This window comes from Myotis daubentonii, chromosome 12 (genome assembly GCF_963259705.1).
Source record: "Myotis daubentonii chromosome 12, mMyoDau2.1, whole genome shotgun sequence".
NCBI classification, from domain to species: Eukaryota; Metazoa; Chordata; class Mammalia; order Chiroptera; family Vespertilionidae; genus Myotis; species Myotis daubentonii.
In genome coordinates this window covers 78,593,283-78,652,674 of record NC_081851.1, presented here as the reverse complement: position 1 = coordinate 78,652,674, position 59,392 = coordinate 78,593,283, and the positions used below count along the sequence as shown (strand labels likewise).

Below are 59,392 nucleotides of genomic sequence, written 5' to 3'. Positions count from 1 at the left end.
GCACTAAAAAGTGAGTCAATGTTTACGTATCGCAGAAGCTCGGACGGGTAAGGAAAAACACTTCCGCTGAGCACTTGGGACCTGCCGCCGCCCGGCTCCAGCCCCGGCTCCAGCCCCGGCCGGCCGCACAGTGCGGTCCTCACTCACGCCTGCCTTCCCCCGTCATCTCCTCTCTCTTTTGCCAGAAGATAAGCTTAAACTATCGCATTGCCGGTCTTTAATTATGTCTAAGAAATTCTTCCTTGAAGGGCTCGCTGACTGACACGAGGTAATGAAACTCTCCAGGGCAATGAGTTTCCTATAGTTTGGCATCCGAGCTGTTCACAGAGTCACTATGCACTGTAGTCACTGGAGATGCGCTAAGAAAACCCTTCAAATACTGAGGCGTTTATTGCATTTTTAAAATATCCACAATCTTAAATATCCTGTTTCCAATTTCCCCAGAATTCCTTCACAGCTCATTTCACATCGAATATTGAAATCGAGTTCTCACAATGTTACAGTTGAAAAGACCATTTAGGAACGACATTTGAGGAAAGAGAGGGTTTAAGGCAAGACATTCATTTGGAAAAGCTAATTTCCCTCCATCGGTCAGATGGACACCGTTATTTCCCCACCTCGCCACTGTCTCGGGGTGCACAGCGTACATTCAGCGACAGGGCACCCGGAGGAAGGACCCTGCGGCCAGACGCCGAGGTCCTGAGTGCCCACTGAGACCACGGAAATACCTTCTCTAAGGCGTGGCCCACGGGAACGTGGCGAGGGAGGGGGAGTATCACTCCATTTCCCATCGAGTACACAGGGACTTCCCTATCAGCAACTGTCCGACTCTCCCCCCCGCCCCCCCAACTTACTCTCTTTTCCAACGAACCCCACCCCCTGGAGAAGGCGCTAAGATCGGTGGCTGTGAACATACAGAACACAGCCCTCGGTTCCCGTCACTCCGCTCCCGATGGGTGTCTGGCGGCTTGTGCTGGACCCTGATTGCACACATTGTTTGTTGTTGTGGGAAAACTATTGTGTCCCCAGGAATTTTCGTCAAACTTTTTGGATCGCGACAGTTGCCTGTGTTCGTGTGGATCCTGTCCTCTCTGGGTCTTTTTCACGGGCAAGAACAACAATACTAAGAGGCCGGCAATGTGAAGGCAGTAAGACCAGGAGCTGAAAGAAAAGGGGAAGCAGTGATGAAACATGTGATCATGAGCCATCTGTCATAACTGCACATTTGTCCAAACGCCACCTGCCCTCCGCGTGTGTTTACCGACCACGCTGCCCTCTTACCCTCCCCGCCCCACCCTGAGTGACACCCCGCAGCGCGTGCGGGGTATTTATGAAGCTCCACAGAACGCCACGCGGGCTGTAAGCGTGAGCCTAGCCACCCTGTTGCATTCCTTTGTGAGGGTCGGGAGGCCATGGCTAAATACACCCAGGAACCTCAGGCCCACAGGACCCAGTGCTCAGCGGGCAGAGGAGGCAGGGCCAGTGCAGGCGGCTGCTGCTCGGCCTCTCCCGCTCGTTACTGTCCCCAGTCGAGCCACGTGCATCCTAATGACGTGAGTAATAGTCACACAACGTGGACGTTACTGTCACAAAATAAAGAAATGCCACGTGATCAAAACTATTAGAAACCTCATTCCCCGAGTGAAATATAAGCCAAAATGGGGCCTAACCTCCTCCTACAGCTAAAAGTTCAAGGGATTGTGAACCAAAAAACTAGGCGAAAATTCAAACAGCTCCATCTCATTCAAAAATACGCAACAAGTGGTTACGATGGAACTTTAGCAGCAGGAGTTTCTTAATGTTTCCTATACGGTTTTCATCACATCCAATTCAACCATTTTTGACCCCGGATTCTGTGCTGTCATTCTAAATGCCAAGATAATGCAGAATTTATGAAAGAATAAAGGTTTTGATCTCAAAGATATCACTAATGGAGAGGGTGGGGGAAGGGGAGGAGTTAGAGAAATAGAACATGAAATTCAAGACAGTAATTTCTACATTACAGCGATGACCAAGGACCGATGAAACATGACAGACAGAGTGAAACCAAAGCAGGTGAGTGGAAGAGGACTAATTTATGTCATTTTGATGAAAGGAAACAAGAGAAGGAAGGATTCCTTGCAAAGAACGGCGACACTTTCTGGTTCGCCGTTTGAGAGCCCGGAGGTTACCCGGCTGGTCGTTCTCCAATCAGACCCTCGACTGAGGGCTGAGCGGGGAAACGCTCTACCAAGCATCCGGAGACCATGTGCTTTTAGGCTAAAGTAACTGACGGTGCACTTAGCCGCAGGAAATGAGGCGACGGTGCCATTTTCCCGTGGTGCCCAAGAGCGAGGCGCCGTCTTTCACAAGCGGAGCCACCGCAGGGACAGGGCTGCCAGCAGCACTCACCTGTAGAACGCGAAGGACGGCCTGACGGAGAGCAGCACGAACGGCACCACCGTGTAACTCACGGCCACCTGGGTGGCTGCCCAGGTGACGACGTCGTACAGCAGTTTCCGCTGCGGGGACTTGAGGAAGTAATGTCGGAAGTTATTCCTCATCTGAAATAAAGGAGCGAGAGGATGGCTTCACTTTCAGCGCTGTTCGTGGGAGCGCACTGCCTCCCTCTACAGCCGCTCCGGGAGGTGGGTGCCCGCGCTCACACGCCGGCGGGTCTAGGGCGGCGCCACGGGAAAGCAGGCTCAGGAAACACGGTCCACACACGAGGAAAACACGGGGACGGGTGGGGAAGCTCACAGCAGATGTGTGAGTCTGGGCAAAGGGCATAATACAGGAGTTCTTTGCAACGGTTCTGTAGATTTTAGTTGTATTAAAGCTTAATAAAATTTTTAAGTTAAAAATAACATTGCCCAGCCCAGCCGGTGTGGCTCAGGGGTTGAGCGTCAACCTATGAACCAGGAGGTCATGGTTCAATTACCGGTCAGGGCACATGCGGGGTTGTGGGATCAATCCTCAGTAGGGGGCATGCAGGAGGCAGCTGATCCATGATTCTCTCTCATCACTGATGTTTTTCTCTCTCTCTCTACCTCTGGAACCAATGAAAATATATTTGAAACACACACACACACACACACACACACACACACACACAACCATTGCCTAGAGCTCTTTAAGTCATCTTTGGTAGACGACAGCATATAAATGAAGTGGAATCTATCTTCCATCTTTTCATTGTGTAACACTGTCACCATGGTAACCCTGACCCGAGACAGCCTCTTGCCCCTCGGCCTGTGTGCAGGACACAGAGCCTCCTGGAGAGAATGATGGCTCGCACACTGTTGTTTGCTAACGGAGCTGGAATTGCTTCTCTAAAAGGCAGTTTCTGCCCTGGCCAGCGCTCGCTTGGCCGGCGGCTCGCTTAATCGGAGCGACGTCCTGTACACCCAACGGTTTCAGGTTCGATTCCCAGTCAGGATGCAGGAGGCCACCAATCAATGTTTCTCTTTCACAGCGATGTTTCTCTCTCTCCCTTCCTTTCTCTCAAAAATCAATTAAAAAAAAAAACACCATACCCTTGGGTGAGGATTAAACAAAATCCCATGGGAAACAAAGCAGTTTTCTAAGAGCCACTGTTTTAATGGTTTTAGCTTCTAGGACATTTCAGGTTTGAAATGTGAAACCTTAAACATCCTTTTTTCTTTCACGTTCCCGCTCCTCCCGTCGGCTGTCACAGGCGTCGGCACCGGAACGGCGTCTGCCTGGGAATGGCTGGTGCGAAATCAGGCCCGTCCGCACCCCGCTCTCCCTCCCGACCAGGCTCCCAGGTGGCAGCTCCCAGGAACCTGGCTAAAAGGAGCCCACCCACCTGGCCTTACTGAACGTTCCCGGCTCCTTTAGAAAGTTCTCTAACGACCATGCCCACTGGTGGGTGCCTCCCGTGTGCCGGCTTCTCAGCCACACCAGGCGGAGCCCCGGGAGCCCTCGGCCATCTGCCTGCCCGCCCGCCCGCCCGCCGCTGGGCGGGCCCCAGGGCTGCCGTGGGTGGGGAAGGAACCCTGGCACTTACAGCTCGCGCCGCCAGAGTCATCAGCACCCCGGTCAGGAAGGTCAGGTAGTAGCCGGGGTACACCCCGTGCCAGATGGCGGACAGCACGAACGTCTGGACGGTGGGGTTCCAGGTGGTCCGTTCGTAACACACCCTAGGAACCCGCAGAGAGGTTAGCCTTGTCAAGCCCACAGCGGCCGTTCTTGTGTCCCCTGAGGAGGTCCAGGGGCCCGGGAAACAACCACGCGTCACCTCAGGCCACAGAGTGGTCATCCGTGACCTCAGGGACATGACGACTGTTAAGTGTCAGGTTTAGGGAGAGAAATGCAATTGCAGCTCTTGCTGGTCCAGCTGAGCTCAGAGGCCCTTCCTGGTGTCTGGGCGGAAGGACAGTCGCACAGGAAACCGCAGCCCCGATCAGAGTGCGGGTACTTGGCATGTTTGTCCTTCTCGTGAGCAGCCCAGACCTTCCTATTGAGCCGGGGGAGCTAGTCTGCCTGGGAGTGGGCGCTTCGTCTAGAACAGCGGTTCTCAACCTTCTGGCCCTTTAAAAGCAGTTCCTCATGCTGTGACCCAACCATAACATTATTTTCGTTGCTACTGTCATGTTGCTACTGTGATGAATCGTCATGTAAATATCTGATGTGCAGGATGGTCTGAGGCGACCCCTGTGAAAGGGTCGTTCGACCGCCAAAGGGGTCGCAACCCACAGGTTGAGAACCGCTGGTCTAGAAGTTTCTTGTAGCTGCCCGGAGAACTCAACTTGCATGAAAAGAAGACGCACCTAAGGCAGCAAGCTCAACACTTAACAGAAGCAGCAGCAGATCCGCTGGCGACCTGCGCGGCCCCGGGAGACAGCAAGGCAGGCGGGAGCGGTGATGATACACGGGGGCACCGCGGGGAGAGGGACACGCGGCCCGTCTGAAAGTCGAGGCGCGGATGCCGAGGCGGCACGGGCGGCTCATCAGGGAAGTCCAGCGCAGGGCGCTGTCCCCCGGGGTGTCTGAGCATCTTCCTGATGTCATCTTCCGGGACTGTCCCTCCGCCTGAGCTGCCCGGCCTCCCCGTCCGCCTGACGGCCTCCTGCTGGTCGTCAAGGTCAGCGCGAGCCCTGCCTCCCGCTCTGGGCCTCTCCACCCGGTCCCTGCCCTTCTCTCCTTCTCGCTGCCGGGAGCAGCAGGTGTGGACGGCTCTGCGGTGTCTCCAACAAGACGGTGAGCCCTGCCCCAGTAGTTAGAGCATCAGCCCACGAACCGAAGGGTCACGGGTTCGATTCCGGCCAAGGGCACGTACCTGGGTTGCACGTTCAATCCCTGGGCCCCCGTGGGGTGAGTGGGAGAGTCAACCAACCAATTGATGTGTCTCTCTCTTCTCTCTTCCCTTCCCTTCCACTCTCTCTAAAATCAACTGAGCCCAGTTGGCGTGGCTCATTGCCTGAGTGTCGACTATGATCAAGGAGGTCAGGGTTCGATTCCCGGTCAGGGCACAGGCCCAGGTTTCAGGCTTGATCCCCAGAGTGGGACGTGCAGGAGGCAGCCGATCCATAATTCTCTCTCATCATTCATGTTTCTCTCTCTCTCCCTCTCCCTTCCTCTCTGAAATCAATCATAAAAAGATATTCTCTTTAAAAAAAAAATCAATGGAAAAACAATATCCAAAACGACCGCGAGGCCTGCAGGGCTGTCCTGGGCCCGACGTGGGAAGACCCCGGCTGGTGCTGGGAAGTCTAGGGCGCACGCTCGGCGCCTGTACAGTCACGTGTTCCGTTGGGCCAGCTCCCAGTGAATGAGCAGGAGGACCTGGCCTGGCCTTGGCAGGGGCCCTCACGGGCGGAGGGGAGGGCAGGGCCAGCGGCCTCCCGGCCTGGCCCCGCAGGGGTAACAGCACTTCCGGTGTCACCAGGCCGCGTGTCCCTCGCACGCCGTTCACTAACCCGGGGCCGGCTCAGCGAAGCCCGACCTCGCGGGGCGGAGGGCAGCGTGGGAGGGAACGTACCTTTTGAGCCACAGCGCCGTCTGGATGTTCCAGTTATCGAGAAACATCTTGAAGCTGGTTGACCCCTGAAAAACAGAGCGAAGGGATGACGTTCGGAAGGTGGGTAGCAAGGCCTTGTGCTAAAGGTAAGGGGGCTTGGCAGGGACGGGAGTGTCCTGGCGTCGTTCCTGCGCGCGCTCTTCTGACTCAGAGACGGGGGCTCAAGGGAGCGTGTGTGGCGTGGGGCACCCCCCCCAGCTCAGCGGGCTCTCGCCCTCTTCTCCTGCCTGTGAGCATTCGGGGGGCCGGGGCGGTCAGGCATTATCCCCCAGAAAGTCCCGATGCTCAAGCAAAGGGCTCGGGCTCTCTCCCGAGGATGGAGGTGCTCTAAGGCCCCCGGCTATGCTCCCTGGCGCCGCGCCCTGCAGCCACCCCTCCCGGCTCCTGGAACGCTGGCCCCGCCGGGCACCCCCGCAGGAGTGGGCTGCCACCATCCGCCCGCCTCCAGCCCCTCGCAGAGCTTCTCCCGGAGCTTCCCTCACGTCGGAGGGAGCCTCAGTCCTGGCTCGATGTGAGAAGGTGTATTATTATTAAAAATCCTCCACCACGCCCTGGCCGGTGTGGCTCAGTGGACAGAGCATCAGCCTGGGGACTGACGGGCCCCGGGTTCGATTCCGGTCAAGGGCACATGCCCGGGTTGCTGGTTCAACCCCCAGTAGGGGGCGTGCAGGAGGCAGTCAATGAATGCGTCTGTCTCATCATGGATGTTTCTATCTCTCTCTCCCTTTCCCTTCCTTTCTGAAGTCAATAAAAATACTTTTTTAAAAAAAAACACAAAAAACCTTCGACACCACTCTTGGGCATCACCTCATAACGCTATGAAAGCAAACTATGGTTCTTTGAGTGTCACATGGCAACTAACGTCTCCGTGAGGTACCAACCTCTATTTGCTGAATCCTCAAGTTGGAAATCAAGTCCCAGCGAGCTTCCCCGTGTCTGTCGTAGCCTCTGAACCCGAAGCCAGCAGCATTGTTAATTGCGTCGGCTGCGGTGAATAAGCAGGGGGCGGGGTATGAAGAACCTGTGCCCCCCCCACCCCCCCCCGCCGCGCCCCCCAGAAGGGCCTGCCATCGGACATGTCATCTCTTATTCTCAACCAGGAAAAGCAGGGCCATGCCCATTTCCGTCTAACACGATGGGCCTTGGTCCCGTTTTAGGGTCTCTGAACCCTTTCTGGGACACATCCTCACGGAGTGGGTATGAGCGGTAGGGCTCCTGTCTTCTACATGAGCAGCCCTCCTGTTCTCACGGGCTTCCCCTCTATGCCCTCCAGGGGGCACTCCCCCGGCTGCATAGGGTGTAAGATACACGTCCGCACACTAACAGGAGACCCGTCCACATGCTACTCACCTAACGTCCATGCAAAATAGTATTTGGGTCTGGCAGCCAAGAGAGAGACATACAAGTAGAGAACCTTCGTCGGCCACGAGGCTGTCGCTTGAAAATGCGCGTCGATGTTGTACTCCACGGGGAGTGCGTTCGAGACGGTCAGGTGGACCAGTAAGGACAGCCCACAGACCACCAGCTTCTGCACCACGGCCGCCTGCACAGAGAGACGGGCATCATCGCTGACCCCCCCACTGTGGGGCGTCACCCCCTAACCCACCCCCTCTGTGGGGGTCACCCCCTAACCCACCCCCTCCGTGGGGCGTCACCCCCCAACCCACCCCCTCTGAGAGCGTCACCCCCTAACCCACCCCCTCCGTGGGGCGTCACCCCCCAACCCACCCCCTTCCGTGGGGTGTCACCCCCTAACCCACCCCCTCTGAGGGCGTCACCCCCTAACCCACCCCCTCTGAGGGCGTCACCCCCTAACCCACCCACTTCCGTGGGGTGTCACCCCCTAACCCACCCCCTCTGAGGGCGTCACCCCCTAACCCACCCCCTTCCGTGGGGCGTCACCCCCTAACCCACCTCCTCTGTGGACATCACCCCCTCACCCACCTCCTCTGTGGGCGTCACCCCCTAACCCACCCCCTCTGTGGGGGTCACGGCCTAACCCCGCCCCCCCCCCCCCCCCCCCCGGTACCCTGTTCACTGTCTCCTATGCAGTGAGGCCTGAGAGGCTGAGAGGCCGCCGAGAGACAGAAAATGGTCCATGGGAGAGGCCTGGACACACTGATGTCCAATCTGATACTCAACCCAGTTCGATCCAGAATTTCTCAGCAAAAATGCCAGTAACACAAAGTATGGAGACTGAAGCCCCTTTTTGGTCTAAAATACAATGAGCTGCACAGTGGGCCACGATTCTCCACGCTCGCTCTGTCTACAATAACTTGGGGTGGGGGGGCTGGCCCTTTGCTCCAAGCCCCACGTTCTGAGAAACACACGCACCCCCTTTTACTGTCACAGACTTTCTGAGCAACTTCTGGGATTTTCATTTTTTTTTATATATATTTTTATTGGTGTCAGAGAGGAAGGGAGAGGGAGAGAGAAACATCAATGATGAGAGAACCATGGATTGGCTGCCTCCTGCACGCCCCCCACTCGGGATGGAGCCTGAAACTGGGCCTGTGCCCTGACCAGGACTCGAACCCTGACCTCCTGGTTCCTAGGTCGGCGCTCAGCCCCTGAGCCACGCCGGCCGGGCCCGTGGGACTCTCAGATCCCACCAGGCCAATCCCGCAGAGAGCCGCCGACACAAAGCCCAGCCCTGCCTGACCAGGAGGCGGCACCCCGGCGGGCCAGGTGCCCCGCAGCGCAGAGAGCGCGGAGGTGCCGCACAGCCCGCAGGGGCCAGGAGGGCACCGGCCGCGGGAGGGGGAAGGGCGCGGGGCCCGCGACAGCGCCTGGCACTGGGCCGTGCTGTCGAAGTGCTGGCGGTCGCTCTTCCGTCGCTGGGATGGGAAAGGGCTGTGGAAGAGGTGCTGCTGGAAGGAGGCTTTCAGAGAGGCAGGAGATGCCACCGGGCGGGGGGGGGGGGGAGCACGCGGAATTTGCTGAAACACGCAGCCTCAGGGGGGACCCCGGGCAGTTAGGGCGGCTCCTGGAAGACTCCACACCTCGCTCGAAAGCGTTGTTCTCACGTAGGGACAGGCAGTTTCCTGAGTTACCTCTTTCTCTTCTATCATGATTCGTTCCACCAAGCATCTCCCCCAGGTCCTGGGCGAAGACCCATTTCTCTTGCAAAATAGATTTTTTAAGAAAGAGGCAAAGGGGGGAGAAAGAGATTTTTTGTCGTTCCACTTATTGTGCATTCAATGGTTGATTCCTGTATACGCCCTGCCTGGCAGCGATGAACCCGCACCTTGATGAATCAGGACGATGCTCTAACCAACTGAGCTACCTGGCCAGGGATAGCAAAATACTTCAAAGAAACAGATGGGTCAATTCAAAACTTGAAAACGTTCGGCCCTAACCAGTTTGGCTCAGTGGATAGAGCGTCGGCCTGTGGACTGAAGGGTCCCAGGTTCGATTCTGGTCAAGGAGGGCACAGGCCCAGGTTGCAGGCTCGATCCCCAGTGGGGGGCGTGCAGGAGGCAGCCGATCCATGACTCTCTCTCATCACTGATGTTTCTCTTTCTCTCCCACTCCCTTCCTCTCTGAAGTAAAAAAAAAAAAAGCATTTAAATAAACCCCAAACTTGAAAACATTCGTATCTTTAAATGAACAGGACCCCTCCGCACGCGCGACGGGCCCGGAGACCCCAGCTCTCACATTTGGGGACGGCTCCGCTCCTCCGCAGGGGGGCGCTTCTCGGCCGTCCTCGCCCGACCGCGTCACGTGGTGTGACCTGCCTTCGATGAAGGTGACGTAGTCCTTGTAGGAGCAGAGGGGCCCGGCCAGGATGCCCATGAAGTTGCAGTTGTAGCTCAGATACTCCAGGAGGCTGGGCATGCGCCTGCAAGTCAGAGACGGCCGCCGTGAGACCGACAGGCGCGAGCTGAGACTCAGCGAGAACCGCCGTCCCCCACCCGCCGCCCCCGCCGCCTCCGGCCCGGAGCGGGCTTCCCACGCCACGCGCTCCGCGGCGAGAGCCAAGAGGGCAGGGTGTGCCCATGCTCAGCCGTTTTCAACGAAAGAGTTTGCATACAGATCGTTAGGAGCAACCACGCAGGGCTCCTACGTGATTCTTCACAAGAAAACACACCTGAATGGATGAGACCTGGCAGAGAGCATGCCGGTCAGTCATCCGCTCATGTAAGACGTCCGTGTGGCCCGGCCGGCGTGGCTCGGGGGCTGAGCGCTGACCTATGAGCCAGGAGGTCACAGTTCGATTCCCGGTCAGGGCACAGGCCCGGGTTGCAGGCTCCATCCCCAGTGTGGGGCGTGCAGGAGGCAGCCTTTCCATGATTCTCTCTCATTGATGCTTCTCTCTCCCTCTCCCTTCCTCTCTGACATCAATAAAAACGTATTAAAAAAAGAAAAAAAAAAACAACAAGCAGAGAGAAAACAGAGGTCCCTGCCCACCTGCCACCAGCTGGGCCACCGCTTAACCGGACTCCTGTCAGGTCTCTTACAATCGTCCACATTGCAAAGTGTTTTTAGGGATTTTCTCTTGAGAGCTCACAGCTGCCGGGAGCACACCGCTCTCAGCAGATTTCCCCCCGCAGCTCCCTCTGCTGCGTGCGGAGGCAGCATGCTCCCGGCCTCCGGCCCGGCCCCCCCTCCCCGCAGCCGCGCTCACAAAGGGGCGCCTTGTGCGTCCACAACAGAGCCCCCTTGTCGCTGCCAGCTTGTCCAAGCGCAGCTCCGTCTCACCCGTCACGCTATGTATCGCTATGCGCGAGGACGGGAGATAACGCTGAGCCATGAAATCCGCTGGAATAATTTCTGGCTCAACTGTCATTTCAAACAAACCGTTTCGGGGGCTGCAGTGGGCCACTGTTATTTGCTGCTGGAATGAGAACCACGTGTGATCGTGTTCTGTTCACTGATGATGTTAAACGAGTCTGTCTTTCATTCCATCGGCATTTCCCTGACAGGACAGTGTGGCCCCAGGCTGCGCTCCTCTATCTCCGCGCTCCTGAGGTTGGTGGCGGTAATTCTCTGTTGTTGGGGACTGTCCTGAGCCCATAGAATGTTCAACAGCAGATGGGCCTCTCCCATTCCGTGCCAGCAGCACCCCCCCCCACCCCCGCCACATGTGACAACAAAAACGTCTCCAGGCATCGTCACGTGTCTTCTGGGGGCACAATCGCCCCCAGGGGTGACCTGCTAAGCAGGAGACGAGGATCAAACGATGAACAAGACCAAGTTCTTCCCCATGGAGCTCACGTTCGGGTCGGCAGGGGAACAATCAAAATAAACATCGACCCTCAGACAATGACACAGCCGGTGAGAGAAACAGGCGGCCAGGGCTCGAGTGTGATGCAGGGAAGGGAGGCGCGATCCTGATGGAGAGCCGGGCCTGTGCGGTGACGTGCACTGAGCTGAGCGAGGGAGAGCGGTGGCTACTGGCGCTTTCCCGGCCTTACGCGCGGGGATCAGAAGTTTCCTAGTTTATTCTCGATTCTCAATTCGCTGGAGGTTTTGTGTCAGGGGAGGGACGATAGAATTCAAAACACATTAAAAGGATCTCTGGCACCTGGCCAGTGTGGCTCAGTGGTTGGGTGTCGACCTATGAATCAAGGCACATGCCTAGATTTTGGCTCAATCCCCAGTAGGGAGTGTGCAGGAGCCGATCAGTGAGTCTCTCTCATCATTGATCCCTGGTGTTTCTATCTCTCTCTCCCTTTCTCTCTGAAATCAATAAAAATAAACATAAAAATTTAAACAAGGATCTCTGCCTATGGGTGGAAAGGACTGCCCAGGGCAGGAGAGAGCCTGGAGCCCAGCGGGGGAGCTATTACAGCAGACACCGTAGGAAATGGCGCTGGGCTGGGGGGCCTCAGTGGGAAAGGTGAAGGGTCAGTCAGGTTAGAGAGGGTAAGATTCAAGGTCAGCCTAGAGGGAGATTTCACAGAAATCGTTCACTGGACTTGCTGACGTGAATTTGCAATAGGAAAAAGGGGGTTTGCCTGAGTGTTTGCCCTAAGTCACTAGTGATAAAGGGCACCGTGATTTTTAATTTGGGGTGACCAATTCAACATGCATCCAACCAGCAAGACGGGGTGTCTTTCCACTCCCACAGTTCAGAGTGGAGAGCGTAGTCTTCCCGGGGCTGGGTGTCTGCCAGGCGGCGGTGGGAGACAGATGGATGGGAGCTGGGAATCCGCTGCTCAGCGGCCCCTGAGACAGACCAAGGCCCCGCGGGGATCACAGGACCCGGATCAGTGAACCTCTCATCCGCTGAGTTCACTCAAGTGCACGTCTACCGACTATAAATCTAACTGCAGAGGCTGTGAAGGCAGGACATTTTAAAGGCGGGGAGATGCAAGGAGACATCGCCCGGGGCGGAAGGCGAGCACCGGGGTGGGTCTGCCTACGCCCTCAACCGTCGTCTCGTTCTCGGGCAGCCGTGCGCCTGTTCGTTCTAGATTTTCAGGACACAGGTGCCTCAGATGTAAAACACGCATCTGATCTCTAATTGGATTATTTTAAGGAAGATCCTTCCAAAAGGTGAGCTATTCCTTAAGCTCGTCAACAGAGCGCCCATAACCAGTGACGCAGAAGTTGATCCAGCGAATTCCTCAGGTAAAGATGAGACTGTCTTACCGGGTCGCCATTGTCTGAAAACAGGGCCTCCACGCGCCGTGTTAACGCAGTACATCTTGCCCAGCACCTGCGTCAAGCTATCGGCCTGCACGGGGCCGCTGCAATGATTGCTCATCATCACTACAGGGCAGGCACGAGGGCCAGCGCTCTCCCTGGCTTCAGGGGTCTCATGGGAGAGATGGAGAATTTGGCAGATGGCCTCATGGTACCGGGAGGTGCATGCCGGGTGGCGATCCCGCCAAGGGATGCCTGTACACAGGAGGGAAGCCTCGCCGAGGCGGCAGGACGTGGTGGAGGGGTGTGCAGAGGGAGAAAGTTGGGTTTTCGTGAAGGAAGTACCTCCAGCATGACAAGTCGGCCGTGGCCAGGAGAGTAGTGTGTGTCCCAGGCAGAGACAGCGGGAAGCAGGCGGGACACAATTAAGAGGCACGCACCTTACAGCCAAGTCTCTCTGTGACGGAGTGAGGTCTTCGTCCTTCCGAAACATCCCTGAGAAACAGAAACAGGCTCTCTCACCAACTGGGATTTCTCCAAAGGAAAGAACGGTGCGCTTCCCCTTCACACTCGCATCACTTTTCTCACGCGAAATGCACGCTACAATCCCAGCCGCGGTATAGTCGGCTCCTTCCTCGCCCTTTGCCACACAAGCTCCAGCCTGTCAAAGGCCCATGGCGGGCCTAGGGCTGTATGAGGTGAACGCACACATCAGGGAACTAACTTGGCTCTTCTTTAGAGAAAATCATTACTAAGAAATCCCCCAGAGCTAACATGTTTCCTAGCAAACTTGTCAGAAGGGGCATGAAAACGTTTCTGTCGTTGGATGGCTTACGTGGCCACCATCAGTGCTACGGGAGGAATGACTTCCTCACCCCCACACGACTCTGATGAAAGAGAATGACTGTCTACCATCGTCTCCCGCTTACCTTCCCCCCAAACAGAAGGATGTTGTTATGATTACACGTCAACCTACTAGATCCTAAACCCAATTTAAAGGCCAAAGGAGGACTAAATTAAGAGGCAAACAACACTTTTTAAAAATATGTGTAGCCTGGTGGATATGGCTCAGTGGTGGAGCATCGACCTATGAACCAGGAGGTCACGGTTCGATTCCTGGTCAGGGCGTAGGCCCGGGTTGCAGTCTCCATCCCAGTGTGGGGTGTGCAGGAGGCAGCCGATCCATGATTCTCTCTCATCATGGATGTTTCTCTCTCTCTCCCTCTCCCTTCCTTTCTGAATTCAATAATAATATATTTAAAAAAAACATATATTGATAGGTCTTCCCCAGCAGGGACACAGGATAGGTGACACACACAGTGGGGCTGACACCCACCTGTGAACTCATAAGTTCTTATACTAAGAGCACGTGTGTGTGAGTATAAGGGAGAGAGGGCGGGGGAAAATATTCAAAATGTAATACAAATGTAGCACAGAGGGGAAGCAGAAATGAATAAAACTTTATTTAGACCAAATATCTATTTGCTTTATATTCTAAATTGCCACTAATGTGGGTCACATGATGGACTCACACTATTTTACTTTGCTTTTGTCACTGAACTGAAGGCAAAATTAAGATAAAATACTGAAGGAGAACCCGCTGACTTTAATAACCATAGGTAGGCAGAGTTCAGGATTTGTTTTCCCTGCCTTACCACCAGCCCTTTCTAATCAAGAGCAGAAAGTGATGGTCGTATCTCAAGCAAGAGACGAACTGAATATGACGTCTTCCACTGAGGAAAGTGAATTTCTAATTCTTACCGTCATGAATTTCATAAGCCAAGCTCGTGATCTTCTGGGTCATTATCATCATTGGGCTGTGACAAAGTAAAGAATAAATACGTTAAAAGGGCATATTTAAAATAATAATTACGATATAGGAAAAGGGGTTTATTTTGATTATACGACTACGAAATTGTGTATGTTTTTTAACATCAATAAAGACCTTCGGGGAGAGAAGTGGGGGCTGCTGTGTTTGTGGAGGTGCAGGGAACCTGGGCCTCGATTTACAAAGCGAACAGGACAAGCTCGTCCACGGAAAAAGGTCACGTGGGAGCAGGGCTGCAGGCTCGATCAGGTGGGAGTCACGGGGAGCAGGGCCACTGTGCCTGAGGACGGGAGGCCAGAGGGAGAGGACCGCACAGGCTTGAGACCGCCCGCCACCTGGCCTTGACCGAGCCCTTTTTCAGAATCCCAGCTGCCTGTCGCCTCGGGGGTACACCTCAAGGTGGAAAGGGAGCTGCTGGGAGAAGGGGAGTGGGCACCACATTGAAGGAGATCGGGTAAGAAACGCAGAATGAAACAGGACGGAAACGGGAGAGAGAAGGATGCTGCCCACCTCCCACCCCCGTCCTGGGAGCCAGGCCCCAGGGGGTGGCCCGTCAAAGACGCCCCAGAGACAGCGCGGGGCAGGGAAGGAAGACGAACATCACGCTGCCAGTAAGACAACGGCTCTATGTCCCCCATTTCCCCATCTCTAACGGATGGAGAACTTGGAAAGGAAAAGTAAGTCTACGTGGGAAAGCCAGCAGGATCCATTTTGGCCCTGCAGCTGTCGCACTGGCAGCCAGGCAGACGGCCCGAGAACAAGTCGCCACGGCTTGTGTAGTCATCGTTTGGGGATTCCAGTCAAACCAGGAAGCCCTGTGGGCTGCAGGTAGGACGCAGGCCGCCCCCGGCAGGTCCCGGGAAGGACCCCAGCCCGGCGGGGCCCGCCCTGCCCTCCTCTACCTGCCCCCTGCTCGGACCGGAGGCTGGTCAGCAGCCACTGTCCACTGGGACACCTGGTCCCTGCCAGCAGGTCCTGGAAACATGGCTCCTGATGTTTGGTTCTGCCCAAAATGTCCATGAAGATGTGGTCCACGCTGACCCGACTACCTGGCCCACCTGCCTAACGCCAGAGCCATGACCGCCAGGCTGGAGGGGGAGGCTTATGCCGGCAATGCAGCCACAGCACAGCTGTCGGACCAGTAACACGACGGGACTTTGTTATGCGTCAATCCCGTGCGCCACAAAGTAGAAATAAACATCACGGCTGTCTGAACCCAACGATGCTTTCCAAGTATGGCCGTTTCGGACAGGACCAACGATCCACTAGCCCTTTAAACACGCGGAGAAGCCCGGCCCCTGTGGCTCAGCAGCTGAGCGTTTACTCAGGAGCCAAGAGGTCGCCGGTTCGATTCCCGGTCAGGGCACAGGCCTGGGTGTGGGCTCCATCCCCCAGTGGGGGGGCGGGCAGGAGGCAGCCCATCCATGATTCTCTCTCTTCATTGATGTTTCTCTCTCTCTCCCCCTTTCCCTTCCTCGCTAAAATCGATAAAAAAAAAAAAGTAAAAATAACTAAATAAATAAAATATCCTTCAGTTCTAACTTCTAATTCCCATGTCACCTTAAAACACAATAAAAAACGACTGATAAAATAGCATTCCATTTATTTTATCAGCTTAGTGACATACTTTCCTGCTAGGTGCCACATGCAGGGCGGGCAAAAGGAGGGTGAGAGCTGCGTGTAAGAAAATAATACAAGACTTTCTAGATAGCAACACAGGAATGAACTCTGTGCTGTAACCCTCCTGCTCCTCCCTCGCCCGGTCCAGAGGTCCCAGAACCGCAGCCTGTGCTCCGAGCGCACGCCCTCTGCCCACGGGCACCGCCCCGCGTCTCATCTCATCCTTCCAAGGACTCTCACAGCCACCGCCTTTTCATTTCTCAAACGACACGGCTGCTTTAGGGTCTGTTTTTCCTCTTTAAGAACGTCAGTGAGGTAAGGAACTAGCAGTCTTTCCCGCCGGCGCCCAGCACCGCGCCGGGCAGAGACGCACCGCGGCTCCTCGGTGGGGACCTGCCATTCCTTCTGCCACTGGCCGCACTCCCTCCTGCCTGTCTTCTGGCCTGAAAGCGCTCCCCACTCAGCTCCGGAATGATCTGTCCACATCCCGGGCGCCCCAGGAAGCACGGGCTCCCCCACCGTGGGACGCGGGCTCGCGGTGCGGACGGGGGTGCAACCAGCTCACCCCTCTCTCCTCTCTGGCGCCCAGCAGCCCTGAACACTCCCTGCGGCTCTCCATGAGCGGCAGGCCACGCCTCTGGTCCAGCCCGTCCCGGGGCAGCCGGGGCCGCGGCGTGAGCATAAGCACCGGACACGGTTGTAGGGAGGGGCTGCGAGGAGCAGGCGGCAGAGAGAAGCGAGAAGCGCTGGAGGGGACGTCAGCGAGGGGGTGTGGTGAGCGGGTGCCAGGCAAGTCCCCCAAGGGGACTGGACAGAGCCCGCACCGGCCTGCACAGCGAGGGCCGCGGGACAGACCCCCGAGCGCAGGCCCCGTGGGGGGCGCGGGGGGGCGTTCTAAGCGGGCAGTTCCCCTGCAGCAGAGACTGGCTTACTGACAGCACATGTGGGTCACGAACACCTGTTTCTGTGACAGTCAGAGCGACTGCACCAGCATTTCACTTACGCCTCTCCCGACACACTCACGAGCACACACACACACCCCATGCACACGCACATGTGCACACGTGCACGCACACAGAGTAAGGCTCCCTCGCCGCGTGCACGTGAGACGCCCCACAGAGCTGCCCGGTGAGCCCTCAGCAGGGCCTGGCCTCACCCCTGGGCTCTCGCTCCTGGGCGCCAGGCCCCCACACGGAGGGGCGCTTACTCAGCTCTCCCGGCTGCAGCGGCCCACGCTGGGGGGCTACTCCACTGACCTCATTAGGACCCAGCCAGGATCCTCTCTGCTACTACACACTCAGCGCTTCTAAATGCCTGCAGATTCCATCAAGGGGAGCCTGCCTCTAGGGGCTTTTCTCTCCTGTGCCAGAGAGAGAGAGAGAGAGAGAGAGAGAGAGAGAGAGGCCTTCAACTTAGATCTGCCAGAATAGTCCCCTTCAGCCAATCTGTCCGTCTAATACATATCAGCTCACCGATCATGGGCAAATGTTTTTCCTAATGGATAAAAATTACACGTTGTACTCAAAGTTTTATATCAGATTTTCCATTTTTAAGATGCTATGTTGTTTTTTCCCTACATACTCACATCGATGCCTCTCTCTCTCTCTCTCTCTCTCTCTCTCTCTCTCTCTCCCTCCCTCTCCCTTCATCCCTCTCTTTCACTCTCTGAAAAGCAATGGAAAATTTATCTCAGGTGAGGATTTTTAAAAATGCCTAATTTTGCTCTTATTTATCATAACACAAGTGCGTGTTCCGAGCGATGAATTTGCCGCTGCGAGAGCACAGCTCTGCCCACGGCGTCAGGATTCCTAGGTTGTGCTTACGTCCCCGGGCGGGGTTCCTTTGCTGGAGTGTTACTGCCGATGCAATAAGTAGTAATTCAACGCCTCTCCGTGCTACGCTTCAAGGATACCGTGCTGAGCAAGTCCAGTAGTCACTGTTCTCAGGAAAATTAAATTTCCTACGTGGTTTTGATTCTTTTAAAGAGACACAACTAGCTCCTCCTTCCCCTGAGGTATGACGACCTGTGACTGTCTCTTCTCCAAGTTCACTAAGATGCTCGGGGGCCAGTCTACCCAGGGTCCTGCTCCCGTTCATGTCCTCGGAGACCTGGGACCCGTGCGCCAGGGGGCAGCACCGAGCCGCCTCCTCTGAAGCCCAGGTGCACCTCTCCTTCTATTCAACACGCCGCTAATCACTCAGCGTCTCCAGCCAGGTTTGCTTTGGCGTGGCTCTGCTTGTTCTTTTGAATGCAATCTCCTCTCATCCGAGCCTATTTTTAAAACCTGTTTAATAAAAGCAAAATCCCTTTTAACCTCGTCGAGGAGAAGAGAACGTTCCCCTTCTCAAGCTCGCCGTTTCCCGGGGGACTTCCCGCTGCGTCACACACTCGGGTCCATTTCTGCTGTCGGACAATGTTTTTCCTGGACGCCGTGACTTGCTTTGTTTCATTTTTTTGCACTTTGGTCGTCCTCAAATTGGGTTTCTGGTCATTACTTATCCTGTCAGATGACTCGGGACCGACTTAAAGGCAGGTCTTCGTGTCCCGTTCGGTAGAGAGAGCTGGCCGGCTGACACAGAGAACCGGGAGGCTCACCGGCAGCCTCACGCCCGCGCAGGGTGCCGCGGGCGTCCCTTCATAGAGCCGTGCGCACAGTCAGCTCTTTGGGGCTTGGCCTGCGCCGATCTCTCAACAGGCACTCGGTGGGTTTGTCACAGCAAAGAGGACCACAGAGGGCCGAGTTCGTCCCACCACCCAGCGGGCCCCGGGGCAGAAGGATGGAGAACACTGCTCGAGAGGGAAATGCAGGAGCGAGATCCACGCTGCAGGGCGTTCTCTGGGAGACCCAGGCGGAATGCGTTCGCCCAGGACCCTGGTCCAAAGAAAGCCGCGAGGATGCTGAGAGGCAAGACAGGCCATCAGAGCGCATGCAGAAGCTGCGGAGTGACCCAGAGAGTAGAGAGAGAGAGAGAGAGACGGGGGGCGAGAATGCGGACTCGGGGGCTGGTTGGCAACAGCTGGAAAGGACTGCAGGGATTTCTATCGGAATTGGGAAACGCTTTCAATGTCAGATGCCATGTGACAAGTGAAATTGTTAGACTAGCTTACGCCAGGGTGAGGGGAGAGGTGGCTTTGTGACTCTACAGAAGACCGTTTAACAAGGGCATTTCTACATTCATAACGGACTTTTCAACTAAAATGTTCAGTAAGAGCTTTTCATGTGAACCACTAAATGCAACTATATTTTGTCCTTTAACCAACATGTTAGAATAGAAAAGAAAAGAAAAAACAGGCTACTAAATCAAAGTTTTCATCTTACCCTGAAAAATCAGCAGAATATTGTCCATAATCAAAGATATAGACTCTAGTAATTTGGCACACTATGAGGTATCCCAAAGCAAACACAAAACAATATCTGGAAAACAAAAATAAGCTAGATTAGTGAAAATAAAGGGTTCATTTGGTTCAAGAACACATTTAAGTAATTTGTTAACTGTGACAGGGTTCGAAACTTCAGTGTCACTAGACCCACTCCCCGAGAGCTTTCTTCAATAAGTTCGGAAAACTCCGCTAGTTCCCGCTCCCGGGTGCTGGGACGCGGGGCCCCGTCAATGGCTAATGCATGCGATGGCTGCCTCCGTCCGCTTCTTCCTTCTGAAAGGCCTCCAGGCACCAAATTCTGGATCTGAAAGTCATGCTCTCGGGCATAAAACTGTGATTCGCTCTACTCACTCCTCCTTCTTTCTAGAAAAAGATATTTAGCACAAAAACATCTGGCTGAAATGTACATTCAACAAACTCTTCGTGGGATTTTTACACACGTGTCCTTAGTGGTCTCTGAGCATACATCCTGCTGTGGGCATCAGACGTGCAGTTCCTCACACTGTTAGGCATGGGAACTTGTGATAACTAAGACATGGTGCAGGGGGAGAATTTACATGTCGATAGGAGAGGACACAGACCCAGAAGCAGATCCGGGACTATATACATGGCATGGCACGGAGTGAAGGCTGCGGGCAAGTCACGGGAGTGGACGGGTTACCTCCCAAGGAGTTGACATCTGGTGGGGAAAAGCGTGTTGTACCTGCATCTACACAATTCTAGCTGGACTCAAGAATTATACACAAGACGGAACCAAGCACATAGAAGCTGTGGGTAAAGATTCAAATGTGCTCAAATAAGAGAAGGACTTTCTCATCATTTCTAATATTAAATACTAGTAGCCCGGTGCACGAAATTCGTGCACATTAAAAGGGAATTAATTGCCCTAACCGGTTTGGCTCAGTGGATAGAGCATTGGCCTGCGGACTCAAGGGTCCCAAGTTCGATTCCGGTCAAGGGCATGTACCTTGGTTGCGGGCACAGCCCCAGTGGGGAGTGTGCAGGAGGCAGCTGATCGATGTTTCTCTCTCATCAATGTTTCTAACTCTCTATCCCTCTCCCTTACTCTCTGTAAAAAATCAATAAAATATATATTTTTTAAAAAGGGAATTAATTAGCGGAGATATTTTAATATTGCTATTTGCCCTTTCTCTATAATAGAAGTGTGAGAGATGAAAGGAAATTAGTAAAATGTATGGAAATAATATATAAATTTATTAATAAATAAACAGTAACAAAAGGATATAACAACAACAGAGGCATGATATAAAAACAACAAAAACATGATATGAAAACAATAAAAACATGATATAAAATAACAGTGATGCAAACAATGACTGATAAAGTGATTAAACTTATTCCAATATCTCCCTGTACACCACATTAAGAGTGAAAACACTTTCAGAGTGCTTGACTAATTTCCCTTGTGATGAAGTATTTAGAACTTTAATTGTAAGATCACATGCTCTTCAAACGCAAGAGAAAGCAACATATAACTGACCATGTGCAAAAACGGGTTCAGGTAGGAATATGCCTACTTTGCCTAGAGTTTGTCCTTGTGATTTATTAATAGTCATCACAAATGCTGGCATCACGGGAAACCGTCGTCGAATCAATTTAAATGGGAGACCAGTGTGAGATGGGGACAAATTAATTCTTGGAATCAGAACAACCTCTCCCTCTGCAGATCCTGTTAATACTTCAGCTTCGATAATGTTAGGTCGTAATCTTTTGATAATAAATCTGGTACCATTACAAAGACCCCATTTACTATTGAGATTTCTCAATAGCATGATGATTGCACCCACTTTCAATTTTAATTTATGACATGGCATTCCCAAAGGAATAATACTATTAAGAAATTCGATGGGAAAATTTTCCTTTTCAGCATCATCTGTGGAATCAATGGAATCATCACTCAAATATGTGTGCAAATCTCCATCAAGTATATCCAAATTTTGTTCATTTAATTTTTGAACATGCTTACTTTTTGGACAAAGAATTGCACATTTAGATATATTTTTAATATTATCTATACCTTGGCTGCACATTAGAATCACCTGGGAATCTTTTTAAAATCCTGATTCCTGGGCCTCATCCTCCAGAAATTGTGTCTTTGTTATGGAGTGGGGCCACAACATTAGTAACAAAGAGACAGATTTTCCGGAGGATGAAGCCCAGAAATCAGGGTTTTAAAATGATTCCCAGGTGATTCTAATGTGCAGCCAAGGTTGAGAACCACTGATCTATAGATATAGTATTTCCAAAGGTAGCTTCAATAATAGATCCATTACAAATCATTTCACTTCCATGCTCAGCTCCGAGGGCGGGTTCCTGCCTGAAACCTCTCCCTGAGGGCGGGTTCCTGCCTGAAACCTCGCCCTCCAGGAAACAGCTGGGGGAGGGCACAGCTGTTTCCAAGACGACCCCTGCAGGACTGACTTCCTTCCGGTTGGTCGTGCTTCTGGCCGTGATGTTACACCCAGGGTTTTTATGTAAGTAGACATCCTATATAATAAAAGGGTAATATGTAAATTGACCCTAACAGCAGAACAACCAGAATGACCACTCGATCAGTCAATATGAGGTGCACTGACTACCTCTTGGTCCCTTTCCCCGGCCAGCAGGCTCTGATTACCCGATGGCAAACAGGGAACCAGGGGTGGGTGGCAAGGGATGTGGGCAGCCCCAGGCCAAGGCCCCAGCCCCACTGGTCACCCCACACAGAGGGTGACCCATGGTGGGGGTGGGATTGTCACGTGGGTGGGAACGGCCATCCTCTTGGTCCTTTCCCCCAGCCGTCAGGATCCAATTGCCCGATGGCAAACAGGAAACTGGGGGTGGGTGGCAGCTGGGGGTACAGGGTTGGCGATTGGGCGGAACGGCCAACCTCTTGGTTCCTCCCCCCAGCCAGCAGGCTCCAATCACCCGATGGTGAATGGGGAACCGAGGGTAGGTGGTGGCAGGGGGTGGGGCCGGCTGGGGACAGCCAGGGAAGATGGCCCGGATCACAGGCAAGGCCTAGGGACCATACCCACGCACGAATTTCGTGCACCGGGCCTCTAGTGTGTGTGTGTGTGTGTGTGTGTGTGTGTGTGTGTCTGTCTCTGTGTGTGTGTGTGTGTGTGTGTGTGTGTGTATAGCATATGTTTGGCTAGGTTAAAATCTTAAATTTTTCATGTAATCAATTCAGGTGATTTATGAAAGAGTTCCTTAGAACTTTAGACAAATAGGCAATTCCAATCTAGTTGAACCTCCTGAGCAAGGAAGAGGGGGACCGCGCCCTGACTGAAACGCTTCCCACAGGGAGCACACTCCCGGCAGCGACCTGGTGGAGCAGCCACATGCACACTCACACATGGTGTGGACACGTCAACACAAAACAACTTCTACAGCTCAGGCGGCAGCTGCATCTCCCAAAGCCGCTTCAGCACCTCCCAGGTCACATGCTCTCCCGCAGCCTGGCCGGCCCCCCGGCAAGAGAAGCCGACTGCTTTACCCACTTTGAGCCCCGCCGGACTGTGCTGGCCAGTGGATTATGGCGGGAGTAACTGTTCCCAGGTGCAGCCCATCATGAGCCTGGCAGTTCCTCCTTCCTGCCGTTTGGAAGTTGGTTGCCAGGAAAGTGTGACTGTCCTGAGGCCCCCACACATGGAAGCCCTGGAGGATGAGATGAAAACGGAAGGAGGGCCCCAGTGCCCACCAGCAGACGAGGGGATAAAAAAGCTGTGGGACATTTACACCGTGGAGTACTATGCAGCTGTGAAAAAGAGGGAACTCTTACTGTCTGGGACAGCACGGGCGGACCTGGGAAATACTATGCTAAGTGAAATAAGCTAATCCGAGCAAGACAAATATCACATGATCTCACTTATCTGTGGAATCTAATGAACAAAATGAATTGACCAACCAAATAAGACCCGAAGCAGGGAAGCATGCAACAGACTGACATACTTCCATGTGGGGTGAGGGGACGAGAAGAGATAAACCAAAGAACTTAGATCCTTACTAGAGGCCCCGTACACGGATTTGTGCACATTGAAAGGAAATTAATTAGAAGAAATATTTAAATATCGCTATTCACCCTTCCTCTATAATAGAAGTGTCAACCAAATTCACAATCGACAATGACAGATCGAAACACACATGTGCAATTGGCGCCAGTGAGAGCTTTATATGTATGGTGCATGCGCAAGTCAACTTAGACTTTTATAGACATAGAACAAACTTGCTTAATTAGACCTGCTTTCTGATGTAGCTAAACTTTTTCCAGCCCAGTGAAGCACCCCAACTTCTCTTTCAGGTAATTGTCAGCAACACAGCAGTAAATATCAACACGGAACAGATTATTATTGTAGATCATGCAGGGAGAACAAAGGGTAAAATATTTAACTGCAGCAGTGTCTGACTATATTCTGCACAGCGAGAAAACCTGAAGTCATTTTCAAGGTCCACTATTTCTTGCTTCTTTTCAGTCGGTCAAGTTTCTAAGCTTTCTAAATCTTCATTTTCCAGCCAATGAAAAGAAAATAGGATTCTACCGAGTCTCCTATCTCCCTACTCCAGGACTTCTGTGAGGATCACATGAGATGAGGCACGGAAAACGCTTCCAGTCATTTGGTTGCAGTGTAAAACGTTTGCACCTGGCTATGAAGCAAGTCGTGTTCCTGGGCAGAAGAAACTACAAGGAGTCTAGTCATTGCTAGGGAGAAGAAGCCAGGCGTTGCTACGTGACGTCATTACCTGGTGCCCACAGCCACCGTTTCCAGGCTGGGCTGGGCAGTGGGCTGCATTTTGCGCCATGGGGTCTTGGCAGTGTTGGCTGTGATTTGGTGGGGTGTCGCTCTGGGGTGGTGGTGGGGCCTGTGTCCCACTTGGGGGAAGCCGAGTGTTGCTTTGTGGGCGCCAGGTCCGCGGTGCCATTTCTCTGTGCATGTCACGGCAGCTCCTGCGTTAAGTGCCTGCCCCCTGGTGGTCAGTGCATGTCACAGCGACCAGTTGGATGGTTGGACACTTAGCATATTAGCCTTTTATATACATAGATATGCACAGCCCATGGATATGGGCACCAGGGTAGTGAAGATCTGGTGGGGACTAGATAGGGGCTGAAAGGAGGGGAATAAGGGGCGGTGGGTAAACAAAAGACATCTATAATACTATCAACAATAAAAAATATTTTTTTAAAAACAAGAAGGAAGGAGGAAGGAGTGTGAGAGAGGCGCCGAACAGGGCCATGTCCTAAGATACGTGAGTGAAGAGGCTGATGCCACGTGAAAAAGAGGGACCCGTCCAATTGAACTGTCCCTGAATTCCGGACCCACAAAATCATAAGCAAAATAATGTACCAGCCTGTTTCAGGCCACTGCCTGCTGATGGACCAGTCCTTCATCCCTTTTTAAAAATATATATATTTTTTTATTGATTTCAGAGAGGAAGGGAGAGAGGAAGAGGGATACAAACATCAATGATGAGAGAGAATCATTGATTGGCTGCCTCCTACACGCCCCCAACTGGGAATCGAGCCTACAACCTGGGCATGTGCCCTTGACCGGAACTGAACCCGGGACCCTTCAGTCCACAGGCCGACACTCTATCCACTGAGCCACACTGGCCAGGGACATTCATTTATAAAAAATATTTTTTATTTATTTCAGAGAGAGAAAGGGGGAGGGAGAGAGAGAGAGAGAAACATCCATGAGGAGAGAGAATCATGGATCAGCTGCCTCCTGCACGCCCCCTACTGGGATCAAGCGTGTAACCCAGGCATGTGCCCTGGACCGGGAATCAAACCGTGACCTCCTGGTTCATAGGTTGATGCTCAACCACTGAGCCATGCCGGCCGGGCTTCTTTGATATTTTTTACGTCTGTTCTACAGACTGGCTAATATCTATCGATCCACCCTTGAGTTCATTGATTCTTTCTTCGGCCATCACAAACCACTCCGTAGCACATTAGTCAATTTCTCATTTGGGTTATTTGCTCTAGGACTTCCATTTGGTCCTTTTTAGTAGCTTCTGTGCCTTTACTGACAGTCCCTATTGGTTGAGTCATGGTCATCATATCTTCTTCTAATTCTCTGAACGTCTGCATAATAGCTGCTTTGCAGTTTCGGGGTCCATTTAGAGCCAGGTCCGATTGGCTGCTTTCCCCGTTTCTCCACACACAAATGCTCTAGGGGTCATCCTGTGTCTGCCCATCTCAGAGGTCAGTCAATGATTAGCCAGAGCTCCTGCTCACACACCTTCAGCCGGGAGGCTCCTGCCCCCTGCCGGCCTATCTGTGCGGGTTCGAGGGCTCACTGGATGGCCCGGCAGTTGTCAAGTCTGCCCAGTGTTTCCTCTCGCCCAGGCCCTCTCCGGCCGCCCCTGCGCCTGTGTGCAGCCTCCAGCCCGCAGGGGTGTGCAGGGAGCTTCCCAAGTCCCGCTCCGGCCGACTCTCATTCCGGCTCTCGCTGGCAAGTTCATCCAGTGTCATAACTGGTTTTGTTGTGTTTTGTTATGTTTTTTGGGGGGGTGGAGGTGCGGGGGCGGGGGGGAGTAACTTGTCTACCTCTTCACTCCGTAATAGAAGTTCCGTCAGTGACAATGGGCTTTGGAGGCTGGCTCGGGCCAGATCAGAAACGTAGCCACACCCCGTGAAGGCCTGGCAGCAGGAGAGCCTGGTGGGGCTCCCTGGGGAGAGTGAATGAGTGTTGTGGACGGGAAATCATTGATAGAATTTAAGACGCTTGAAGAACCACCTTCCTTACCAGCAAAAGACACCATGCGGTCTTCCTACCAGACTCAGAGTCCCCCTCTGGCTCCCATCCCTTTAGAACGCCACGTCCTCCACGGGGGGGGGGGGGGGGGGGGGACACGACCCCCTCTCCAGGTCCCTCCGCTCGGCTCCTCCCGGATACAGATACCGGGTTCGGGTGTTCGATGACCTGAACGCCCTCGGCTCCTCCCTCGAGACCTGCAGGTAACCGGTGTCCGTCACACCCCGTGCTGCTCGGGAGGCCAGGGCTGGGGGCTCCCTGCCGCCCCCCCAGGTGTCCTCCCGGCTGCAGGCTGCAGTACGGGAGACCTGCGTGCCTTACACATACACCCCGAGAGCTTTGTTTGCTCTTCCCCATTCACGGCTGTGCTCACTGGACCAGACACGAACGGGGACACTGACCCAGGCGTCGCCGAGCCCTCCCTGCCGCCCTCTGTTCACAGGTGACGGGCGTGGGCCCAGCTGCCCACGGTGCAGCCTTTTACAGAACACAATGTCTGCGCCCACCCGGCTCAGGAACTAACGGAGTCACTTCACTTTCTCCATAAAGACCATTTCCAAGTCCATTCCAACATACGCAGGAAAGTGGCTGGTGGCTGCTGGTAACAAGCCGAAGGGCGGCCACACCAACTACCTGCACCCCGAGAAGGCCAAACAAGGCCCCTCCTCCACCTCCTCAGCCTGCAGGGCAGCCGCCTGCCTGAGCCCCGGGCCCGGGTCCCGGGAAAGTTTCCCTTTCGGTGAAAAAAGAGTGAAGAACTTTGGATTCTAATTCAAACGATCTGGTGAACAGCCCCCGGTTCGGTGGGTAAGTGCACAGAAACAAACATTTAAAACGTCTAAGGCAGCGGTTCTCAACCTGTGGGTCGCGACCCCTTTGGCGGTCGAATGGCCCTTTCACAGGGTTCGCCTAAGACCACCCTGCATATCAGATATTTACATGACGATTCATCACAGTAGCAACATGACAGTTATGAAGTAGCAACGAACATAATTTTATGGTTGGGTCACAACATGAGGAACTGTATTTAAAGGGCCAGAAGGTTGAGAACCACTGGCCTGAAAGCATGAAAAACTCCACTGGCAGGCGATGCAATGGTCGATGCCTTGGGCAACTGAGGCACAGTCAGCCACAGGAGGGCACCCAAGTTTCAGCCCCTCGTGGCTGCTTCTGGAACCAGGGCTCTGGGGACAGGTGTGTGGAACAGGGTCCGCATCACCCCCAATTCCCCAACTCCAAGGTCGTGGGCCACACCCAGCAGGAGGCTAGAACCTGTCACTCACCCTTCAGAGGCTGCCTCCGAACAGAGGCCCTGGTGCACCTCCCGCCCCCCAGCACACAGGACCCCTGAATCTCTCCTACTACACTGCAGGGCGGACGATTGAGGACTGGAGGTGGAACACAGAAAAGGAAAAACAGGGATTCAATGAATTCTTAAAGGTCTTGAAAGCAAGGGCAGCAAGACAGAGAATGTGGCCCGGCCGGCGTGGCTCAGTGGTTGAGTGTCGACCTATGAACCCGGAGGTCAAGGTTCGATTCCCGGTCAAGGCACAGGCCCGGGTTGTGGGCTCGGTCCTCAGTGTGGGGCGTGCGGGAGGCAGCCGATCCATGATTCTCTCTCATCACTGATGTCTCTCTCTCTCCCCTGCTCCCTTCTTCGCTGACATCAATAAAAAACAAAAAGAAGAAAGGTGCTGTGATCTGCCCCAGGCTTTGGCTGGTAGCACACGGGCGGGGGCGGGAAGGCGGCCCCCCCCCCCCCCCCCCGGCTGAGCCCGTGGGTCTCTCAGAGCTGGGACCTGGAGAAGGAGGCGCCCTCTGCAGTCGGCCCCGGGTGTGCGTTTCAGAAAATGGTCAGCTCATGAGCAGAGCCGGTTCAGCTGGGGTCCAGCGCACATTCGAATCCCTTAATACGTCCGGGCGGAGCGGAGGACACAACGTGGACTGAGGCCCCGGCTCTGGCCTCTCGGGGTCCGAGTCCCCAGGAGGCCAAGGGGCTGAGCTCACTAACGTGGCGCGGTGCTCACCCGCTCTGCCCAGGGCCTTGTGGACTCTGACACTCCCGTGAGTTCACACTGAACATGCTTGTTTGTTTTGTTTTTAATATATTTTTATTGACTTCAGCGAGGAAGGGAGAGGGAGACAGAGATAGAAACATCATGATGAGAGAGAATCATGGGTCGACTGCCTCCTGCACGCCCCACCCTGGGGATCGAGCCTACAACCCGGGCATGTGCCCTGACTGGGAATCGAACCCTGACCTCCTGGTTCCTAGGTCGATGCTCAACCACTGAGCCACACCGGCCGGGCACACTGAACATCCTTAGACCAAGCGTCCTCTCACGACGGCTGGCACGCAGTCCTTTCGAGCGGTGCCTGTGGCCGTCCGTGGCATCTGACATTTAATGAAATACAGCTGACGGCACGGCGTCGCCACTACCACCCCCTGCGGCTGCGTCATCATTGCTCCTAATGGACAAGTGAGGCACCTGAGGCCGGAGGACAGCAACTCAGACAGCGTGGCCCAGCTCCCGGCTCCCGGCTCCCGTACCCGGCTCCCGGCTCCCGGCAGGTGAGCAGGAAGGGAGGCTCCAGGGTCAGGACCTGAATGCAGCCTGAGCCAGTCCCTGCAGCACAGGGTAACCTGAGACGCACAGGGGTACAGGAGCCAGCCCGCAAGGTGAGGGTGACTCAGTCTGTGCGGGAGGGGGCGGGGGTGGGGGGCGGCCTTCAGCCCGGAGGTCACCCAGAGCCAGGGCTGAGGGACCAGCATCCACGCAAACACAAGGGCACTGGGTGTGGACAGCTTGGGTGTGTGAGTGTGTGCGTGTGCGTGTGTGTGCATGTGCGAGTGTGTGTGCATGTGGGTGTGTGAGCGTGTGTGTGTGTGTGTGTGAGAGTGGGGGGGGTGAGCATGTATGTGTGTGTGAGCGTGTGCAAGTGTGTGCGTGTGGGTGTGTGAGAGCATGCGCGCGTGTGTGTGTGAGCATGCGTGTGTGTGTGCGTGCATGTGAAGTACAGCGCTCCTTCCGGCTGGGACGGTCTCAGTGGAGGAGTGAGAGCTGTCCCTCAGGGTGGGCAGGACGGAGGGCAAAGGCACCAGCTGCTGAGCCCGAGCACCCCGATGCCATATTGTAAGGAAGCTCAGACACGCCAGCCCCTGGCTCTGGCTGGTCTGCTCAGCGATCAGAGCGTCAGCCCATGGACCAAAGGGTCTCGGGTTCAATTGCTGGTCAAAGGCACGGGGCACGGGCGGGAGGTGACCAATCGATGTGTGTGTCTCTCTCCCGCTCTTACCTCTCTCCCATTCTCCCTTGAAATCAATGGGGGGAAATATCCTCGGATGAGGATTTAAAAAAGAAAAAAGAGAGAGCCAGCCCCAACCCCGTATCTCAGTGGGGCTTGTTATTCTTTCGAAAAACAAGCCAGGATGTTTGCGTCCTCGGTAAGCAGATGGAAATCTCTTTTTGTTTCTCCAGCTTAAACAAACAAAGCCTTTGAAGGAAGCTTGGTCGAGAAATAACCCGACAACACACGACCCAGCACGACCCCGGGAGCAGACAGCACGGTCCACTCTCACAGACTCCCCGGCGGCCAGCACCCGGGTCTGGACCTCGCTCACATGACCTCACCTTCCAGAACCGACGCTCCCTCATCCGCCCAGTGGCCGGAGCCCTCTCACACGGCGCTGCTGGGACGTTTGTAAAAACCACTAGCGAGCCTGGTCGGCGTGGCTCAGTGGGTGAGCATCGCCCTAGGATCCAGGAGGTCAGGGTTCGAGTCCCGGTCAGGGCACAGGCCCAGGTTGCGGGCTCCATCCCCAGTGTGAGGTGTGCAGGAGGCAGCTGATCCATGATTCCCTCTCATCATTGATGTTTCCATCTTTCTCCCTCACCCTTCCTCTCTGAAATCAATAAAATGTTTTTTAAAAATCTAATAAAAATAAAAAGCAGAGCCCCAGGCGGCGAGCGTCCCCTCACGACACTTCCACGCACACCCACATGTCACGTAAACGTGCGCTGCTCAGACACGGGACTGCTGTTGTCTGTCATTCGAATAGATGGTTGTGTGGTTTCTCCACTTTTCTTTCAGCTCAGACAAGAACGAGGGTCTTGTTGTCAACGTGAGGTTAATTTCCAAACGCACTCAGACCGGAAGGTGGGTTCGGTCCCCGCCAGGGAGGAGCACTCCTCGCTTTTATTTTTCATTCCTTTTTAGAAGCATTCTTAACGTCATCATTACAACGACCGGCTATTTTTAAATAACATGTTATTTTCAAATCAAGAAAGATGCAGCATCTAGAGCAGCGGCTCTCCGAGGAAGAGAACAGAACGCTGCTCGGTGGCTCCCTGCCCTCCCCTCAGCCAAGTGAGGGCATTTCTTTTTTCTATTTAATATTTTTTTTATTGATTTCAGAGAGGAAGGGAGAGGGAGATGGAGAAACATTGATCAGCTGCCTCCTGCACGCCCCACACTGGGGATGGAACCCACAACCCGGGCCTGTGCCCCCACCAGGGATCGAACCTGACCTCCTGGTTCATAGGGCGCCGCTCACCCCCTGAGCCACGGCGGGCGGTTAGGGGCGGTATTTCTTTCTAAGGACGCATTCTCGGCATCACCCTGCTTCCTGCTCAGGAGGAGCCCAGTGCAGAGGGACACGGCTGGGCCGGGTGCGATCAGACAGGCCAGCTCCGACCCCTGCCTCCTCACCCACCTGCCTCCCGGTGAGCAGGGCTGCCACACCCACGGCAGGGCTGAGCCAGGAGGAAGCCGCACGGGTGCTCGAGCGGCTGCTCGGTGTTATCACCAGGAAAGGAGGCTGAGGAAAGTGCTCTGCAGTATTTCCCAACTTTTACGACTACACTTCAATGCAAGTACGTAACGCCAGCATCTGTCCTGCCCCTCCGGACCCTGCACAGATGGCCGATGGGGGACAGGCCTGGCTTTCCCACTTCCAGGCCAGTCTCTCCCTCCTTCCTGCCTCCTCGGCCACGGGCCCAGCTCCCTCCAGCGGGGACTGCAGTGCGCCTGCCCCGGTGACCGGGAGAGAGAGAGAGAAACATCAATGATGAGAGAGAATCTCCTGGTGATCGAGCCCGCAACCCGGGCACATGCCCCAACCAGGAATCAAACCGTGACCTCCTGGTTCGTAGGTCGATGCTCAGCCCCTGAGCCACACCGGCCGGGCAAGTGAGCGGTGAGTTTTGGAGGGCGAGGACCCACGTGTCCACCACCTCTGGGATCCTAGACACACCACAGCACACAGACATGTCTGCTCAAGGTGGTGGAAGCTGAGCCATGGCTGGTTGGCTCACAGGCATGTCCTGCAGCTCTTACAACACAACCCACAGCAGCTTGGCGACCCGTGGGGCGTGGGCAGCGTCGCTCTATGTCTCTTCATCGTACATGTCTTCAGGTCAGCCTCTGGGTGACCAGTACTTGGCGAGTCCTAAGACAACCCGCAGCCTAACCTCTCCGGCAACGGGGCCCCTCCCCACTGTCACACCCCCCCTCCCCCATCTCACCTCCCCACCCCCACTCCAGCCGCTCACAGCTGAGCACTGGCGTTCCTGGCGCCGTGTTCCAGTCTGACACCTTCAGAACTCAAGACAAGTTTCCCACAGAAAAGTTAGAGACGAAGCACTCACACGAGGGTGCTTAGTGCCCATGTCTGTCCACAGAAGCGTCCACAGCCCAGCAGGTACCACAGGAGCCGGCCCTGGCCACCTCTCCGGGCAAAGCCTTCCTGCTTCCCAGTGGGGGTGCCTGCCCAGGCGTCCTAAAGGAGGAAGCAGGGGGCGGCCTGAAGGCAGGTCTCGGAGGCCAGAGAAAGGGCTGCTGTTCTGCAGGAGTCATGCTATCACTCATCCATTCATCCACTCATTCATCCATTTATCCACTCATTCATCCATCCATTCACTCATTTATTCATTCATTCTCTCATTCATCCATTCATTCACTCATCCATTCATTCATTCACTCACTCATTCATCCATTCCTTCTCTCATTCATCCATTCCACTCCTTCATTCATTCATTCACTCACTCACTCATTCATCCATTTGTTCATTCGTACATCCATTCATTCATTCGATAGACATGCATTGAGAACACAGTCTCCTGGGACCTGCGCCCCACTCAGGAAACAAAAGCAGGCGTGGTCAGGCGGTGGCCACAGAGCCCGCCGAGTGGGAAGGCAGGACACGTTACTCAATAACCCTCGATACATTCAGCATTTAAAATCGAGAAGAGTCTCCAAAGGGGGTACAACTCCATGAGAGCGCGTGACGCATAACCCGTCCCAGGTCAGGGCACCCAGACAAGCTCCTGGAGGGGTAAGGTGACCTGGAATCTGCAGGGTCGGAGGAGGGAGGAGGGAGAAGGGAGAAGGAGGGAGGGAGGAGGGAGGAGGGAGGAGGGAGGAGGGAGGAGGGAGGAGGGAGGAGGGAGGAGGGGGAAGGAGGGAGAAGAGAGGAGGTAGGGAGGAGGGAGGAGTAGGGAGGAAGGAGGAGGGAGGAGGGAAGAAGTAGGGAGGAGGGAGGAGGGAGGAGGAGGGGGAAGGAGGGAGGAGGGAGGAGGGAGGAGGAGGGGGAAGGAGGGAGGAGCGAGGAGGGAGGAGGAGGGGGAGGAAGGGAGGAGGGAGGAGGGAGGAGGAGGGGGAGGAAGGGAGGAGCGAGGAGGGAGGAGGAGGGGGAGGAAGGGAGGAGCGAGGAGGGAGGAGGAGGGGGAGGAAGGGAGGAGGGAGGAGGGAGGAGGAGGGAGGAGGAGAGAGGAGGGAGGAGGAGGGAGGAGGGAGGAAGAGGGAGAAGGGAGGACAATGAATGAGAGGAGGGAGGAGGAGGGAAGAGAGTGCTCCAGGAAGATGGAGCGGGGTGGGCAGCGCCTGAGGCGGGAGGAGACAATATTCCCGGAAGAGGAGAATATTATGTTCTTGGAGAACAAGGTGAAGGGCTGGTTGGAGGGTGCGGGGAGAAAAACAGGCTGTGCCCCTGACTCATTCTTCAGTCCACATGCCCTTGACGTTGCCAGGCAGGCACTGCACCCCCACTTGCCAGCAGCCTGGGCTGAGCGAGCCGCACCCCCATGCTCCCCCTGCCTCAATGCCCAGCCCCCCACCCTCTAGCCGCTCCTCCTGCCTCAATGCCTGCCCCCGCCCCCAGGGAAGCCCTCCTGCACTCTCCCCTCCTCGGCTGGAGCCGGTGTCACATCCGCTCCGTGTCCTCCAGGAAGGCCGCCCTGAGCGTCTTGCCTGTGGTCCCTCCCGCTGGACACGGTGCCCCGGGCCGCCACCCTCCCCCCTTCTGCAGCAGAGCTGACTCCAGCCCTGGAGGCACGCATCCTGCGAGCGGGCACCCAGCATCCAGGCCAAGGAAACTGGCAGGACAGGGAGACGTCGCCCGGGAAAGGTGCCGGGAAAGGTGCCGGGGACACGGCGGGGAAGGCAGGCCCAGCACCGGGGACTGGGCTGGGCAAACTCAGGACCAGAAGCAAGCAGGCTCCAGTCTCTGGGCGGAGCCACAGAGAGCCCTGCAAGACGGTCCCATTCCCGCCCCTGACAGCGCCCCAAACGGGCCTCTGGCTGCGGCTCCCCAGGCCTCGTGGTCTCTGGGCACAGGGAGGGCATCTCAGGTAAGAAAGACGAATCACCAGCCATTTTCCCACGAGCGATCTGAACACAAACACGCCGCACAGAGGACCCGGGAGGCAGCGCGGATCCCAGCGCGATGTCAGAGCGAGAGGGGGAGGCCGCCATTCCTCCCCCGTCTGCCTCTCAGGATGCTGCCTGGAACCCAGGCCCCGCATTAAGCCAGGGGTTCTAACCAGAGGCAGCTCTGCGCCCCAACGGGCCCTGGGAACTATCTGGAAACATTCATGGCCGGCACAGCCTGTGGGAGGAGCTCCTGGCATGTAGTGGGCGGGGCCAGGGCAGCAGCTGCACCTCCCACAGAGCCAGGGAAGCCACATACCAATGAATTACCCGCTGCCCCACGCCCCCAGCGCCAACAGGGTGAGGCTGAGAGCCCAGGCACAGGCACACGGGATGGATGCACACCGATGATCTTATGACAGTTCTTGAAAAAGCCATCACAGTGTAGGGGCATTTTAGTGCAGTAAGATTCTATCTGATCCAGCTGTGTTAGCGTGAAACACGTGTGTGTGTGTGTGTGTGTGTGTGTGTGAGTGTGTGAGTGTGTGCAAAGCGAACACTTACTTGTGCATGTGCTCCATTCCTATTATGATCATGATGCAGTAGGAAACTCCACTTTGTACGAGGAAATGTAAGGCATACCTACAAAAAGGGAGAGCACGGTTAGGCAGGGACGGCACCACTCACAGACATCAAGTTCAAACAATCTGGGCCTAAAGGTGCTAAGTTCAGCCCGGCCGGCGTGGCTCAGGGGTTGAGCGTCGACCTAGGAACCAGGAGGTCAGGGCTGGATTCCAGGTCAGGGCACAGGCCCGGTTGCAGGCTCGATCCAGTGTGGGGCGTGCAGGAGGCAGCCGATCAGTGATTCTCTCTCATCATGATGATTTTCGAACATTTTTCCATAGAAATAGTATAAATAAGCAGGTTCCACAGCAGGACACACACACACACACACACACACACGGACACAAAAGGTCCGGGTGCTATTATAACCACTGGGCCAGAAGGAAGCAGAAGGACACATGTGAGCACACACTGAAACAGAAGCTAGGAAACATGGCGGCCACACTTTTCTAGTGAGTCCCCCTCCGAGTGCCGCCAGCGCTGGCCGTTCCCTCTCAGACTTGAAGTGAAACGGAGAGGACCGCACGATGCCCTCGGGGCCTGACTCCTGGAGAGGAGAGCTCCCGGAGACACTCTTCAACGGAAAGTGTCAGGACTCTGGGCCATCTCTCCCTTCCCCGTTTCTCTGGGGGACGCTCCTCGGGACTGAGGACTATGGGGCAGGGGCGGAAGCGGAGTTTCATTTCTCAAGCAGGGCTGTTTCCCGGATCCCGGCGGGGGCCTGAGGCCCTGGCATCGTGGCCCAGGGGGTCTGGTTGGCATCACTTGGGGAGCCAGCCTCTGGTTGTGTGAGCCTTCGCTACTGTGCCGTGTGCCCACTGACCTACGAACCAGGAGGTCACGGTTCGATTCCCGGTCAGAGCACCTGCCCAGGCTGTGGGCTCCATCAGTGGCAGGAGGCAGCTGATCCATGATTCTCTCTCATCGTTGTTTCTAACTCTCTATCCCTCTCCCTTCCTCTCTGTAAAAAAATCAATAAAATATATTTTTTAAAAAAAGAGGCTGGATAAACATCGAACTTTCCAGTCTAGACCAGCAACTGGGAGATGGCAGTGACGGGCGATGGCAGACGCGGCCTCGGCCCAGGGAACTGCCCGTGCCCACAGCGAGCCTGCGTGCTGCTGAGCCACACGGTCCTCTCTGTGGTGCGGCTCCTGCAGGCCCCGCGGCCGTCACGGGTTCCATTTTACAGACCAGGAAAGTGACGCTCAGAGGCAGAGCCACACGCCCAAAGCCGCTCAGCTGCCGGCCCGGGCCCGGGGGGAGCGGGTCTGTGACTTCGGCGTTTGAGCTCCCCCCGCCCTGCCCTGCGTCCGCGATGCTCACAAATACTGAGAGTCCGTGGGTTCGCAGTTGAAAGCAAGTCGCAAACGATGCGTTTGGGGGAGAAGGTGGAGGCCGACAGAAGCCGTGAGACGGTCGGTTACACTCACCGACTTTAACGCAGCGAGAGCCAGCCGGGCAGCTGACCCCTGAGCGGGGGACCCGCACGGCCGCACCCGCTCGCTGAGACAGGGACCCGCAAGGACACCCCAAGACACCTCCCCCACAGCCTCTCTCCCGGCCTCTCGGTCCCCGCCATCACCTGAGCAAACAGGCCGGTGGCATCTCCCAGGGAAACCTCCTGGCCCCGAGGGAACACACGCGTGTATGAAGCATCACAAGGAAGAGCTTGGCACCATCAACGTCTTCCCGCCAAAACCACACAGAAACCCTCTTTCCACCGAGGACGGGATCTAAAGGACGGGAAGGCAGCCCCGCCAAGGGCGCCTCCAGGCCCTCACACTCCACTTGCTCGGCAATAACAACCACTTTAGATGACGTGCCTGTCATGGTGCACAGGCCTGTCAGGCAGGTGAAAGGGACGACGCGGGAGGGAATACACGTCTCCATGCCTCACCTGTCCTTTCTCATAATTATTAACAGTCATCGCCCTCAGCCCAACTGCAGAGACAGGGCCCACTCTCCACTCATTGACAATAAAAACTACAAAACGTTAGTCCTGGCCGGGGTGGCTCGGCTGGCTGCCCCGTCACCCTGTGCACCAAAAGGCTGCAGGTTCAATCCCCGGTCAGGGCGCAGGCCCGGGTTTCGGGCTCGATCCCCAGTGTGGGGTGTGCAGGAGGCAGCCGATCAATGATTCTCTCTCATCATTGATGCTTCTATCTCTCTCTCCCCCTCCCCTCCTCTCTGGAATCAAAAATAATATTTTTTTAAAAACAGCCAACAAAACTATAAAACGTTATCAGTAAATATAAGCCCAAAACCTCCGAGAGTGTATCTTTCTACAGGACATCAGCGTCTCCGTTTACAGAGGATCAACATACTTACCATCCAAAGCAAAAAACTGCAAGATAAAGGCCCAAGAGAGTAGCCACGACATGTCTTATGAAAGAGCTAGTTTTGCTTGAATGAAGGTACGTTCGAAACCAAACGGCTGCGAGCAAGGCAAAGAGCTGGCACACGACGAAGTTGACCTGTGAAGAGAAAGCACAGGTCACGTGAGCGACACGGAGGGACTCCTCCCCGACGGCTTCTTTCCGTGCTTGGGGCAAACGCACCACGTGACGTGAGGTCTCCCGTTTCACCACAGACACACCGCTCAGGGCCATCCCGGGAGGAGAGCTGCGGCCCACGCGGCAGGGACAGGGGCGCGGGGTGAAGGCCGGGAGGGCCGCGAAGGAACCTGGAGGAGCCGGGCTCAGGCACAGAACCCGGGCAGCCTCGGGGGGAGGGGGACCCTGACCCTGTAACTGGGAGAAGCAAGAGCTCTCAGTTCCCCCCAAACCCCCGGGGTCCAGCTCTGGTCCAGATCCCCGAGGGTCTGGGGGCACATCCTCTTCACTTGGGGTTTGCACCCGCCCCTGGCAAGGAGTCGAGGGGACGCCGCTGGTCCCAGCCGCCACTGGGGAACCGCAGGCACCGCGTCCCAGCCCTGGGGGTCAGGGCTCAGGAGAAGGGAGGGGGGATGACAGGGGAGGGAGCCCGCAGCGGTGCGCCCGCCGGGGTGACCTTCCTTCCTCCTAACGCGCCGCGGCCACGGCGTCCCGCACTCGCAGTGAGGACACGCGTGCGTGCCCGTGTCCTCCCTCTCCCGCAACACTTCCTCCTCCCTAGGAAAGTATTAAGCGAAAGGCTACGAAGAATACTACGCTTCCGTGGTATCTGAAGACTCGTTTCTCTCCTATGTTCTCATACTAGTTTAAGGAAAATATGGCTAAAAATCTACAACTGAAAGAAAGCCTCCGTCTGGCGTGAGGAACTTGCTCACAGCACATCACAGCCAGACACAGCCGTCTCAGGAGCCGCGATTGGAGCAAGTGGCGGTGTCTGCGGGTGGGAGCTGCCACGGACCCGCGAGGGACACAGCTGCCCGGGACAGGCCTGCGTGGCTTCCCTCCACGAGGGACACAGCTGCCCGTGCCTGAGGGCCACGGGTCCCAGGAACACGCGAGGCCGGCACGGCCTCCCAGCAGGCACGGGCCCTGTGCCCGCCCCGAGGGCCCAGCGGGCGTTTTGCTTCAGCAGCAAGTGCCCCTGATCTTCGTGACTCACCGCTCCCAGCTGCGGGCTCACTAACTCCCGCCTTATCTCTGTCAGCAAAGCCTACACAGCATCTTACAGAGCATCTTACGGAGCATCTTACAGAGCATCTTACGGCAAAGCCCAGGAAACGAGGCAGCGCCGAGTCCCGGGCCAGCCGGTGGCTCAGAGTCCGCTGAGAACAGCAAACACGCACACAAGCAGCTTCGACTCCATCCCTAACGTGTCTCCTCGCGGGCTACACAGACGGAGGTCAGAGCATCACAGCCCGGCCCGTCAGGTTCGATTCCTGCTCAGGGCTCCTGCCCGGGTTGCAGGCCCGATCCCCAGTGGGGGGCGTGCAGGAGGCCACCGATCCGTGCTTCTCTCTCATCACTGATGTTTCTCTCTCTCCCCCTCTCCCTTCCTCTCTGAAATCAGTAAAGATATATACATATATATATATATATATTTTTTTTTTTCCAAAAAAGGACATCACAAAGGAAAAGCATAAGGGGTGAATGTCGCAGATAACATCCTCCCCCCCCCCCCCTCTCTCCCTCCTCTCTCATCACTGAAAGTCTCACTTGGCCGTGCTCCTGTCTCCCAGCCCGCCATGTGCAGCGGGACATGTGAGCCATTCCTCGCGCTGCAGGACAGACGTCCCCAAAGATGTCACTGCCGACGCTGCCACCCGACTTACCGAGACCTCAGCCAACACACTGCCACCCCCGGGAGAGGGCGCTGCTGGGAGCCGCGGCCGGCTGTCCCTCCCCATCTGTCCCTCCCCGGCTGTCCCTCCCCAGCTGTCCCTCTGAGCATGGCTGTCCCTCTGAGCATGGCTGTCCCTCCACGGCTGTCCCTCCCCGGCTGTCCCTCCCCAGCTGTCCCTCTGAGCATGGCTGTCCCTCCCCGGCTGTCCCTCTGAGCATGGCTGTCCCTCTGAGCATGGCTGTCCCTCCCCGGCTGTCCCTCCCCATCTGTCCCTCTGAGCATGGCTGTCCCTCCACGGCTGTCCCTCCCCGGCTGTCCCTCCCCGGCTGTCCCTCCCCATCTGTCCCTCTGAGCATGGCTGTCCCTCTGAGCATGGCTGTCCCTCCCCGGCTGTCCCTCCCCGGCTGTCCCTCCCCGGCTGTCCCTCTGAGCACGACGGAGGCTGGCCTGCTTCCCATCTCCACGTGCGGCTAACACACTCGACACATGACGGGCAGCGAGCTCATCCCTAAACAGGATAAAGGGGGATAAACATGGGAACAAGGAATAGAGCCCCATTTTATCGACAGGATTTGGACCTTGAGGCTGTTCACGTGCGTGTGCGTGCGCGTGCGTGTGCGTGTGCGTGTGCGTGTGTGTGTGTGTGTGTGTGAGACTCAACATCTGTCTCTCCCGTGGTTACAACAGGGAAGCAGAAGGCCTGCAGAGGGAAAGAAAGAGAAATAAACAAACCCTCCAGCCACGCGCCAGGGCGGAGCGAGCAGCACAAAGGGACGGACGACTGGGCGGCACACGACACGGAGGGCTCTCAAAGTACCCACGCTGTGAGGAAGGCTTCGGAAAAGAGACGGGCACCGACCACACAGCTCTCTCCCTGTGAACTGCTGGCCATGCAAGCTCGTCTCTGCCGACAAAAAGCAGACCCAGGTTACCTGGGGAGGCAGGAAGGGAGGGGCAGAATCTAAAATAATCTCACAGATCTGTGTACTTACTGAAACTGCTGCCAAAATTCCATTCATTCATTCATTCATCCGTTTCTACTATGACTATCAGAAGCATTAGCCCGAGTAAGCACAGTGTTCCTGTCCTAATTAACTCGGGAGCATACATATCCAGGGGCCCCATATGTGATACTGGGGAAAAGGCACCTGCCCTTAACAAAAAACCCCCACAAAGGTCTATTTCGATCCTCCTGTTAATTTCATGGGGCTTCAAGTTATGCAAAAAACGCATTTCTCCGGGGCTGCCCCGTTATCATCAGATTTCAGTTTAATACAATATCCACTTACAAACATGGTGATTTGCTTTTGAAATTCACTGCCTCCCACCGAAATAGTCCGCTCTTCGCCAAAGATCATGTCGATATGAAACGCATTAATTTTTAGTGACTCACTGGGCCGTGAGAGCCCTTGGCCTCTGAAACACTAACCATCAAGTACTTAGCACACGGCCCAGATGAGCCAATGGGGGCATTTAATTTCTCACTTCCTACAGAATTCGTAAAGGTCCCAGACGCCGCTCCCGAAAAAAAAATCACGACTGTATTTTATGCCTCCCTAAAAGTAGGCTGCACCCTGTAAACTATCCTACAACAAATCTCCAAAAATCATTACTAGAATGCGCATTTCATGGGAACACAGGTTTTGATCGATTTTGTTTGTTAAATTCCTTAGCACCTGTTCCTGGTTCAATGCAAATATGTGCTGTGCGATACTTGCAAACTCACACTCTGTTTTTTTTATCTTTCAGGTCAGCACAGTTCCCCTGAATTGACGTGTAACCTCTCCTTCCTATGGCCTGACGAAACTTTCCTATGAAGCATGAGCATGAGAAAAGGAGTTCTGTGATGGGAATCACAGGTGTCGCCGTCACACTGCACAGGGACATGTGGTGAGTCCATCCCAGGAGGCGGGCGGAGACCCAGTCACGTGGGCTGTGCCGAGGAGCAGGCTCCATGCGGCGGGGATACGGTGGCTCCATGGAAACGCTGACCAGTTTCCACGCCCGGGTCTGGAGGAAGCCTCAGCCGGAAGGCCAGCTGCACGTCCCACGTCGCCAAATGTTTACACCAGCTCTGAGGTGACTGTCAAATCGCCGTGCACTGCTGGTGACGTCGCCACAGCTAAAAGCTCTAACAGTTGTTCAGAAGCCAGTGATTTCCAGTTCAGTGTCCATCTATGAACCAGGGGGCCACAGTTTGACTCCCGCTCGGGGCACAGGCCCGGGTTGTGGGCTCGATCCTCAGTGTGGGGCGTGCAGGAGGCAGCCCATTGGTGGTTCTCTCTCATCACTGCTGTTTCTCTCTCCCTTCCTCTCTCTGAAATCAATAAAAAAATATTTTTAAAAGCCCAGTGATTTCATATATTGTTTGACTCAAGAAACCTCTTCTCCTAAGGAAATCAGCAGGTATATGTGCCAAAGGTACATGTGGGAAAATTCATTGGGAAATCATGGTAGCAAAACATTTCCCACGACTAAGGAATAATTAAACAACCATACGTCCCAATGGCGGGCCATTGAGTAGGTTTTGGAAGCAACGTAATAGAATTGGAAATGAGTCTCCAAAGGTAAAGGCAAAAGGTTACAAGAATTTTGCATTCAGTGTGAGCCTAATTAACACACACACTCACACACAGACACCCCACACATGTACACACACCACACACACGCACACAGACTCCAAACACACCACACACACACACAGACACTATACACACACCACATACACACACACCACACACACACCCCACTCACACCACACATGCTACACACACCACACACACGCAGACTCCAAACACACCACACACACACACACACACAGACACTATACACACACCACATACACACACACCACACACACACACACGTATAACCACACACACACACCCCACTCACACCACACTCACACCACACATGCTACACACACACACACACACACACACACCCCAGAAAAAAGAGGACTCAGACTCGGAACGTGTGGCTCCGGGACGCAGGCCCGTGGGGGACCTCACACACGCACTTGCCGCATCTCACAGCTCCAGCCTCCCCCGAGCGCTCGCCTCCGCGTGGGAAGCCCTCGCAGCTCCTGCGCTTCGTCCACACGCGCGCTCTTATTTAGGCGGATGAGTTTCTCACGGTTACTGCTCTTCTCAGCGTTACGCAGTACACTGGCGTTTTGAGGGTGAAAAATAAGAGTAAAACATGCTCAGGGAGCCCCTCATGTCACCCCTTTCCAAGGTGCAGGCGGACTGGAGTTTGGCTGCATGCGCCCTGTTGTTCAGTCCTAAGCCGCTATCCTGCTTTGGGTTTTAGGTCTTGGCCTGTGAACAGACAGAGAGCCGAACACCTGTTCCCCACTGTTTCTAACACCCGGGGACGCGTGGGGGCCAGGGATCACATGAGAGAGCTGATCTACCATTTCTGATGAGCACAATAACACCAATAATACAACCATGCCTTCATTCATAACTATTGTTCCTATGTGACTGTTAACTTCCAAGTATCCATAGAAACACATTCTACATATAACTCAGAGTGAAATCACCTCAAATGCTTTATATAATTATCAGGCAAAATATAAACACGTGGTTGTTATTGCAAGAGTAAAATGAGACTAAAATTCACGAGCATGAAAACTCTAGGTAGGAAAAGAGACGAGCTACGATGAGCACTGAGAACGGGGTTCGTTCATATGACAACTTTAGGAAGAACGTTAGAGCCTTGGAGCCAACTGTTCACCAATATTTTTAAGGTCAAAAAGAGATTAGATTATTTTATAATTCTATTACTTGTAAAGTGGTTTATTGCTAACTTAACCTTTAAGAATTCTTAACCTTTAAGAACTGTATTTGACTTTTATTGAGTTCCAGGTAAGTCATAAAAAATGACCTTTTTCATGAAAAGGCTCTGCTTGGGAATTCTACGCGTCTTTAATTAGCTCTGCGTCTCGGTGTCACAAGGAGCAGCACCCTGACCTCACCCATGATAATAACACGGTGAGGCACACGTCCTATATAATAAAAAGAGCTAATATGCTAATTAGACCGGACGGTGGAATGACCTTCCGGAACGACCAGTTGGTGCACAGGTTTTATGCACCGGGCCTCTAGTTCATAATAAAAATATTGAAGACATAAGCAGAAGCCACACGACCCCCCACCGGGCTCCCAGAGCAGAACGCCTGGCACTGGGGTGCAGACGGAGCCAGGCTCTCCGGCCCACACAGCCCGGAAGCGACGCTCAGTGGCGGGGCCCCGGCCGGCGCCCACACTGGGTCCTGGAGCCGCCATCTCCCCACCAGGACCTCCGTGGGAAGCTGTGCCATCAGCGCCAGCATCAGCCCCGCCCAGCTGCCCTCTGACCTCTGATGGGCCCTCGCCTGGCCCGGGGCCTGCACCTGCTTTACCAGCGGCTCCGAGTCACAGGCACAGTTACCTCCCGGCCCGCCGGCCCAGGCCCGAGTCCCCGCTGCTTCTCCCTGATGATCCAGGCCCTGCGGGCGGCCCTGCCCCCCCACCCCCTCCCCGCCACAGACCTGGAGCTGGCGCGGCCCCAGATGGGGGCGTGAGCTCGCCACCCCACCACCTCCTTGCTGCGAGGGCGGCCATGGGCCAAGGCTCCGGGAAAGGAGTGTGAGCTGAAGTGCTACGCGGGTGACGCCTCCTGCCAACCACGGGGACCCCAGCAGGGACGTCACCTGAGAGCCAGGCACGCTGTGGACTATCCGGCCCCACACGGACCCCCCGCAGCGGAGACTGGCCGCGGGAGCTCGCACGCCACCTCAGGCTTCGGGCCGGCCCAGCCCTCGCGCCGGCAGCCTCAGCCCCACTGGCGGGAAGGGCCCTACTGAGCTTAGCACTGTGCTGGGAGGAACACAGGTCTCCGCAGGCCGAGGAGCAGGGCTACCCGGAAATCTGGACCATTTACATCAACACTGGGACGGGAGGAAAATAGACTGTCATCTTTTTAAAATATATATTTTTTCTGATTTCAGAGAGGAAGGGAGAGAGAGATAGAAACATTAACACTAGATTGCCCAAGGAAGTCATTTTGACTGCTTTTTAATTTCAATTAGAAAAACAATTATGTATATAAGGACACAATGTCTTAGAATTTTGTGACTTTTTGTACAACATATAAATGCGTTTATTAATAATTATAGTTACCTCCCCCTCCATTTCTGGTATATATATATGTGTTATACCTATATTGCCCAAAAGCAGTCATTTTGACTGCTTGGGAAATTTTAAATAATCAAATGACTCTTATTATTGAATTGAGTAATAACAGTTCGGCTCTGTATTGAAATAACAGCTTTCATTTTTTTTCGATTACCGTCACATGATAACATACAAGTACATGATAAATTGTCAATACTTGATAAGTTGCAGTTGCTCAATAAGCTAAACTAGTACTTGTTATTCGAATCTTTATGCAGTGATACTTGTTCTAATAAGTTGTTTATTTTATTTCTTTTGCGCCCTAAATTCATGAAAGAAATGTCGAATAGAAGTGAGTTATTGGAAAAGCTAAGGAACATAAGTGAAGAGTGCTCCAATATTATTCTTTCACGATGCAGTCATTTTGACTGCTTTTGGGCAATATAGGTATATACTAAGTTTCAGTCTGTCTAGTGTTAATGATGAGAGAGAATCATTGACAGGCTGCCTCCTGCACGCCCCACACTGGGGATCAAGCCTGCAACCCAGGCCTGTGCCCTGACCGGGAATCAAACCGTGACCTCCTGGCCCATAGGTCGACCCTCAACCCCTGAGCCACGCCGGCCGGGCTCAGCTCTTCCCATTAGGCCCCGTGGCGGGGACTCTGACAGCAGCTCCATCCAGGTCCGACACAGCTCTCTGCAGCCCTCATTCACAGGCTGCTGACAGCGTCAGGCCGAGACCAGGAGCTCCAGGCCAGGCCTGCTCTCCCTCCCCTTCGCATCTGAGGACCGAGTAAGGCCCCTGGCTGCCCGCAGGCCCCACACACAGCGTCCACTTCTCCCTTCGCTACCAACACCTAAAGTGCCATCAACTTCCTTTGTGAACAACGTTCCCCGAGTACCAACACCCACTGCGGACGGAAGCTTCCCAGCCCGCGATGGTTCCCAGAAAGATGCCCACGGGTCCAAGGTTTGTCCTGGCCCACCTCCGCCTCTCTCCTTGGCCCCCCGCTTCAGGGAGGGTGCTGGCCCTGATCATGCGCCACCCCCCCCATGTAAGTTACAGGGACGCACAGAAACGGGGTTCCTTTATGGAACCTCACCTGCTGTCGCTCAACAGGCAGACGGCGGGTCGAGGCGCGAACCCGCGACACCCACCCGGCGGGGCCCCGGCCTCCACGGCCCCCCCTTCACTTTACGGGAGCCAAACCCCAATGCCATGCGCTCACCGAATCGGGAGTCAGCGACGAACTAGGGGAACGTCGTTTACCATCTTCGCTGCTTTCCAGGGGTCCCTGCTTCCCACAGAAGCCACACAGAAAGGAGAGCACGTCCAGGCCAGCCTCGGCCTTGCTCCATCGCCTCCTCTCTGCTGGAGTGGCCCCCGGCCGCCCGCCTCCCCTACCCCAAGGAAGCACCTGCAAGTGTTTCCTACCGAACGGCAGGTCCCTAACGAAGTTATTTCACAAATCACTTCCCAGTCCTCTGGGTAAACCTCCTGAGCTTACGCCCAAAACCTGTTGGAACAGCACACCCGCCCGTCGGCGTGCATGTCCGAGACCTTGACGAGGAGCCTGGCTCTTTAGAACGCCCGCTCCCGGTGCACACCACAGCCTCTGACAGGCACGCGGGGCGGCAGTGCCCACACACACCCTCCCCGACTCCGGCTGGCTCGCAGGAGCGGCGCTCGAGCCCAGCGGAAGGCTGACGCCGTGTTGGGAAGCCAGTTTCCCAACATTTCTGCGGCTTTGAAGATGTTTTCCAAGAACAAGAGGAGAAGACATAACTAGTCCCATACGGGACATGGACAGGGACCAGGATCAAAATCTTAGAGTCAGGCCCGGCCGGCCGGTGTGACTCAGTGGCTGAGCGTCGACCTATGAACCAGGAGGTCAGGGTTCGATTCCTGGTCAGGGCACAGGCCCAGGTTGCGGGCTCGATCCCCAGGAGGGGGCGTGCAGGAGGCAGCCGATCCCTGATTCTCTCTCATCGCTGATGTTTCTGTCTCTCTCTCCCTCTCCCCTTCTCTCTGAAATCAATAAAAACATATATTTTTGGAGAAACCAAGATGGCGGCATAGGTAAACACCGGAGTTAGCTGCCTCGAACAACCACTTCAAAAAACACAACTAAAAGACGGAACGGACATCGCCCAGAACCACAGGAATAAAAACATATATTTTTAAAAAATCTTGGAGTCAGGACCCCTGAACCTTACCAATGGCCAAAGCTCCTCAGTCCCAGCTGAGGGTAGCGCCCCGGCCCTGCCCCCTCACCCCTCCGCTCTGCTCACACCCGTCACGTCCCCTCCTGGCCTGTAGCGGGGAGGGCAGTGAGGGGAGCAGCAGTGCGGGTCCCAGGGTCAGGAAGGCGCTGACACTCACAGGGGAGCACGTGTAGATTAACCGTGAACGCCACAGCCTGGCCAGTTATCACAGGGTACAGCTTGCTGGCCCACAGCCAACATGTACTCTCCACAAACGAGAAAGCTGATAGGGGCTTAGGAGGCCATCCAGGCCTTGCCATTCACCACTTTCTTCCCAACTAGACTTGCTTTCTAAAACACCACACCCCATCGGAGAGCCATCCCGACTCAGACCCGCGAACACCCGCCCAGAGGCCCGCAGGAGGCACGGACGGAGGAGGGAAGGGCGAAACGCCGGCCTTCCCACGTGAATGGGGTTATTAACTTTCCAGACTCTTCCGAGAGGTGACCCTCTCCGAGTGGAAAAACTAGTCAGATCAAATTTAATTTGAAATGCTGTTGGCCAATGTCAGCGTGAAATTACTAAGTGATGAAATACAAGAATCACATCTTCAGCGACAGGACGGCCTGGTCTCCACGCCTCCCGGCGCCCTCTCCGCCCGGCGAGGACCGTGCCCTGGTCTGTGGGTTCCTCCGACGCGCGCTCCGGACGGGACTGGCCACCACCAACCATCAAGGGAGCCGCGCCCACCTCCTCATGGCCCATGAGCTGAACCTGGCCCAGGTGTGCTGCTCACACTCAAGGAAAGAAACAGGAAAAAACTTTTAACCAAAATTTTTAAAAGTATTGTCACCAAAACAAATCCAGAACTCCAGCTTCCCTGGAAAATCAGCTTTGGTGACGTGAGCAGAGGCGAGTGGGGGCTTCGCAGAGGGTCGCGCTGTCTGCAGCTCAGAGACTGGCTCGCTCTCAATCACGCTCCCTGCCTGGGGCACTCCGGCCATTTCTCTTCTTGTTTTATTAAAATATTTTTATTGATTTCAGAGAGAGAGGAAGGGAGAGGGAGAGAGAGAGAGATGGAGAAACATCAATGGGAGAAAATCATGGATCGGCTGCCTCCTGCACGCCCCACACTGGGGACCAAGCCCACAACCCAGGCCTGTGCCCTGACCGGGAATCAAACCGTGACCTCCTGGTTCCTAGGTCGACACTCAACCACTGAGCCACACCAGCCGGGCAGCCCTCCGGACATTTTCATGTGGAATTATGTTGGCATGACCTGCTCAGCTAAACACCTAATACTAAACAAAACTCCCAGAGTTTATACATAAAGGTCTCGGGCCATTGTCCTTCTAGGCAGTTAATTTCTAGAACTTCACCGCAGGTCTGTGCATGTATCTTTGAAACGCACTATTGTTCACTGAGATGCATTCAACGCAACCCCTGTCTCCTGGGCAACCTGGAGGCGGCGCTTTGGAAACCGGTGGCTTCGCAGACGGCAGAGCCTCTCCCTCCGTCCACGTCCCGGCCACGTGAACACGGTAACGCCACTGGGCTGCTTTCGCCTGACCTGTAACTCAGTTTCCAGAAGAAAATGCAAGAAGTCAGACTTTGTGGCTTGCCTGTGTATGCAGAGGCTATTTTTTTTTTAAATATAATTGTATTGATTTCAGAGAGGAAGGGGCAGGGAGAGAGAGACAGAAACATCAATGATGAGAGGGAAAAACTGGTCGGCTGCCTCCTTTACGCCCCACACTGGGGATGGAGCCCGAAAACCAGGCCTGTGCCCTGACCAGGAATCGAACGGGACCTTCCGGTTCATAGATCGACACTCAGCCACTGAGCCACGCCGGCCGGGCGAAAGCGCTCTGTTTTACTGTGCACGCACTGAGTGACTGGAATATGCCTAAAGCCGCGTTATCTGCGACGCTGGCCTTGCACAAACACCTGGTTTGGCACAGGAAACCTTTAAACACGAAAGCGGCTTCTGTGGGTAACATATTAAACAGAAAGGACGTCTCATGGCTGTGCGATGCCCAAACAGGAGCAAGGCAAGCTGGCCGGAGGCCCGGGCCTGTGAAGTGTGGTCCATCTGCCTGGCTTGGCTGGGGGGGTCCCCTGGCTTCCTCACTCACAAGACACTGGCCACCCACGGAGGATCCGCCGATGGCACCTGCTGACGGCCAAGGCCAGGCCTCCCTGGACTGGCGGGGGGCAGGGCCATGGAGGACATGGGGTGTAACCCCAAGGAGCCCTTTGGAGGCCCCGCTGAGGGGAGAGGGCAGAGCCCAGCAGCCCTGTTCTCTGCGGATAAAGACAGTTCCTTCTCCGAATGTCCTGATAACAGCGCCGAGAGAGCCTCATGCCAATGCCCTGTATCAGCCCCCATAACAACCACCCAGCGAGAATGCGGGGCCCTCAGTGCCCTCCATTCCCTTTGGATCATCAGCCACATTTCCCCGCACCCTCCATGCTCCGCACAGCGCCACGGAAGCAGCTCCTGGAGGGCTGACGTCAGCTACGGGCTCATGTCGCTTCCCTAGGAGACCTGCTGCCCGCCCTCCGTCAGCCTCAGCGCGGGCCTGCCTCTGGGGGCCATGCAGTGGCCCGGGCACAGCAGCGCCCAGCCAGAGGGCACGGGGCAGGCAGCGTCCAGCCGGAGGGCAGGGGGCAGGCAGCACCCAGTTGGAGAGCACGGGGCAGGCAGCCCCATCCTCTGCCCCGCGAGCCCAGTGCCCACCCAGCACACAGACACCAAACACCTGCCGAGGGGCAGCTGGGAATGCGCCCACGGACCAGACCCCGGGGACGGGCTTACGTCTCCCGCGGTGCCCTGCCCTCCGCACCCCGGAAACGGCCCGGTTAGCACCAGGACTGACTGGGCTCTCACAGGGCTCCGCCCTCGCCCTGCACTCCTTGCTCATGCCGCCCACAGCCCTGAGGCAGGGCCCACCGGCACCCCATTTCACAGACCAGGAAACCGGGGCCACCACCCTATGAGGCAGGGCCCACCGGCACCCCATTTCACAGACCAGGACACGGAGGTCTACAGGAGACAGGTCAAGGTGAAGACTACACAGCTAACAGGTGGCGGTGGGAACCTGAGGCCGCAGACGCTCTGTCACACTAACCCCCCCCACACACACTCCCACAAGGGGGGCCTCAGCCTGAGGGACGGGCTGAGTGAGAGGAGGCCCTGTTCTCCCAGGCTCCTGGCTCGGCAGGGAGATGTGAGGTCAGCAGAAGCTGAGAGCACAGGCAGGGCCGCAGAGCAGGGAGAGGACGGGGGGCGCTCACCACTGTGTCCTGGAGATGGAAGGACTCACATCTGACAAGGGGCGGTGGAAAGACCCCAAAGTCAGCCCCTGAGGTCCTTCCCGAGAAAGAGGGGCGCAGGTGAGGCTGGGCGTGGCTCCGCCGAGGAGAAGCCGGGGGTCCCCGGCAGGACCGGCCGCGGTACAGACGTGCCCAGGGGTGCAAGTAAGAGGCCGCCCCCGGCAGGCTGCCCCCCAGCCCCCACTTGCACTCGCCCCAAGTGCGTGTGTACCTGATGCACCAACAGAGGCTGGAAGGGGGAGAGCGAGCGGAGCAGCGGGCAAAGATGGGGCAGGTCTAACCAGCTGGGTCACGGGGGGCGGGAGGGGCGGGGGGGTACGGGGGGGGGAGGTACGGGGGGAGGTACGGAGGGGGTATGGAGGGGAGGGAGGTACGGAGGGGAGGGAGGTACGGGGGGGGGGGGGGAGGTACGGCTTGAGCTGGATCCTGGACGACCCAGGAAAAGGGTGGGGGATTCCAGGTGGAGGGAGCGGCTCAGCCAAAGGCCCAGAGAGGGACGTGCAGGACGATGTGTGGAGGGAACTGAGCTCAGACTTGGGCTGCAGCACCTCCCTTCCTCGGCTCCCTTCCGTTCGTCCTTCTGTCCGTCTGTCCTTCCATCCATCTGTCCATCCATCCGTCCTTCCCTCCATCTGTCCGAGGTGGTGTGGGTGGGAGGGGCGGCGCCAGGGGGTGGGAGGTCTCCATAGCAACAAGGGGTTGGCAGCCACACCTTGGAGGTTGGAGGCCTCACCTTAGGCGGGGAGTGGCATCTGTGAAAAGGCCGCTTGCGGGGCAGGCCTCGCATTCAGACTTCTGCCGTTTTCCACCCACGAGGTTGCACCAGTCACTGGGGTCACGGGGACAGGACTGGAAGGAGGCGTGGCCTTCGACCCCCTAGGAGGGGGTCCTCCCCCAGGGCCGGCCGCCTGGAGGGCCCCAGGAACGCCATTTCCCCCAACTCTTGTGATTACTTTGTCAAGAGCACCATTAGGCTGCGTGTGTTATTGAGGTTCCATGTTAATTGCTTCAATGCACACCTTTCAGAAATGCCTGAGATGGTTATAGCGCTTTAACAATAGGGAGAGTCTTTACACAGGTGCCCAGGTTCTCTACCTCCGATGGGGGTGGGTTCCTGGCCCTTGTTCAGTAGGTCTGGGTGGAGAACATATATTTTTATCTGTTTGTGTTATTTAAAAATATTTTTATTGATTTCAGAGAGGAAGGGAAGGGGGGAGAGAGAAAGACAGAAACATCAGCAATGAGAGAGAATCCTGGATCGGCCGCCTCCTGCACGCCCCATATTGGATCGAGCCCCCAACCCGGGCCTGTGCCCTGACTGGGAATCAGACCCTGACCCCCTGGTTCACAGGTCAGCGCTCCGCCCCTGAGCCGCACCATCTGGGTGAGAACACCTATTTTTAACAACAATCCAGGTGACTTCTGAAACAGGTGGCCGCAGCACGCCTCTCAGAGACACTGGAACTGATGAGCCCGCACTCTCAAAGCCAGCCCGGGTCAGGCTGCCCGCGAGCCCCGCCTGCCACGGCTGTGAAAGGAGCCAGAACTGGGAAAACACGAGAATCAGCTCTGCTCTCACCGTGCGCGGCTGAGAAGGAAGAGGGGAAGGGCCGCACCGAGGGGCCGGACGACGGCTCTGTCTCTGTAGCATCGGGTAGAGATGTGAGGAGCACTGTCACACGCACACCAGTCGTCATGTTCCGCGGGATTTAAATGCCCCCCCCCCCCTCTCCCCATTACGGTGCCCATAGCACCCACCCGCCCTCTGACGGAGGTGCCCTCTGACGGAGGCCCCGTAGGAGGATGGGAGGGGGTGTTCCTCTCCCTCCATCTCCCTCCCTCAAGTCCACCGCAGGCTGCCTGGTGGTCCCTCTCTGGCGGCCCCTGCTCCCCCGGGCAGGCAGCCCCTACAGCCCCGCTTGGGGTCCTTTCCTCGCCCCTGCAGCCCAGGGGGGCTGGCCCTGAGAGACGGTTATATTCCTTGCTGACTCCCTAACCCGCCATAGCTTAGTGCTAAGTGGTTCTTAAGGTCTCCTTGGTTACCTAGTTCAACCCGCCTGCCGCCAGAACCCTGGCGGGTGCATAGACACTAAGCAGAAGACAGATTCCAACCAGAGAGCAGCCGCCTCGCAGGCGTTCAGCGAAGGTCAGAGGCCAGGTGCGCTGGGCACGGGCGGGGAGCGCGGTCAGGATGGTGACCAGCAAGGGAGCGGGCACCCACGCCGGTCAGCGCTCCCAGCTCTGGCTCTCCCTTTCCCCACACTCACCGTCCCTACCCTCCCCCTTCCCGCACGCACGCACGCACACACTTATCACAGCACCATGTCTGGCTTCAGCCTGTCATTCCCCAAATCACCAGATGACCCCTGTGCCCAGGGCCCTGTTTGTGGCTTGTTCGACTGTAAGGAAATCTTGCCAAGTTCTGCAGCTGTGGCACCCCACCTGTCACCCCAACTGCAGGCAGGAACCGAGTGCGGGTTGTGATGACTTCCCTGAAAGCCAGCCCTGAGAAACCCCAACAACCAGGGGCTGGCTTTCTGGTACCTGGTGAGGCAGCGGTAGTGGAGGGAGTATGCTTAAAGCTCGGGCATTTTAAAGAGGAAAGGAGAGGGAGAGAGAGAGAAACATCAATGATGAGAGAGAACCACTGATGGGCTGCCTCCTGCACGCCCCCCCAATGGGGATCGAGCCTGCAACCCGGCATGTGCCCTGCCTGGGAATCAACCGTAACCTCCTGGTTCATAGGTTGACGCTGAGATACTGACTGAGCCACACCGGCTCGGCTCCTTTTTTTTAAAATAAAGGGTTTTTTAAATATTGTTATTGCTTTTTAGAGAGAGGAAGGGAGAGAGAGATAGAAACATCGATGAGAGAAAAGCATCAATGGGCTGCCTCCTGCACGCCCCTACCAGGGATTGAGCCATCACCCTGGGCGTGGGGCTGACTCGGTCCAGGGGGCGGCACTCCATCCACTGAGCACCCCAGCAGCTAAGAGCCCTGCTCTGAAAAGGCTCAATCCTGAGAGCGTTACCCATTTCTTTACCCATAAAACGGGTTTGTTGGAGCACAGAACTGCAGGAGGATTCAAGAGGCTGATGGTTTGAACCATCTCCTCCCTAACATGTCATTTCACGGGCTGTCTACATAGGATGCAGTGAAAATATACAGAAAAGGTCAGTCAGCAAACCGACCCAAAAGGAAACGGGGTTTTTAGAGGCCTCTGCGCGTCTCTAACATACACACGCGATTCCGTCCCAACCATGACACCCAGCGGGTCTGTGTTCGGAAGTCCTATCCCCCACCTTCTCCTTCGAAAATACATGGGCAGCCCAGATCTAAAACAACGCTCTGCCGCAACTATTTGCCACACGTTAAGACTATAAATTAAAATTGACCTTTTTCTCAAGGTCAAATATATATATATATATTTTTTCCCCTTGAAGCTAAGTACTTCAAGCCTTGAATTTTATCTGATTTCAGAAGGTGCTGTGAGGATTCAATGAGATGATATAATGCAAGCGGAAGAAATGTGTAAGCTGTAAGGAGTTACCCATTAAAGTTACTGCCTGATTCTGCAGACTTTGCAACATACAGCAGGTTGTCCCTCCCATCTTCTCCCTCCTCCGAAACTTTCAGAATACCCGAGTCTCCCTCTTCCCACCCAAAAAGTAGAGCATGTCATCCCTAACACCATGACCCTGCCCCCCAACCGGGCTGTTCAGGGCCCCCCAGCCCAGCATCATCCCCAACTGGCCCTCTGCCAGGTACGTCATCCTGGACGTCACGTCACTGGGGAAATGGACTCTGATGTCACAGTGAGTACAGCATCATGGGAAACGAGGAAACAACATGGTTAAAAGAGAAAGAAACAATGTTTCTTGACAGATGCGACTTCATGGGTGTTCACCAGACTGAGTGTGCCATCATTTCACAACATATACAAATAACAGGTCAGTATATATATCCCACGTTCAAAGGCCGTTAAATCGCGTTGTTTACCCATATCTTCGGGAAAAAAATCACTGCTACTGTCGTGGCCAACAACCCGCTTTCCAATTTATAATGGTCTGGCCCTCTAGCAACTTGAGGGCGAAATTATAGCTAATTTGCCTGCAAACGTCAGGTGGTCATCATAACCTGGCCCCTCGGTGTGGTGTCATATTGCCTACTATAACCCCGTGTTTTCAGCCCCCCCCCCCCAAGCGCACTGGGTCAGCCTGCGGATGCCTCAAGAGCATGTTCTCGAATGAAGAAAGCCTGCCATCTCCGGCGTGGTCCTCACCTGGGGTGTCTCTGCATTGCTGGTTTTGCAATAGGAAAAGGGCTAATAATAATCACATGTTTCAGAACCCTGCCCCCTTCCCCGAAAAAAGGAAAGAAAGAGAGAGGGAGGGAGGGAGGGAGGGAGGGAGGGAAGGAGGAGAGGAGAGGGCTAGAGAGCAGGCTCAGTAACTCGGAGGCGCGGGTCAATCCAGGGCAATAGAAGCAATACGCTGAGGTGGTGCAAACACTATCAAATCTAGGTTGATCCTGCTCCCTAGGGCCCCGCCCTCTGGGGTCTGTAGAAAATGCGCCACATCAGCAACTGATGAGGAACGCGAGGAGGTTGGCCGGTGTCAGGTGTCCTCAGAGCACCTTCTTTGCCTCAGACAGGCTCTCCCTTAGCCCAAGCCACCCTCCGCCCAGCCCTTCCACGCTGCCCGCCCTAGAAAGAAGCCCTGGGGAACGGAAGGCCCCAAGGCAGTAACATCGGCGCTAGACGTGTCCTATTTTAAAGCATCATAGACCCTCCCTTGATACCAGCTTTTTATTTAAACTCAAGGCCGGCTGAACCAGTACTGCGGCTGCCCCGAGGACACCTGGAGTTCCAGGAAAGATTACTCATGCAGGGGTCTAAGTCGAGATCTTTCTTCGCCTGCTCCTTGCCCGGCCTTCTTATTAAACATCATTTCCTCCTCGCCCTCCCATATCTGCTCTGACACAGGGTGGGGCGTAAGTAAGGTGACAGTTGTGAGCAGGCAACACACAGAGCTTACGCCTGTATGATTGCGACTTAATGACTGCATTCTTTTACAAATGCGCCACTGTTAACCTCCTTTTGCCCCACCCTGTATTCCGTGGGTACCATTAATTTTATCATTTCATAAATTCTACACGCTAGTAAAAAAAGATAAACTATTTTTCTGGCCCTATGGTCCTTTCTCTGGGATCAAACAACTACTTTTCTTTTTTTAAATATGTTTTATTGATTTTTTACAGAGAGGAGGGGAAAGGGATAGAGAGTTAGAAACATCAATCAGCTGACCGGAATCGAACCCGGGACCCTTGAGTCTGCAGGCCGACGCTCTATCCGATGAGCCAAACCGGCCAGGGCTCAAACAACTACTTCTATAACCTCCTAAATTTTCAAGACACTGTTAATTAGTTCATACCAAATTCACATACTAACAAGTTATATTTTTACACTTCGCATTTCCTGACTTAGTCCTTTTCCTGTTAAATCACACGATTTGATTACAACCAATTCTTAAGCTTTCTCTAACGTGGACTCAATTATTTACATATTACAAAAGTTACTTTCTATTTTGCTCAATTTTAAAATAATGGCTAAATGAGTATATATTGATGCAATTTTGCAATTTTACAATAAGAGTTTTTAGTTATTCCAAGAGCTTTATTTTTAAAAAAAAAGTCAGCTCTTCAGTGCTGGAAACGATTTATTATCACTATATAAAAAGTTAAGGCTTTTGTTGACATTAATTCAAGATTATTAAGACTTGCTTTAAAAAAAATTTTTTTTTAATGGGCAGAGGACCTAAATACACACTTCTCCAAAGAGGACATACAGATGGCCAATAGACTTATGAAAAGATACTCAACATCACTAATCATCAGAGAAATGCAAATTAAAACCACAACAAGATACCACCTCACAGAAGGGCTACCATCAGTAAGTCAACCAACAACAAGTGCTGATGAGGATGTGGAGAAAAGAGAACCCTCGTGCACTGTTGGCGGGAATGCAGACTGGTGCAACCACTGTGTAAAACAGTATGAATCTCCTCAGAAAATTAAAAATGGAACTGCCTTATGACCCAGCAATTCCACTAATTCAAGAAGAATACCTGTGCCCCGCTGTTCATTGCAGCATTATTTACAATAACCCACGTGCCCATCAGTAGGTGAGTGGGTGAAAGCTGTGGTGCATGTACACCATGGCATACCACTTGGCCACAAAAAGAACGAAATCTTACCATTTGCAACAGGATGGGTGGACCTAGAGAGTATTATGCTGAGTGAAATAAGTCAGTCCGAGAAAGACACATGCCATATGATTTCACCTATATGTGAAATCTAAAAAAATAAACCAACAAAACAGAAACAGACTCATGGATACAGAGAACAGACTGATGGCTGCCAGAGGGGAGGGACTTGGGGGACTGGGCGAAGGGATTTAGAAGTCCCATTTGGTAGCTACAGAATAGTCATGGGGATGTAAAATGCAGCATAGGGAATATCTATATATATCTATATCTATATATATAAAAGCCTAAGCAACAACTCGACCGTTCGACTGGTAGCTACGACGCGCACTGACCACCAGGGAGCAGACGCTCAACGCACAGGCATGGAAACATGGAGCAGACTGATGAATCTCCGAGGGAAGAGGGGAGGGGGGAGGATGGGAAGAGATTAACCAAAGGTCTTATATGCATACTAGAGGCCTGGTGCATAGGTGCGTGCACCGGTGGGGTCCCTCAGCAGACTGTCCAGATAATGAAGGAAAGTCAGATTCTAAGTCCTTCCGCCTCCCCGGCTCCCGCTGCCTCTCTCGGGGCCGAAGGAACTCGCTCTGGGTGGCTGAGATGGTTAGAGGTGCTCATTAATATTAAATCGCCTTTCAAAGATAAGCTTCATATAAATTTAAAGGTGTTAGCCCAGTAAGGAAAAATTCCATCATGTCATGGGGAGAGAGAGACAGACAGAGAGAATGTGAACATACCTTTCTCCCTAAAATAAACCTTGCGCCTCATCAGCAAAAAAAAAAAAAAAACTTTGACCTGGTATCGGCCCTGCGCTTGCTGGTACACCAGCAGCAACCTACTTAGGCCAGGCGCGGTCCCGAGCGCAGGGAAAGGCCACCGCTGGGCTCCGCTCAGAGCACAGGACTCCTCCACGGGAAACCTCACGTTCGGATCAGTGTGTTAACAAACAGAGACGGTGACTGTGTCACAGCACAAGGTTACTTTCACTTCTGGCACTTTAATCTGGCACGACACACACTGTAACCGTCCAGGACGCGTGAGGGTCAGGCAGTTCACGAGGAACCCAGAGTTACGGCTCACATGCAAGAATTCAGATATGACTGAAATTTAAGTAAAGAATTCAGATTTGAGCATAAGGTAGAAATGTCTTATACTCGGACACACTGAGTATATTTTTTTAAAACACACACACACACACACACACACACACAGCCCTAGCCAGTTTGGCTCACTGGATAGAGCCTCGGCCTGCAGACCAAAGGGCCCCGGGTTAGATTCCGGTCAAGGGCACATACCTCAGTTGCAGGCTCCTCCCTGGCCCCTGGCCCTGGTCTGGGCTCGTGCAGAAGGCAACCAATCCATGCGTTTCTCTCACATCGATATTTCTCTCTGTCTTTCCCTCTCTCTTCCCCTCTCCCTAAAAATCAATGGAGAGATATCCTCGGGTGAGGATTACACACACACACACACACACACACACACACACACACACAGGAGGGCAGAAGCCTCAGGCCAGGCATAAAGCCAGGCACAGGAGCGGCCCCCATCCCGGGGCTGTGTAACGGAGCCGGGTACAGAGGAACCCTGGATTGTGAGACCCCCAATGACATCCGTGACAACCACACACTCAAGAGGACAGTGGACCAGGCTCCCCGGGAAAGCGCAAGCACTTAGAGAGCGAGGCCATTTGAAATAACTTTCAGCAGAATTTTCGGCTTCTTACCTTGAGCTCGGGGCTAGCGCAACTCATCCTCCGTCCCAATCGGCCACCTCCCCGAGTGTCACTCGGACAAAAGGCCTCCCCGCTTGCTTCCCGGAGTGACCGCTGCTGCGCCCACCCCACGGACCCTCAGGCCTCTCATGTCAGGTGGAGGGGTCGCAGTTCCACGCCACCCTCCCCTCGGGCCTGCTCCGGGGCAGGAGAGAGGGATGGGGGCTGGCTCCTGCCAGCTACAAGGTTGCAACTTTCTCACCTAGAAACCCGGGATGATGAACTCGCTGTGACTCTCCTCCACCACCTCTGCCTTCCCCCACGCGGTTGCCTCTCTCCTACACGGGCCACCCTCCAAGCACACTGTCCCCTGCTCCCCTGGTCACCGCCACGGCAGGCGCGCCCAGTCCACATCGCTCTCCACCGGGGCACAGCCATCCTGCTTCCCCGTGGGGCAGTGAGTGCCACGCACTGGACACAGACACCCGAGTTTTCTGCCCCGTCTACACCCGTGCCCACTCGCCCTGGAAGTGGCTTCAGGGCTCCGGATCGCCGGCCGCTGGGCTCGCACGCCCCGGGTCTGGGTGCCGCTGGGGCAGGGCGCAGGGCCAAGCAGGCACGCGCACCCGTCGGTGCCCGCCCCCCCTCCCCGGCCCGGGCGGCCCCAGCACGGGCACGGGCCGGGTGGGGGCTGTGTGGGCACGCCGGGGAGGGGCGGCTGGTGCCAGGCGGCCGGCGGACAATCCCAGGCGAGTCGCCCCCTCCCTGCAGGGCAGCCCCCACCCCCAGCCGGCGCCCTGGGTCCCGGCCCGTAGGGGGCGGCGAGGGCGCGGCCAGCAGGCCCCGTACCTGGTCGATGGGCAGCTGCACGGCGTCGCTGAGGGGCTGCAGGAGGGTGGAGCCCGTGGTGCTGGTGCTGGTGGTGGCCATGCCGGCCCGGCCCCGCGCCCGCCGCGCTCGGCCGCCCGCACTCTGCCCGGCGACGCCGAGGATGGGGATGCAGCCGGCGAGCCTGCCCCTTAGCCGCCCGCGGTCGGGGCGGGGCGGGGCGGGGCCGGGGGCGGCGACCGGCTGGGCCCTCCCCCCGCGCCGAGCCCGCGTCCCCGGCCGCCCGCGCGCCCCGCCCCCGACTCCCCGCCGCCGCCGCGCCCCCTCCCCAGACAGCCCCGCGGCCCAATCGGGGCGCAGCGCCCCGACAACGGCGGCCAATCACAGGGCGCCGGCCCGCCGCGCTCGCTCCCGCCGCCCGGGCCGAGGGGCAGGGGGCGGACCGGCTGGGGGCGGACCAGCTGGGGGCGGACCAGCTGGGGGCGGGAGGGCGGCTCTCGGGGCCGCTGTCAGGGTGGGGTGCCTGCGGCTCTCCCCCCACCCCGACCCCGTGTCTCCTCCCCGGAGGTCCGCGCACCCTCACCTCTCCCGGAGGGACGGGGCCGACAAAGGAGCGGGTGGCCGCCAGACAAAGGGCCGACGTGCGGGCCGCCTTCTTCCAGCTCTGGGGGGCTGGGGGCAGCCTGGGGCGCCGTCTACCAGCCCTGCGGGGGGCTGGGGGCCGCCTGGGGCGCCGTCTACCAGCTCTGGGGGGCTGGGGACACCGTCTAACGGCTCCGGGGGGAGGCCCCTTTGCGGACGCGGTGCAGGAGCCCACACTTGGGCCCGCCCAGCCGCGTGTGCCTCCCGCTCACCTTCTCGGGCCCCATGGCTCCAGGGGCAGGAAGCTCAGGTGGGGGCACCCCCTCACCTGTCCTGGTGGGACCGCTGCCCACGTGCAGGACCGCCTAATGCAGGAAGGAGCATGGTGTCTCAGCAACCGTTCACCCCAGCTTCCATCCCGGTCCCCCACGTGGGCTGCGTTCGCGCACCCCTGTCTGCGGGTGGCCCTGTGTTGTAATGTACCCCGCGAGTCACACAAGGACGCCTCAAGAAATCGAATTAAAGAGTCATTTATTGCAAATCTGGGACTATAGGGGCATTTTGCTCTCCCAGATCTCATCGTTCCGCCCTAGC

At 55.5% G+C, this 59,392-nt stretch overlaps 1 protein-coding gene across 3 annotated transcripts; it reads right to left on the bottom strand.

The window, feature by feature from the left end:
* Positions 1 to 367: 367 nt before the first annotated feature.
* Positions 368 to 58,421, bottom strand: MBOAT2 (membrane bound O-acyltransferase domain containing 2). Of its 3 annotated transcripts, XM_059660590.1 has the most exons (13): positions 58,238 to 58,420; positions 36,804 to 36,949; positions 34,413 to 34,490; positions 19,382 to 19,477; positions 14,375 to 14,430; positions 13,054 to 13,108; positions 9,680 to 9,863; positions 7,373 to 7,565; positions 6,904 to 7,007; positions 5,984 to 6,048; positions 4,010 to 4,142; positions 2,392 to 2,543; positions 368 to 1,161 (listed from the first exon to the last, which is right to left on the bottom strand). In XM_059660590.1, the coding sequence occupies exons 1-13, from the start codon at positions 58,316 to 58,318 to the stop codon at positions 939 to 941; spliced, it is 1,566 nt and encodes a 521-aa protein (XP_059516573.1). In that variant the 5' UTR covers positions 58,319 to 58,420; the 3' UTR covers positions 368 to 938. The 3 variants fall into 3 exon arrangements, with proteins under 3 accessions (XP_059516573.1, XP_059516574.1, XP_059516575.1); XM_059660591.1 differs by lacking the exon at positions 19,382 to 19,477 and having other exon boundaries at positions 58,238 to 58,421; XM_059660592.1 differs by lacking the exons at positions 34,413 to 34,490; positions 36,804 to 36,949 and having other exon boundaries at positions 58,238 to 58,406.
* Between the last annotated feature and the right edge of the window lie 971 nt (positions 58,422 to 59,392).

Excerpts from the sequence above, each read along its gene's own strand:
- MBOAT2 (XM_059660590.1), bottom strand. The coding sequence starts at position 58,318 with ATGGCCACCACCAGCACCAGCACCACGGGCTCCACCCTCCTGCAGCCC. Across the intron at positions 19,478-34,412 it reads GGAATGGAGCACATGCACAA|ATATTGTTTTGTGTTTGCTT; the intron begins GTAAGTGTTCGC and ends TTTGTTTTCCAG. Across the intron at positions 14,431-19,381 it reads TATTCTGCTGATTTTTCAGG|CCCAATGATGATAATGACCC; the intron begins GTAAGATGAAAA and ends ACTTTGTCACAG.